Source organism: Miscanthus floridulus, chromosome 15 (genome assembly GCF_019320115.1).
Source record: "Miscanthus floridulus cultivar M001 chromosome 15, ASM1932011v1, whole genome shotgun sequence".
Classification (NCBI taxonomy): Eukaryota; Viridiplantae; Streptophyta; class Magnoliopsida; order Poales; family Poaceae; genus Miscanthus; species Miscanthus floridulus.
In genome coordinates, this window is record NC_089594.1 from 10,858,860 (window position 1) to 10,930,948 (window position 72,089).

The 72,089-nt window shown below is 48.5% G+C and overlaps 3 protein-coding genes across 4 annotated transcripts; 1 reads left to right on the top strand and 2 right to left on the bottom strand.

Moving 5' to 3' along the window:
- Positions 1 to 19,183: 19,183 nt before the first annotated feature.
- Positions 19,184 to 21,361, top strand: LOC136506625 (subtilisin-like protease). The gene has a single exon (XM_066501527.1). It carries the CDS (start codon positions 19,184 to 19,186, stop codon positions 21,359 to 21,361), a length of 2,178 nt encoding a protein of 725 aa, XP_066357624.1.
- Positions 21,362 to 22,323: 962 nt separating this feature from the next.
- Positions 22,324 to 23,391, bottom strand: LOC136509437 (uncharacterized). Its single transcript, XM_066504238.1, has one exon. It carries the CDS (start codon positions 23,158 to 23,160, stop codon positions 22,762 to 22,764), a length of 399 nt encoding a protein of 132 aa, XP_066360335.1. The 5' UTR covers positions 23,161 to 23,391; the 3' UTR covers positions 22,324 to 22,761.
- Positions 23,392 to 29,938: 6,547 nt separating this feature from the next.
- LOC136509226 (protein GRAVITROPIC IN THE LIGHT 1-like) lies at positions 29,939 to 32,388 on the bottom strand. 2 transcript variants are annotated; one of them, XM_066504052.1, is made up of 2 exons: positions 32,074 to 32,388; positions 29,939 to 31,446 (listed from the first exon to the last, which is right to left on the bottom strand). In XM_066504052.1, the coding sequence occupies exon 2, from the start codon at positions 31,416 to 31,418 to the stop codon at positions 30,039 to 30,041; it is 1,380 nt and encodes a 459-aa protein (XP_066360149.1). In that variant the 5' UTR covers positions 31,419 to 31,446; positions 32,074 to 32,388; the 3' UTR covers positions 29,939 to 30,038. The 2 variants fall into 2 exon arrangements, with proteins under 2 accessions (XP_066360149.1, XP_066360148.1); XM_066504051.1 differs by having other exon boundaries at positions 29,939 to 31,498.
- Positions 32,389 to 72,089: the final 39,701 nt, after the last annotated feature.

Sequence of the window (72,089 nt, forward strand, 5' to 3'; positions counted from 1 at the left end):
AAGTACTGAAAAACATTATTTAATATTTTTCTTAAATACTATACATCACAGAGAGGTCACACAAAAAATTTCATAATTTTTGGAACTCTAAATAATTCTACACAAAAATAACAAAAACAGACACTATTCATTCATTCCTGAAAATAGAAAATCCATTTATGAACTACACAGTCACTGACAACCCGACCCCACATGTCATCTTCAACCTCAGGCTTTGACCACGGCGGCGACGGCTCTGACCGGCGATATCTCGCCGACGGCGAGACCAACGGTGACGACCAAGGTACCAAAACACTACCCTCGACTAGGCGCATCGATTTGGGGCACAAGCTGGACTAGCTACAGACTGGACCGAGCACTACGCCGGCCATGGCGGCCTCGACGGCGCGGCTATGCTACGCTGGCGACATGAGACTTGTAAAGCTTAAACAGATAGCCCAGGAAGCATCAGCAGCTCACCCCAAACGCGACTGAGTAGAGCACAAGGCCGAAGGAGCACTGGAGACGCCGTTCGACAGTCACAGCGGTCACGGTAGAGCAAGCAACGACGATGGTGGCGCTCCGGTGGCTGCGGTGGACAATTTGATCAAGCATCAAGGTACAAAGCACCATGGCATCGTGGCAAAACTAAATCACGGCTCGGCAAGGACAGAGACTCACCGCAACGTGCTGGCCACGACGAAACGAGATCACGGGTGAGGTTGCCAGCCGCGAGGAAGAAGGGCGTGGACAGCGAGTTCTCGGTGAAGTCAAGTGACAAAAATAGATTGGTTGGGCGCGCAAGTAGTAGGCGGAGCTGTGACAAGCTTTTCAGTGGCAGGAGTGCGCTAAAGCAACGGTGAGAGCTCGTCGGAGTTATGGCCGTGGCGTCGGGAAAACAGAGCAAGAGAGCGGGAACGAACGGCGATGGCCAAGGCTAAATAGCGCGGCTCAGAAGCGCAAGGAAGCTGTGCTGTGGCCTTCACCATGCCAGCACGACACCAAAGACGGCCACGACCGCGCCTGGAAGCAAACCGAAGGTCACCGGCGATGTAGCTTAGGCGGTGAACACTGTTCATAGAATTTACAGAATTGCCCTTCGTTTTCAAATTCAAATTACTCCCAAATTTGTGTAACAACTCAAAAATCTCTAAAAATAAAAGTTGTTCAAAATTCCAAGTTCTACAACTTTTCTTTTATAACTAATCCCTAATTCGGTCTACATTTTGAAATGAACTTTTGAATTCAAATAGGGAACATTTAACGAATTACGCCTTTTTGAATTACTTCAAATTTTTCATAACAACTTTGAAAACTCCAAAAACAAACTTTGTATAACTTGTCAAGCTCTACACTTTTGCTTTTGGGCTCAACCCCAAAATATGCTTAGATTTTGAAATGAGTTTTCAGGGTAGGATTTAAATCAGGGTTTTCTCGAAAATTCAAAATCCAAACAAACTTTGAACTTGAGTCAAACAATACAATTCAACACATACCACATAAATATAAACTTGTTTTAGTGTATGCATCTCAAAGTTTTCACCAAATGCCAAATGCTTTGCAATGCATATGATGACATGTTAGGTTTTAGTATTTAAACACCCGAGGTGTTATAAGATCCACAAGCTCCGACTCGCACGATCCCTAAACTAACTGCCTCGATCCCACGGCATGCACCGATGCTAGGATCCACGACTCCAACTCGTCCGATCCCACGGCGCGCACCGATGCCAGGATCCACGACTCCAACTTGCCTGATCCCACGACACACACCGACGCCTTGGTTGACGACTCCGTCTTGACTAAAAACACGCACACACGCCGTCAAGACAAAAACCCATAGACGATTCTACCCAAATCGCCCAGGGGCTTGGGGGCAACACCGGCGGGTGCGCTCGCGTGCACCCACTGACGAAACAAAAACTTCCCCCACTGGCAAACACGAAAACCCCCTAGATGATTCTGCCCGAATCACCCGGGGGCTATACCCGCGGGTGCGCTTGCGCGCACCCGCTGTCAAGACAAAAATCGCTAGACGATTCTACCCGAATCGCTTAGGGGCTCGGGGGCTCCTGTCAGGTTCATAAACCCGGGGTCCCTCGAGGACTAGCTTCCCAATAAAGGCTCGGCCCAAGCAGACAATGGGCAACTCATGGGCTGGCCCAAGTACCTAAATGATAGGCCAGAGGAGCGATCCAATCTCTGACCGGAAGGCCTAGCCGAGGAGGAATGGCACCCGCTTCTAACTCCAGCCCGCCTCTCTAACTGGAGCACTCGCTTTGGTCTCCAGCCCGCCTCCGGACGGCCTCTCCGTCCGGAAGGCCTGGCCAAACACCGCTCCCAACTCTGACCCACCTCTCCGATCGAGGATGTGCCAAACCCCTGCTCACTACTCTTCTCTGACTAGCGCAATCAGAGCCAACTAGGACCAACCGACTGGGGACGCCCACTTGGTAAGGACCAGGGAACGGACAAAGAAAGTAAGGCAGGGCACATAAGTCAAACCGTAATACCGGGACTGTACCCTATACACCTATAGAAACAGTACTCTACAACCTCCTTGGCATGACAGAACACAAATAGTGTTGTAGGCGTTGACATTTTCCCCTACAGTATTATGGGTGCCATTAACTTTCATATGGTAAGGCTCCCCCCACATGCCTTTGGGCATCGATAGTGTTGTGGGTGCCGGCATTTACCATACCAGGTGAACATAGTAAAACCCCTTGCATGCCTCCAGGTATCAACAGTGTGGCAGGCGCCGACGTCTACCATACCCAAAGAAGACAACACAACCTCCCACGTGTATCTAACATTCAACAGTATTGTAGGCACCTACCATCATCCTGTACCCACCGGCATGGGCAACAAGGCTTAGTAGCATACGTACTCTCTCCCTCTCACTTGTAAGGACATCCCATTCATCTATGAAAGGGGATGCGCTCTCTCCCAACAGGTAGATTCATTTGACTCATCAGTTCACTAGTCCACAACAACAGAACATCTAGGTTCAAACCACGAGCACATGCTCAAACACTTAGTGCATAGCGGGGCTCCCATCACTCTCAGCTCCTCTAACCAAAGTTCGACCGGGCCTCTTGCACCCCCATCTTTCTCCTTCTCGTTTGTAACCCCACTGCAAACTTTGAGCACCTAAGCTCAAGAATAAAGTCACCGACCGACTCAAACTGGACGTAGGGCACATTGCCTAAACCAGTATAAACCCTATGTCATTGAGTGCTAGGCCACCTCTGATCATAATGTATGATAAAACTACAAATATTTACGTGTTGGTCACTTTTTACACCGACATAAAGACTAGACAAGAAATAAATGAGTTCACATACACACATACCTTGTTCTCAGAACTTAACCACATGTGTTCAAGTGCACACCACTATGTGTCATTCATGCAAGACACAGGAGAGGTCTTTCTAATTTCATCAGCGGGGATTACTAAATTACCGGCGTTAAGTGGCTGGAGGGCTGCATCCGGATTACTGAATTCTTGCTTGTATTCTTGACGCCGACGTACTTCCTCTTCATGCCGAGAGAAACGGCGCCCATTGATGTGACGTCGTGCATCCCAGAGGTTGTTGATGTGTTCTCGGACATCTTGATTGACTTCTTGGTCATGTTGGCGAGGGTTGTTGATATGGTTCCCCCTAGCTCCCCCTAGAGGGGTTGTCTATCATCACAATGTTGGTTGGCAAAATGGCTTCTGCTAGGGCGGCGATTGGATCTTGGCGTGGTGGATCAATGATTCAAGCTTGTCGAGTAGGAGGGTCCCTGATCCTGGTAGATCTCGTTGACCTAGTAGTGCACAACTTTAGGCATTGTGACAACCTTGGCGACCTCTGGCATTTGTTCGAGCCGAGCGAGCTCGTTAGCGGCCACAACCAAGTTGGCGCTTGGGGTCTTTTAGACATTGTGGCTATCAACATGGACGAATACGTCATCGAGGTTGCAGTAGAGTGGGTGTGGCCTCCCTTGCGAGTTGAGTTGTTCTCTATTGCGAGCAGCCTTGGCTAGCACAATGGTGGCCTCATTCGCTCGGTGCTACACACGGTTGGCATTTCTGTTGACGCGAGCTGCGCGGTCCTCATCGGTTTCTCCATCCCACGGAGGGCTGTCGATCCTGACATTAAAAATCCCACCTCCACGGAAGGGTGGAAAAGGAGGTTGGACGGTGGTGGTTTTGGCGACAATCTCCGTAGAGCCCTAGGACTCAGAGTCTGGATTTTCCTCCAGGATGGTGTGGAGGGATTCTTCAGAACATTGGCTGATTTGCAGCATATTGACAGTCAGCGAGAGCTGGTCGGCGATCGGGTTGGCGAGAGGGTAGATGTCTCCAATCTGGTCGGCGAATTTGTCCCTTAGGGCATCCTAATGGATGGTGGCCATATCCCCTGGGGTCTCCCATTCGACTTCTGATAGATCGGAACCGAAAGGTGGTCGGTGCTGAACCAGAGTGGTCAGAGCCAATTTCGTGAGGGAGAGGCAGTAGGCGAGGTTTCAACCGACCTGATTGATGGATGAGATCAGTTCATCATTGCCAACCTGCTTCCTCGAGTAGCGGGGCAGCAGGCGATGAGTTGTTGGTGAAGACGACCTCAGAGGCAGTTCTGAGATCGGATCTGTCGTTGCAGATGTTGGTGTGGTTGGCGCAGAATTGATCTGCACCGGCTTGATGATCTCTCCATCTTTGTCAGCATTGATGACCTAGGAGATCAATCTGACTATAAAGTTCTGGCTAGGCTTTGGAGAGGATGAAGAGCCTGAAAAGTGTACCATCTTGTTCATCATGGAAACAGCACGCACACCCCTACTTGGCGCACCAACTGTTGATAGAATATCATCGACAGTCCTCCGAGGGGTATCCTATGAAGGTAGATTGATCGATAGAGGTACACGTAATCAAGAACAAGAAGGCAACAGAGACACAGGAGTTAGACAGGTTTGGGCCATCTGCATGACGTAATACCCTACTCATGTGGTATGTTGGTTTGTATTGGCTATCGTATGATATTGTGTGTGTTTTGAGGGGGTCCCCTACATGCCTTATATAGCCGGGGGGGTAGGGTTACAAGTCGATTAGATCTAGGAGATAACCGGTAAGTAATAACAGATTACAGGAATCACGGGATTGAGCATATCTTAACAGATCTCGTAACATCTTTAGGATATCACCCTTGATGTCTTGTGGTACACGCCGAGCAGCACCGTGCATCGTAAGTCTTCGTCTTGTGGGCTGGACCGCCCCTGACAACGCAGCCCATGTAGTGTGCCATGGGTATCCAGGGTCGTACCCCCACACGAACCGTTTTCATCATAAATTCGTCATAAAACTGAAATTATGATGAATTTGGCTCCTTCAGTGATGAAATCTATTTGTCATAGAAGTGGATATTTCTAGTAGTGTCTCTTGCTACTTGTGGCCTTCTAGCATCTCGGTCGAACACCACCGCCATTGGCCCTACTCATGTCTACACTACCAGCCTTGCTCATGTCTACGCCTCTGCCTAGCTAGCGCCTGCTTCTAGCCGCCTAGCCAGTGCCCCTACCTCGAGCCCATTCATAGCTCCGCTCACCCCAGGTTGTGCGACTCTTCCTCCACTTGCCCAAGCCGCATGCTCACCGGCCCCTAATCCGTGATGCATCTTGCCCTAGGCCCCGCTCATGCCAAGCCATATATTCCCAAGAGTAAGATGACGTGAATGTTGTTCAACTAGGATGAGTGCATTCGGTCATTTTTTTGGAGCGAGCTCGTCCTAGAATCTCAAGGGATATTCCTCTTAGGGAACCACTCCATCCTCCCACTCTTCAACCAAACTACACTAAGGACTAAACTGCTCCATCCCATTCCCATCCATCCGACCAAGGAAACACACCCCAACGTCTCTCAACTCCAATTGACACTTAGAACTAGTCTACCCTTAGCCTTGTGCTAATCTTTTGAAAACGGAAACACAATCCATCATTGGAGGCATGAAAACCATGATTGCCCATCAATCAATCATCATTGTGACCTCACTAAGTAATATCGCTGTAAAAACACATTTTAGTCACAATGATCGTGTCATCATTAATATCCAAAACCAAAATAGGGGCCTAGATAAGATATAAAAAATATGGGCCTAGATGCTTCCATCATGTATGATTTGTTCTGCATCAATGAAGTAAATCCATGAGCTATAGAAATTTATGATCTAAAAAATCTTCCTCTAATTCAATGATGTTTATGTGCCCAATGTGCATGTCCATCAGTTCAAAGTAATGTCACAATGATCTAATGCAAACCAAAACAACAAACTCCATATTTGTGATAAATAAGAACATCAATTGTAACTTGAGAATAAGACGCCAAATGTTTTATGGACCAACCAATAAATTTAGCGTAGTGTTGCTCAAGGGAATTGATGTTGGCACTCAAGATAAAAGGAATTATACTGGTTCGGGATGAAGCCCTACATCCAGTGTGGAGATATGCGAGTTCGTGTTCCTTGGTTCAAGTGCTCCAAAAAGCTTACAATGGGGGGTATGCAAGCTAGGGTTCTATAGATAGAAGGTTCGAGGTAGGGGAATTCCATCATTCTGAAGGAAGGTCTGCTCCCCTTATATAGTCTCAGGGACCGAGAAACAAGTAAGGAGTGAAGGGTTCTCCTGACCTAAGTGGTCGAGACCCCGAGGGAAGGGAGAAGTTGGTGAGCTCGGTCAGTGGTCCCTTCCTGTCTTGTCCTGGCTTCTGTTGATACGTCCGAGTATGGTTGCTGGGTTCTTGCTCCTCACGCCAAGGCATGGCGCATTGTGGCATCACTATGCCAGTCTTGGTGGCACTATGCGGATGGTGGTTTTTCACCTGCCACCCCATGTAGCGTGAGCGGCGTCATGGTCTTCGTCCTGGTGCCTGTTATTCTAGGGAGGCGTCGTGGTGTCATCGTACGGGGTGAGTGGCTATCCCTTCCGGGCTGCCTTCTCCCTTGGTCGTGGCCGCGTTGCTCTGACCTCTCATGGTCGGGTCAGGGGGCATAGGATCTGGCTGGTTTGGTGAGAGATGTCTCCTAGTCATGAGTCTCATACCTATAGTGGGTATGATCGTACGCCTGTCTATCGAGTTAGGCAGTATTTGGATGGTGCTGAGCCACGCTGAAAGGTCCTAATATGGCTAGAGGGGGGGTGAATAGCCTATTTAAAAATCTACAAATCAACTAGAGCAATTTGATTAGTATGACAAATAGCGTAATGCAAACTTGCTCTAACGCTACAAGGGTTGCAAGCCACCTATCCAACAATTCTAGTTGCAATGATTACTTAGGCACACAAACTTGCTACTCTCAAGAGCTCAACTAGATGAATGTAAACAACTAAGCAAGCTCTCAATTCTAATTACTCTAAAGAGCTTGTATCAACTAGTTTGCAAGAATGTAATCAAGTAAGTAGGGTGAATATACCGCCGTGTAGGGGATGAACCAATCACAAGATGAAGATCAAACCAATCACCGAGAGAAAGCAAATGACAAGAGACAATCGATTTTCTCCCGAGGTTCACGTGCTTGCCAACACGCTACGTCCCTGTTGTGTCGACCAACACTGGTGGTTTGGCGGCTAAGAGGTGTTTCAAAAACCTCGTCCACACGATAGGACACCGCAACAGCCGACCCACAAGTGAGGTAACTCAATGACACGAGCAATTTACTAGAGTTACCTTTCGGCACTCCGCTGGGGAAGGTACAACTCCCCTTACAATCACCGAAGGGGGCCATGAACAATCACCAACTCGTGCCGATCCTTCACCGCTGCTCCAACCGTCTAGGTGGTGGCAACCACCAAGAGAAACAAGAGAAATAAACAGCGCAACACGAATACCAAGTGCCTCTAGATGCAATCACTCAAGCAATGCACTTGGATTCTGTCCCAATCTCACAATGATGATGGATCAATGATGGAGATGAGTGGGAGGTCTTTGGCTAAGCTCACAAGGTTGCTATGTCAATGAAAATGTGCAAGAGATAACCCTTGAGCCGGCCATGGGGCTATAAATAGAGCCCCAATCAAATAGAGCCGATATACCCCTTCACTGGGCAAAACGCGCTCTGACCGGACGCTCCGGTCATACTGACCAGACCCTGGACTCAGCGTCCGGTCTCCCAATGGACGCCACGCATCACTTGCTTCAAACGTTGTTCATCAGATTCCAACGGCTATGAAACTGACCGGACGCACCAGCAAAACTGACTGGACGCTGAAGCCCCAGCGTCCGGTCGTTTCCAGTAAGCTCCCCGAGGCGTATTTCTCTGACCGGACGCGTCCGGTCCACCTTGACCGGACCTAGACCAGCATCCAGTGCAATACCCTAGGTACTGTGCCGACCGACCAGTTCGACCGGATGCATGCTGCCAGCATCCGGTGCTTTCAGACCCAGCGTCCGGTCAGTTGACCGACGCCAGCGTCTTTGCGACCAACTTGTTTTCACTTCTAACTTCTTCACCCTTGCTCCAATGTGCCAACCACCAAGTGTATCACCTTGTGCACATGTGTTAGCATATTTTCACAAACATTTTCAAGGGTGTTAGCACTCCACTAGATCCTAAATGCATATGCAATGAGTTAGAGCATCTAGTGGCACTTTGATAACCGTATTTCGATACGAGTTTCACTCCTCTTAATAGTACGGCTATCTAGCCTAAATGTAATCACACTCACTAAGTGTCTTGATCACTAAAACAAAATAGCTCCTACATTATATACCTTTGCCTTGAGCCTTTTTGTTTTTCTCTTTCTTCTTTTCCAAGTTCAAGCATTTGATCATCACCATGCTATCACCATTGTCATGATCTTCGTCATTGCTTCATCACTTGGAGTAGTGCTACCTATCTCATAATCACTTTGATAAACTAGGTTAGCACTTAGGGTTTCATCAATTAACCAAAACCAAACTAGAGCTTTCAATCTCCCCCTTTTTGGTAATTGATGACAACCCTTTCACAAAGATATGAATTTAAGTTCATTTGAATCCATGTTGCTTGTCCAAGAAAATTTACCATGTGTAAAGGATATGGACAAGTTTCATGAACTCTAAATGGTAGTAATTGCTCCCCCTACATATGTGCTAAGAGTTTGGATTGTAGCTTGCACATATGCTTAGATAGGAAATATAGGAGTCAATTTCTACCAAGTGATGCTAAGGTATAAGAGATGGACCTTTGAAGCATGATACCAATCGGAGTACACCAATATACCATCCTTAGCATCATTAGTAACTAGACATACACAAAAACTAGAATACCCCATGAGATCAACATTAAAAGCAAGGGTCTAGTTTTCATAATGTGAGCATGAGTCTAGTTACTTTTAGCCTATGCATGCTAGTTTTTCATTTCATCATTCAAACCTATAACTAGCATACACCACACAAGCATGGATGTTGAAACTTAGAACTTGTACCATGCGAGCAAATATATGAAATGTTCATTCAAATGCATCATACAAGTTTATGAGCTTTCTCCCCCTACTTGTGTGCTCAAAATTTTAATTGATCCCTTTCCTTTAGCATATCTCTCCCCTTATGTCCAATACTCCCCTATCACTCATATCTTTGTTTCTCTCCCCCTTTGTCAACAATTAGCACAAAAGGTGAGCTTAAATTATGGATAGGTTGGGGTGAAACCATGTGAAATAAGGATCATTTTCCCAATTTGGTTCAATCTAGACTACTTGCAAAAGATATTTAACTCGGTTTGATCCAAGGACAAGCTTCTTCACACCTCCAAATAAGAGTTATCTTGTACCATGTTGAGTTAAACACTTATAGCTCATTTTCTAAATCAAACACTAGGTTTACAAGCCCACAAACATGTCATATGCTACCACTAGATCATTTCAAACATACAATCAATAGTGGTACCATATAAGCATCAAATTCATTTGATTTTCATGAATGAGCCTAGGACATGATAGGAATGACTAGATACACTAAACAAGTCCTTAGTAATGGATGGATGACATGTCAATCAACTTTACCTTGCTTTGCTCGAAGGAGAGGCATGTCCTATAATGGGGGTGCATCAACACATATTGGAGAAGTCAAGTATGTTCAATTCATTCCTTAGCTTGCAAAACCTCTTCTCATCAAGTGGCTTGGTGAATATGTCGGCAAGTTGATCTTTGGTGCCCACACTCTCGATGCAAATGTCCCCTTTTTGTTGGTGATCTCTTATGAAGTGATGACAGACATCTATATGCTTTCTTCTTGAGTGTTGAACCGGGTTGTTGGTGAGCTTCATGGCACTTTCATTGTCACATAGCAATGGTACTTGCTTGAACTTGATTCCAAAGTCACTCAAGGTAGCCTTCATCCAAAGTAATTGAGCACAACAACTACCGGCTGAAATGTACTCTGCTTAGGTGGTTGAAAGTGCTACACTATTTTGCTTCTTTGATGACCAAGACACAAGTGATCTTCCCAATAGTTGATATGTGTCCGATGTGCTCTTTCTCTCAACTTTGCATCCCGCATAATCGGAGTTCGAATATCCAATCAACTCAAATCTTGCTCCTTTGGGATACCATAATCCAACATATTGTGTATGCTTCAAGTACCTCAATATTCTCTTTGTTGCCTTCAAATGACTTTCTCTTGGTGAGGCTTGAAATCTAGCACACATACATACACTAAACATCACATCCGGCCTTGATGCGGTCACATAGAGTAGACTTCCAATCATAGACCGATACATCTTTTGATCCACCATGTTGCCACTAGCATCACTATCCAAGCTTCCACTTGTCCCCATTGGTGTACTAATACCTTTACTCTCATCCATTTCAAACTTCTTGAGCATGTCCTTGATATACTTGCCTTGACTCACAAATGTGCCATTTTTCATTTGCTTGATTTGAAGACCAAGGAAGTAACTAAGCTCTCCAATCATAGACATCTCAAACTCACTTGCCATCATCTTGCCAAACTCCTCACAAAATTCTTGATTTGTTGATCCAAAGATGATATCATCAACATAGATTTGCATTACAAACAAGTCATTTCCAAGCTTCTTGGTGAAGAGAGTGATGTCAACCTTTCCCATCTTGAATCCCTTAGAGAGTAGGAAATCCATCAATCTCTCATACCATGCTCTAGGTGCTTGTTTCAATCCATACAAAGCCTTTCTCAACTTGAACACATGGTTGGGTTTCTTTTCAACTTCAAAACCAGGAGGTTGCTCAACATACACAAGCTCATTGATGTACCCATTGAGAAATGCACTTTTCACATCCATTTGGTACAACTTGATGTTGTGGGCACAAGCATAAGCTAGCAAGATCTTAATTGCTTCCAATCTTGCAACCGGGGCATATGTTTCTCCAAAGTCAAGACCTTCAACTTGAGTGTAACCTTGAGCCACTAATCTTGCTTTGTTCCTTATTACTATCCCATCTTGATCTTGCTTGTTCCAAAAGACCCACTTAGTTCCAATCACATTATGACCCTTAGGCCTCTCAACTAAATCCCATACATGATTTCTTGTGAAGTTGTTTAGCTCTTCATGCATAGCATTGATCCAATCAACATCCCTCAATGCTTCATCTATCTTCTTAGGTTCAATGGATGACACAAATGAGAAATGCTCACAAAATGAAGCCAATCTTGATCTTGTTTGCACACCTCTTGAAATATCACCAATGATAGTGTCCAATGGATGATCTCTTGCAACATTGGTTGGTTGAAGCACTTGCACTTGATTGCTAGCATTTGATTGATCACTTGGTTGAGATGATGAACTAGCCATTTGTTGATCTTGCACATTGCCATCACTAGTGCTTGCTTGGATTTGATCAAGAGAACCACTAGCTTGCACATTTGAGTTAGAGAGTACTTGATTCTTGTCATCTTCAATGTCAATCACCTCTCTAGGCCTTAACTCACCAATGTCCATGTTCTTCATTGCATTGACCAATTGAGTGCCTCTTACATCATCTAGATTCTCATCTTCCTCTTGGGAACCATTTGTTTCATCAAACTCCACATCATGAACCTCCTCAAGAGTACCACTAGCCAAATTCCAAACTCTATAAGCCTTGCTAGTGGTGGAGTAACCAAGCAAGAAACCTTCATCACATTTCTTTTCGAACTTGCTCAATCTAGTGCCTTTCGTCAATATATAGCATTTACAACCAAAAACCCGAAAGTATGCTATGTTGGGCTTTCTTCCATTCAATAGCTCATAAGGTGTCTTCTCCATCATGGGGTGACAATAGAGTCAGTTGCTATAGTAGCAAGCCATGTTGATTGCTTCAGCCCAAAATGAATGACTCACATTGTACTCATTCAACATTGATCTTGCCATATCAATCAAGGTTCTATTCTTTCTTTCAACTAGCCCATTTGATTGAGGAGTATAGTTGGCCGAGAATTGATGTCTAATTCCAAATTCATCACACAACTCATCAACTCTAGTGTTCTTGAATTCACTACCATTGTCACTTCTAACTTTCTTGATTGTGGTTTCAACCTCATTGTGAATGCCTTTGACAAATGATTTGAATGTTACAAACACATCACTCTTATCAATAAGAAAGAACACCCATGTGTATCTAGTGAAATCATCCACAATCACAAATCCATATTTGTTTCCACCAATGCTAGTGTATGTGGTTGGTCCAAACAAGTCCATGTGCATCAACTCAAATGCCTTAGATGTGCTCATTATGCTCTTCTTAGGATGTGTATTACCAACTTGCTTTCCGGCTTGACATGCACTACATAGCTTATCCTTCTCAAATGTGACATCTTTCAAGCCTCTAACTAAGTCATGTTTAATCAATTTGTTCAATTGTTTCATTCCAACATGACCAAGCCTTCTATGCCATAACCAACCTATGCTAGACTTAGTGATCAAACATGTTGACAATTGAGCTTCTCTAGCATTGAAATCAACTAAGTATAGATTCTCATATCTAAATCCTTTGAATATCAAGTTAGAGCCATCTACACTTATGATCTCTACATCATCCACACCAAATATGCACTTGAAACCAAGATCACACAATTGAGCTACCGACAATAAGTTGAAGTTCAAGCTCTCTACTAGTAGCACATTAGAAATGCTCAAGTCATTGGATATTGCAATCTTACCAAGCCCTTTGACCTTGCCTTTGCCATTGTCACCAAATATGATACTATCAATCCCATTGCTCTTACTTTCATTGATTGAATTGAACATTCTTGAATCATCGGTCATGTGTTGTGTGCACCCACTATCAAGCACCCAATGCCTTCCTCCGGCTTTATAATTGACCTACAAAAGAAGATCAATTTCTTTTAGGTACCCAAACTTGCTTGGGTCCTTGTAGGTTAGTTACCAAGGTCTTTGGTACCCAAATAGCCTTCTTCTTTGGGCCCACAATTGGTGTACCAATGAACTTAGCCTTCACACAATTGGTACCCTTATAAAGCATGTAACAAGAATCAAATTTGATTGAGGATACATTAGGTAGCTTGTTCTTGTTAGTCTTGCAATTTTGCTCTATATGCCCAACTTGCTTGCATCTATTGCAAAACCAACCATTGCCCTTCACAAAGCTAGCTTTGGGAGTGGCAAAGGCCGCCTTGCCTTTCTTGGGGGTATAGCCTAATCCCTCTTTGTTGAGAGAAAACCTTTGGCTATCCAAGAAATTTAGCAAGCGGGCATCTCGGCATCCACTAGCCCCTCATGAGTGGCATTGAGCTCATCAAAGGATTGCTCAAGAAATTTTACTTTCTTGTGCAATTCTTTGCACTCCTTTCTCTTCATCTCATTGCAAGCATGCACTTGCTCACACATGTCCAAGAGCTCCTCCTTGGAGTACTCCTCATTATCATCATTATCACTCCTACAAGAGTCACTTTCATATTCATCATCATCACTCTCATCATATTTTACCTTGGTAGGCTTTGCCATGAAGCATGTTGATGGAGTGTCGAAGATGGAGGGCTTGTCATTGATGGTGATGCTTGCTAGTGCTCTCTTGATAGACTTCTTGCCATCATCACTAGAGTCATCACTATCCGATGAGCCATCACTATCCCAAGTGACTACATAGCCTCCACCCTTCTTCTTCTTTTGGAAGGTCATTCTCTTCTCCTTCTTTTCCTTCTTTTCTTTCTTATCCTCCTTGTGCTTCTTCTTCTCATCTTCATCATTGTCACTATTGTATGGACAATTTGCTACTACATGATCGGGGCTCTTGCAATTGTAGCATCTTCTCACATACTCTTTCTTCTTGGTGTGATCTCTTCTCTTTCTTGCACCATAGCCCTTCTTCTTCATGAACTTGCCCATTTTGCACACAAAGAGAGCCATGGCCTCATTATCAATATCACTTAGATCTTCATCATCACTTGATTCTTTCTTGGACTTGCCCTTGTTTTTGTATAATGATGAACTAGCCATGAATGCTATGCTTTTCTTCTTCTTGTCCTCTTCTTCCTTCTTGTCCTCCTTGTCATCCCCCTCCCTTTCCACATGGTATGTCTCTTGTGTCATGACATCACCTAGTACTTGGTTGGGGGTAATGTCTTTCAATCCTCCTCTTATGATGAGCAATCTTAACATCTCAAATCTTGGAGGTAAGCACATTAAGAATCGGTGGGAGACATCATCATCTTTGATCTTCTCTCCCAATACCTTCAAGTCGTTGACAATGACTTACAATCGATGGAACATCTCTAGGATGCTCTCTTCTTCCTTCATCTTGAAACTTGTCAACTAGTCCTTGAGAATGTATAACTTACCACTCTTCACCGCCAGTGTGCCCTCATATGTTTCCTCCAATCTCTTTCACACCTCATTTGCTCTATCACAATCCTTGATTTGCTCAAACACCTTGGAATCAATGGCATTGTATATGGTGTTGAGAGCCATTGTATTGCATTGCTTGTAGATCTTATCTTGATTTGTTGGATCATTGGGATCAATGATAGCATAGTCATTCTTGGTCACTTCCCATACTTGATCATTGATTGAACCAAGATACATCCTCATCTTTCTCTTCCAATAACCATAGCATGTGCCATCAAAGAATGGTGGTTTGCCCCCCACATGGTTGAACACAACTTGAGCCATAATTTGACACCGAGGTTGTTAAGCCTTTAATCAAACGGTGACCACGGCTCCGATACCACTTGAAAGGTCCTAATATGGCTAGAGGGGAGGTGAATAGCCTATTTAAAAATCTATAAATCAACTAGAGCAATTTGATTAGTATGACAAATAGCGTAATGCAAACTTGCTCTAGCTCTACAAGGGTTGCAAGCCACCTATCCAACAATTCTAGTTGCAATGATTACTTAGGCACACAAACTTGCTACTCTCAAGAGCTCAACTAGATGAATGTAAACAACTAAGCAAGCTCTCAATTCTAATTACTCTAAAGAGCTTGTATCAACTAGTTTGCAAGAATGTAATCAAGTAAGTAGGGTGATTATACCGCCGTATAGGGGATGAACCAATCACAAGATGAAGATCAAACCAATCACCGGGAGAAAGCAAATGACAAGAGACAATCGATTTTCTCCCGAGGTTCACGTGCTTGCCAACACGCTACGTCCCCGTTGTGTCGACCAACACTTGGTGGTTCGGCGGCTAAGAGGTGTTTCACAAACCTCGTCCACACGATAGGACACCACAAGAACCGACCCACAAGTGAGGTAACTCAATGACACGAGCAATTTACTAGAGTTACCTTTCAGCACTCCGCCGGGGAAGGTACAACTCCCCTTACAATCACCGAAGGGGGCCACGAACAATCACCAACTCGTGCCGATCCTTCACCACTGCTCCAATCGTCTAGGTGGTGGCAACCACCAAGAGAAACAAGAGAAATCCACAGCGCAACATGAATACCAAGTGCCTCTAGATGCAATCACTCAAGCAATGCACTTGGATTCTCTCCCAATCTCACAATGATGATGGATCAATGATGGAGATGAGTGGGAGGTCTTTGGCTAAGCTCACAAGGTTGCTATGTCAATGAAAATGTGCAAGAGATAACCCTTGAGCCGGCCATGGGGCTATAAATAGAGCCCCAATCAAATAGAGCCGTTATACCCCTTCACTGGGCAAAACGCGCTCTGACCGGACGCTCCGGTCATACTGACCAGACCCTGGACTCAGCGTCCGGTCTCCCGATGGATGCCACGCGTCACTTGCTTCAAACGCTGTTCGTCAGATTCCAACGGCTACGAAACTGACCAGACGCACCGACAAAACTGACCGGACGCTGAAGCCCCAGCGTCCGGTCATTTCCAGTAAGCTCCCCGAGGCGTATTTCTCTGACCGGATGCGTCCGGTCCACCTTGACCGGACCTAGACCAGCGTCCGGTGCAATACCCTAGGTACTGTGCCAACCGACCAGTTCGACCGGACGCATGCTGCCAGCGTCTGGTGCTTTCAGACCCAGCGTCCGGTCAGTTGACCGATGCCAGCATCTTTGCGACCAACTTGTTTTCACTTCTAACTTCTTCACCCTTGCTCCAATGTGCCAACCACCAAGTGTATCACCTTGTGCACATGTATTAGCATATTTTCACAAACATTTTCAAGGGTGTTAGCACTCCACTAGATCCTAAATGCATATGCAATGAGTTAGAGCATCTAGTGGCACTTTGATAACCGTATTTTGATACGAGTTTCACTCCTCTTAATAGTACGGCTATCTATCCTAAATGTGATCATACTCACTAAGTGTCTTGATCACTAAAACAAAATAGCTCCTACATTATATACCTTTGCCTTGAGCCTTTTGTTTTTCTCTTTCTTCTTTTCCAAGTTCAAGCATTTGATCATCACCATGCTATCACCATTGTCATGATCTTCGTCATTGCTTCATCACTTGGAGTAGTGCTACCTATCTCATAATCACTTTGATAAACTAGGTAAGCACTTAGGGTTTCATCAATTAACCAAAACCAAACTAGAGCTTTCACACGCGTGGTGATGTAGCTGAGGCCTGGTGTTGTTTTATCTATCATATGGGCATGGCCCGAGGGGTGACGCTTCGCCCCAGTACCTGGCGGTCTGAGGGGTGGTCGTCCTTCTTTGTACCTAGAGGAGTGTAAGTGCACGTGCGCTTCCCGTTCGGGCAGGTGCATTTAATGACTTACCCACCTCCCGTCCTTCCTGAGTCGGTCAGAGCTAGAGGTGGTTGAGGAGGCTGCACGGTGCATGGTCGGGAGACGAGAGCGGTCGAGGCAGGCCTCGTACATCGTAGGGGAAGACTGGTCGAGGCGGGCCGTGGTTTGCTGGACCGTGGCCAGCTGGGATGCCCCCAAGGGACTTTCTAAGCGCATCATGGGGTACCCCGGTTATGTACCCCTGACAGGTCATATATTAGTTTCCATAAAGTAACCAGTAACATAGCATCAAGAAAATGTTTCTTTTCCTAAATACATACAGCTTTCAAGGGATTTTAGTACCAGGACCCAAATTTTATGTAGTTATAAATACCAATAGTGATGTTGAATCTATTAAAAAGCAAAGTCGACCTACATTTGTAAGTACTAGTTAGTTATAAGAACAAATAAAAGAAAAAATAGTCATAGTACACTATTACTTAAGAACTTTACATTACAAAAAAAAGTCCAACAAGACACATGATGATAATACATATTTTGTTGTGTTTAATAACTATGTGTTCATTTTCATATAGTTATCATTTTAATTGCCATGTTAATTTCAAAGGCGTTCAATAAAAATAGCTTGAATGATAAAAGGATGCAAAAGAATCCACCTATGTATATCTTTTTTGATAAATATTCAAATTAATTGCATAGTAATCCAATGCACCAATGCATACTTTGTGTTAAGTGATAAATCTATTTTAGCATATGAATCCATGGTCATAACATTATTAATGAAACTATCTCCTGTGATAGATATTACAACTTTCAAGAAGGTTATGGAATAGGCAATGTTGAAATGCATATATAGTTATAAATGCTAACATTAATGTAGAATCTACTAAAAGTCTTCCTATAGTAATAAATGTGAGCATTACTACTTTTAAGCAGGAACAAAACAAAACAAAACAAAACAAATCTTTCTAGTAGTCATCGTATTAGTAAAAGGATATCCAAAAATATATTTCTCTAATACGAAACATTATAATACATCAAGAGTATCCATATATTAGAAAGATATATATCTCTAGTAACAAATGCCCAAATTTTGTTAGAAGCTATGGAATAAAAATAAGTTCCAACTATATCCATAACCATCATTATTAATAGAAAATATCTACAACCATTATTGTTAAGAAAAAACTCAAAGATACTAAAATAATTGAAATTATTAAGTGGAACACATATTGATGCTTTAAAAACTCTACATTACAAAAAAAAAGTCCAACAAGACTCATGATGATAATACATATTTTGTTGTGTTTAATAACTATGCGTTCATTTTCATATAGTTATGTTTTAATTGCCATGTTAATTTCAAAGGCGTTCAGTAAAAATAGCTTGAATGATATAAGGATGCAAAAGAATTCACCTATGTATATCTTTTCTGATAAATATTCAAATTAATTGCATAGCAATCCAATGCACCAATGCATACTTTGTGTTAAGTGATAAATCTATTTTAGCATCAATTAAAGTTCTAGAACCATTGCCATATGAATCCATGGTCATAACATTATTAATGAAACTATCTCCTGTGATAAATATTATTACAACTTCCAAGGATATGAAGTAGGTAATGCTGAAATGCATATATAGTTATAAATGCTATCAGTAATGTCAAATCTAATAAAAGTCTTCCTGTAGTAATAAATATGAGCATACTTTTAAGCAGAAACAAAAGAAAATAAATCTTTCTAGTAGCCATTGTATTAGTAAAAGGATATCCAAAAATATTGTCTCTAGTTCGAAACACTATAATACATCAAAAGTATCCATATATTAGAAAAATATATATCTCTTGCAATAAATGGCCAGATTATGTTAGAAGCTATGGAATAAAAATAAGTTCCAACTATATCCATAATCATCATTCTTAATAGAAAATATCTGCAACCATTATTGTTAAGAACAAACTCATAGATACTAAAATAATTGAAATCATTAAGTGGAACACATATTGATGCTTTAAATTTTCTATAAATAGGTCAGTAGAAAAGATCTATGGACACATTTCTCACATCTATAGTTTCTAGCTTTTGGCCAACCATGGATCTTAATCTAAGACTCCCATTGGCAATGCTTGTTCTTGTAGGCCTTCTAGTATACACCACGCCAACCCATGCGAATTCTGAAATTTCTATCCGACGGACATATATTGTGCGTGTGCGCCTTCCACCAAACTTTTCCCCTGATATGAGCTCTTCAAACCTTGAGACATGGTATAGATCATTCCTCCCACCATCATCGATGAGTGCATCTAGGCCTCATACACCATTCATCTATACCTATAGAGAAGCCATTCTCGGCTTTGCTGTGAACCTCACGAAAGTTGAGGTAGAGTACATTACAAAAAGAGATGGGGTCCTTAATGTATACGAGGATTACCTTATACCACTCTTGACAACCCATACACCTGACTTCCTTGGGCTAAGGTCCAATGGAGGAGCTTGGAATAGCATAGGAATGGGTGGGGGAAGCATCATAGGCTTACTAGATACAGGGATAGACATGTCACACCCCTCGTTTCATGATGATGGAATGAAGCCACCTCCAGCAAAGTGGCGCGGGTCTTGTGACTTTGGAGATGCCAAATGCAACAAAAAGTTGATTGGCGGCCGATCATTTTCTAGAGGTCATGTGCCTCCCGTGGATAATGCTGGCCATGGTACACACACTGCGAGCACAGCTGCCGGACAATTCGTAGAAGGTGCAAGTGTGCTTGGCAATGGAAATGGTACCGCGGCTGGCATGGCCCCACATGCACACCTTGCTATGTATCGAGTGTGCAGCGAATTCGGATGTTGGAACTCAGATATAGTGGCTGGACTAGATGCAGCAATTTCTGATGGTGTTGACATATTGTCTATATCACTTGGTGGTCGGTCACGACCATTCCATCGAGAACTAATGGCAACTGGCACATTTTCTGCCATGCGGAAAGGGATATTTGTCAGTTGTTCTGCTGGAAATTCAGGTCCATCATCTGGCACCCTAAGCAACGAGGAGCCTTGGGTCCTAACGGTTGGTGCGAGTACAATGGACCGACAGATGAAAGCTATTGTCAAGCTAGGTGATGGCCGCTCATTCGTTGGTGAGTCAGCCTACCAACCCTCTAACCTTGTTTCTTTGCCACTAGCGTATACGCTAGATTCTGGGAATGTTAAAGGGAAGGTTGTTGCTTGTGATCTTGATGGTTCTGGTAGCTCTGGCATCCGAATTGGAAAAACTGTCCAGGAAGCCGGCGGTGCTGGGATGATAGTATTTGGAAAACAAGTGAGTGGGCACAATACTTTTGCTGAACCACATGTCCTCCCAGCATCTTATGTGAATCCCATAGATGCTGCTGTCATTAGAGAGTATGCTAAGAACTCTAGCAGCAAGCCAACAGCCTCAATTGTCTACGAGGGAACATCATTGGGAACGACTCCAGCTCCTGTAGTTGCTTTCTTCTCTTCTCGTGGTCCAAGCACAGCAAGCCCTGGTGTTCTTAAGCCTGACATCATTGGACCAGGAGTGAATGTCATTGCAGCTTGGCCATTCAAAGTTGGACCACCAACAACAAGTGCAAACTCTATGAAGTTCAATTCCATTTCTGGAACATCAATGTCTGCACCTCACCTCAGTGGAATCGCAGCTATTATCAAGAGTGTTCATCCAGATTGGTCACCTGCAGCAATCAAATCAGCAATCATGACAACAGCCTACACAGTAGATGGTAACAAGAAGCCGATCCTAGATGAAAAATTCAGTCCAGCTGGTCATTTCAGCATAGGCGCTGGGCATGTTAACCCTTCTCGCGCTATCAATCCAGGTCTAATCTATGACACCGACGAGGAGCAATATGTTCTGTACCTATGCGGGCTTGGCTACACAGATTTTGAAGTTGAGACAGTCACCCATCAGAAGGATGCCTGCAGGAAAGGAAGAAAAATCACCGAAGCTGAGCTGAACTATCCTTCGATTGCGGTGAATGCGAAACTTGTGGTGAATAGGACGGTCACCAATGTCGGCGAGGCAAGTTCGACCTACACTGTGGACATTGCTATGCCGAAGGGAGTAACAGCATCGATTTCACCAAATAAGCTAGAATTTACCAAGGCGAAAGAGGTGAAAACATTTGTTGTGAGTTTAAGCTGGGATGCCAATGAAATTAAGCATGCAGAGGGAAGCTTCACATGGCTGTTTGGGAAGCAAGCTGTGAGGAGCCCCATTGTAATATTCTAATGTAACTTAGTGAGTTTAGGACTTGCTTGCAAGCTTGCTATTAATATTAAATTATAAGTAAGTTTATTAATACTGCCATCTTCAGGGCGGTCCCAACCTGCAAGGTTTCTATAGCTTCGTTCCATATATATCACCCTCTCTCTCTCCTTGTTTCTGGACGACACAAGAGGAAGAGGCTAGCTTGGTGCGGCGACGGTGGTGTGGGCATGGCCGACATGGGCGTTGGGCAAGGCGAGCCAGCATGGCTGGTGCGGCCTGCACAAAGTGCGGTGTTAAGAAAAGAAAGAAAAATAAATAAATGATGCATGCACACAGCACACGCCACTGTTTGTGAAAAGGGAAAGCGCGTAAAACTCGCGCCCACGCACCGGCAGTCCGGCACTGTCGACTCGCTGTCCCCGCCGGCGTGGGCCCCTTTCCTGCGGCACGGGCACGGCTGGTGGAGTGGAGAAGGCTTGCGTGTCTCGCAGGTCAGCCATGCATGCAGAGGTAAAAATAGTTGACCCAAATGCCCTCCCCTACTTGCCGGTCTCGCTCGCTTGATCCAAGGACAAGAACATGCATCTCGATCGGCCTCATCTTTCCCAATTCCCTTTTCTTTTTTAATGTAATAACTGGAGGACGGATATTGTCGCATATACTTCTCCGGTTACAAAAAGTATATGAATCTATCAAATTTTACAACTTTAGGGTCACAAGTCGCAACACTTATATGGTCTTAGAAAATGGTTACATATAAAACTTGTTTTTTTATACTGAATGTAATTAGCATGCCAGTCTTTTATCAAACTATATTTACAATACAGATCTCAGAGTTATACAAGTTAATGAAGTTATAGCACAAACTGCCCTGTTCGCTTGAGCTTATCAGCCAAAATCAGCACTACTTTTCAGTTATGGAATAATATTTTCCTCTCACAATAAATCAGCAGCAGCCGAAAATCAGCCAGCCGAAAGGTGAATTTACAATCATTTAGTACTGTATATTTAATTGAAGGAAGTATAAATTTACAATCATGGACTAGTTAGGTGAATAGAGAGTTCACGGACAAGGATAAATAAAAGTTACTCAAGGATGCAGTATATATAAGATTACATGCATGGTACAAAGACACGGTTGAACTCAGTATATACTTATACCAGGTATCTGTATCTATATTTACATCCTGTAGACTGTGTCGAGCCCAAAAAAAAAGGAATGAATGGAATAGGAAAACTACTAGACTATCAGTGTGTCATCTGCCGCGTCCTCATGTCAGGCACGCAGGACAGTTACAGAGCCTAAAATAATAAAGAAAAAAGAAAAGAAAAGAAAAGAAAAGAAAAAGGAAAAGAGAAAAACATTTTGCCTCGCTGGAAAGCATATATGCTCAAGAGAAGAGTCAAGATGAACTGAAACATCAGTTGGTGCGTTTGCTGGGGGCGGAGGGCGGCGCTTTCCCTCGGGGCTTCTTGTTGAGCAGCCACTGGTGGCGGCCGCCGGCGAGCCCATGCCGCCGCCGATACTCATCGTCCTCTCTGGGCCCGGACGACGGTGCCGCGACGACCATCGTCGTCGTCTCGGCGTCGGCGGGTAGTAGAGGTAGAAGTATCACGTCGGTGGCGGCGGCGGCCTTGACGACGCCGTTGTTGTGTCGGTGGTCGTCGGCAGGCAGAGGCCTGCAGCTGGAAGGCTGCGCGAAGACGGCGAGGAAGATGAGGAGGAGGAGGACGACGAGCGTGGGCGCGGCGAGGACGAAGCTGCTGCCGCGGGGCGGCCGGAGCCGGAGCCGCTGCTGCTTGGTTGTTGTGAAGGCCATTGTTGCGGATGCGAAGGACGGCAGCGGTGGAGTCGTCGTCAGGAGGAGGAGTAGCTAGCTGGTGCGCGCGTGGATCTGGATGATGGAGAGAGACGGGTGAGGGTGGTCGTCGTTCGGTGGAAAGTGGAATGTGTGATGGAGAAGGTAAGGTAGGAGAGGAGATTTTATATAGCTGGCGGTGACTGACCGGCGGTGCAGTGGCTTGGAGACCAAGGAGCCGAAATGAAGGGAAACCGCGTGTCAATGACTGAACGCCACCGTGTGTCTTTGTTTTAGTAAAGCGCGTTTTGCTAGCTTAGCTTGCATTGTGAATAGTATCTCCATGGATAGAAGGAAGAAGCAGGCATCGGATCAAAGACGTGTGAAGCAAATGCAGTGGAAGCTGGCGCAAAGCTGGTGGGAAGACAGAGAGAGAGAGCGTGGACTTTCTTCTCCCCGAGAGAGACAAAAGGAAGGAAGCAAGGAAGACGTGTGCACGACGAGCAATGCAGTCGTCGCTGACTCGCTGAAGCGTCGTCACCGCGCGAACGCTACGCCCCTAGTAGCTCCCTACCGACCTACCGTGTCCGTTTGTGCTCAGCTCAGCTCAGCTCAGCTCAGCTCAGTCAACGCAACAATGACCCAGCACCGTACCTGCCAGGTAACGAACGACGCGTTCTGCCCTGCCTACCTCGAGCTGAAAGCCTGAAACGTATTACCGGCCATTTCGTCGTAATAACAATAGCATGCATGGTGCATCAAAAATATAGAGATGGTTGGCTGGTTTCTTCTTCAAATGTTTTATTTACCATCATCAGGATTCTTCTCTTTATTTATTTATTTTACTTGTGCAAACTGTGGGACTTAAAATAGACTCTCTCCAAGAGGACAACCGTGTGGATCACAAGGCACGAAAGTCACAGGGTATCCGGGCCGTGTGGTGACGTCGGAACAGAGGAGTTGTTGAGAGGAAAAATGAAATTAATTTCCGTAGCGATATTCAATCGTCAAACACTATATAAAAACTTGTGGGTGTGGTGGGCCTCCTTGGAATAGGCTGAATTCAGTTCGGGGCGCACAGTGAGCTGGGCCGAAGAAACCCATGACAGTGCAAAACAGCCACTGCCAGTCTGCCGCCGGAGACACAATGACCATTTCTGCTGCCGGCCACCAGGCGCGCTCCGGCCGCATCGACCACCAAAACTACAGCACAAGCAGGAAGCAGCGGCGGCCGGCAGCACCCGGCGGGAGGCCGGCCACCGTGCTCGATCTCCTCCCGGCCCCATGGCACCACCATCCTCGTGCATGGCATCGCTGATGCTCAAGAATGGAAGCTAAGGCCACGCCCAACGCCACAACGTGGCTAGCAGCCTCAGATTCCAAATCTGCACCGTGAGTCCAAATCAACGTGGCCTTATATGGTGCCCTAAGGCTGACCTAACGCGGGCTAATAAGTGTGTTAGCTTGAACAAAAAAGAAAAAAGAAAAAGGAATACACATAGGCATGGAAGGAAGGTCGATGCAAACTACCACGGGCCTAATCCACCTGCTGCAATACTATACTAGGCCGGGCTTGGTGCACTGGCATCTCTCTTCTTCCTTCATAGTTTTCTGACGTTTTACAGAGCAAGCCACCGTCCCGCAACATCACAACGCACTCCTGCCCGCTTCCTCCTACCTTTGTCAGACGAAACCGTTGTATCTCCTGCAAGACAGTCTGGCGCGCTACAGAGCTACCATTCACTGTGACATAGAGGACCAAAAGCGGACGTGGCCTTTGGGGGCTTGGGGGCAGCACTCCATGTTGTAGCGTTGGAGAAGCTCTAATGCTCAACTGACACAAGGCATAAGCTAATGCTAAAAAAATGGTGGCCTGAGAAATGCATGCACTTTTTCTTTATAAGAGCAATGGATAGGTGGTACTCTTAAGGGTTGTTTGGATCGAGCTACTAAAATTTAGGAAGTGTGTCGGGAGGATGTTGTATGGGGTGTTTGAATACTAATAAAAAAATAAATTAAATAATTCGTCAGTACTCCACGAGACGGATTTTTTAAGCCTAATCAACCCGTCATTAGCACATATTTACTGTAGCAAAATATTGTCAAATCATGGGCTAATTAGGCTCAAAAGATTCGTCTCGCAAATTAGTCGCAAACTATGTAATTAGTTTCATAATTAGTCTATATTTAATACTCCATGCATATGTCTAAACATCCGATGGGACAGCGACTAAAATTTAGGAGCGGCAACCAAACACCCCATTAGAATTTTATTTGTAGGCCACTGTCACTAGGGCTTTCATGCGAATTTAGACATAAAATAAGCTGATGTGGCGTAGTACAGATGAAGAGAGATCATGTAAGTTCAATGGGGTGAAATGAGTTTCACGGGGATAAAACTTGTCTACATACTCCCTCCGTCCCAAAAAGAAGAACGTTATGGGATACGTGCGGGTCAAACTTTCTCAACTTTGACTAGGTTTTCTAGAAAATGTGTGCAACATTTATATCTCTAAATAAATTTATTATGGAAGTATATTCAACGATCTATCTAATGATACTAATTATGTACTATAAATATTAATATTTTTTATACATAATTGGTCAAAGTTCAAAGAAATTGACTTCTCCGGAAGCAAGAATTATTTCTATTTTGGGACAAAGTGGGTAGTTTTCAACTCATGGGAGCCTTAAAAACAGTAACATAAAACTGCCATAAACCCCCACCAAAACTGGCCTCACACACGTGAAGCTAGCTTTAGTACAGGTTTACGTCGTGTGTTCTAAGGAGTTGAGGTAGTACATCACCGTGGAACATTAGGAAAGCCTTAATGTTACATACCATGGTTCATTTTTTAGATTCCTAATAATTTGTTTTTGAAGTACTGCCTGTCACTCTTGTATACCTTTTGCTAGTTTTTTTAGATCCATTTATATACATTATGTTTAGATACGTACTAAAAGTAGTGAGGTATCTAAATAAGTCAAGATGTTTTATAATTTGAAAACAGTGGAGTACCAAATTTACAAATTAACGTTGCGGTCCTTGTTGATATATATATAAAAAAACTTTCAACACTCTTATATACTGGCATCGACGGAACGACCTTTCTAACATTTTCTTCTTTTTTTCGAAATGGATTTTTCTTCTTTTATTAGGGGCTCTTGCGTTTGTACCCTGTTTTGTATCAAAATTGTGATTTACCCCTATTTTTTTGACTTTGTGAATTTACCCCTATGATTTCAAAACGAAGCACCAGTTTGCCCCTGCTCCGTCATCCACCCCTAACGGTGTTAAACTTTGTACAAAAGGACATGAATGCCCATGCGATTTTGCCCCTGTTTGTTATGCCTAATTATGATTTTACCCTGATTTGGAATTATACTTTTTTTATTGTATACTGACAATTGATTAAATTTGGTCAAACATATTTGGCACAACTTTTAATTATTTGAACTCAGATTTAATATTGATAAATATTCAAAATTTTGGGACCAAATGGTTCATAATGATGACAGATGTAACGCCATAAAAAATATTTCGATATAATCTTTTGTGTGGGACAAAAAAATCTTCAATGTATAAGAATGCATGTAGAACATCGGTTAACAAACTGTATAAGTAAATGCATGCACTGATAAACGTGTCGCAATCTGTCTCTGCAGGAAGACCAGGAGGCTGTACCTATAGCCGTGCGGAACGCTCCAAGGGCAAGCTATTAGAGCAAGACAGGAAGTCGTCGGCCATTCCCAACGAGCCATGAAGCAGGGTGTCGGCGTGGCCATCCTTGCGGTGCTGCGGGGAAGAGCAAGCGTACGAGAGTGCCAGTCTGGCGCCTGCGCGCGGGCTCGGGTCCAGCAGCTTGTCCGCGGCCGCGTGCACGAGCCTGCAGGTCGGCCCCGTGGTGGCTCCTCGCCGTCAGCACGTGCGTGGGCGCGGGAGGGCGGCGGTTCCGGGTCGTAGGCAGCACCAGCACGATGCCAAGTCGGCGGCGCCGTCCGAACGCGACGCCTCCACCTTCCTCTGCTTCTGCGATCCAGACCAGAGAGGCCCTTCCAGGGGGATCTCAGCAACGGTGACCAGAGAGTAGAGCTCTTCCTTGGCGTCTTCCTCATCATTCCTCTTGCGTGCGATCCTGACGCGGACGCGCCTCGGTACACTCCGGATACCACTGCTCCAGACGTGCTTGTTGGGCTTCACATCGATCCTGACGTCCGTGGTGCCCATTGGGGGCTTTCTTCTTGAAGGTGCTGCAAGAAATCAGGATGAGCTGCCAGTTATTGATAATTGGTTTGAAACAAGTGGCATATCAGCATATATGTAATCTATATGCAGACTGGAGAAACATTGTGCAAGGACGGAGAACATGAAAAATCGTATCAGAGATAAAGCATAAAAAATTGAACAAGACAAAGGACTAATGAAACACAGAAAGTGAAAGGACATCCAATGGTCCTGTGCTGCCCCTTGTGCTCTACTAAAAGCATGTGCAAACAACCATCCAGCTTATGAAACACAAGTGAAAAGACAGTGTAATCAAGGAACGTAGGGCAAAAAAGACAGCAGCACACTTGTACAACACGGGATGCAGCTTCAAAGCATGATTCACAATTCAGAAGACCCCACAAAAACAAAACAATGTACCAGAAAAGGAACAAACGAAGTGAGCATCAAATTAGGTTGTGTTTAGTTCAAAAAAAAACTTTCCCAAAAAGTGCTACAGTAGCCATCACATTGAATCTTGCGATATGTGCATGAAGCATTAAATGTAGACGAAAAAACTAATTGCACAGTTTGGTTGAAAATCGCGAGACGAACGTTTTGAGCCTAATTAGTCCATGATTAACACTAATTGTCAAATAAAAACGAATAGCCAAATTCTCAAATTTCGTGAATTAAACACAGCCTTAGAGATATTTCCTGCCCAAATGGAACACATGGCAGCATGTCAAGAGCCAACACATGTAACGATGAGCAGATTCCACTCTGCCGGGCATGTAACTGTGCACAGCCACATGTTTAAAAAGACAGGCACCTGACTATACCCGGAAACTAGTAAACTACATCATTAAGTTTCCCTCACTATGTTTGGTTGACATAAGCAACCAATATTCCCATTGGAACAAGAACCAGCATCTCAAGAACCAAAGTTTTGTTTGGTCTGGACTCTGACTACGAAATCCATACTCGTGATAATCTACAACAAGAACACGTCAGCTGCAAAATCTAGTAAATCAGATCAGACAAGCATAAAGAAGTACAACAAATCTTGGAAACCGTAGAGATTAATCTAATTTACAAATCGAACAACCTTATCTTACAATTTCACTGATGCCTGAACTAAAGTCTGAATCGAAGAGGCTACTTTGATTTGGAGAGCAGGGCGTACCAACCAACCAGGCTGAAGGGGGCGATGAGATCGTCAGATCTTGGGCGGGTGGGGGGCGGGGCAGCGGGCGAGGCCCCAGCCGCGCCGCCGCGGGCGCGAGCTGGGGCGAGGGGTCGGGGCGGGCTCCGCTGCAGGCCGCGCGGCGCCCCAGCCGGTACCCTCGCCGCCGAGGATGAGCGGGGCGGAGGGAGAAGCCATGGGCACGAGTAGGGGGGAGCGGGGCGAACGGAAAAGGAGCCGCACGCACCGCCTGGTGGTCACGCCGCGTCGCCGCTGGAAACCTTGCCGCGCCCGCCCAGCTGCGCGCTTGCGCACCCACCGCGCTGCGCGCCCACCGGTCATGCCGCGACGCCCGCCCAGCGGCACCCACCATGACGCGAGCTCGCACGGCCGCAGCGCCCGCCCAGCCGCGCCCCCGACGCGGGTGGCCCCTCTACGCGCGTGCCCCTGCAGCCACACACCCGGGCGCCTAGAGGTAGAAGACGACCCGCGGCCAAGAGCCGCCAGGACCTGCTAGCGGACGCCTGGACCTGCAGGCGGACGCCGCCGCTGATCCGAGGCAGGGCGCCGCCGCCGCCGCCCAGCGCGCGCAGGCTGACCGGCAGGCGGGTGCCGCGGCCCCTCCCCGCGCCTGGAGGAAGGCCGTGCCCGCACCTAGAGCCGTGGCCCCCCGCCCACAACCAGGAGGCAGCCCGTTCCCGCGCCCGCGCTCTGGGGCCACGGCCTCCCCTTCGGTGCTTCTGCAGCCGTCGTCGGGAACCCGCACTCACGAACAGCCCGAGCCCGATGCAGACAGACGACGCCCGTGCTTCAGTCTAGGATGAGGAGATAAGGATAAGGGGCATTATGGTCATTTAGCCCTTGCTTTTTAGATTTGGAATTTTTTTTAATTCGTTTAATCCATGTTAATACGACGGACGTGAGAAGCAGGGGTAAACGGACCATTCAGTTTAAAATAACAAGGGTAAAAACACAAAGTTAAAAAAAGTAGGAGCAAAATCACAATTGGTTACTGGACAAGAATAAGAACACAATTATCCCTTTTTATTTAGTTCATTCATCCACCAAACTTCAGATTATGTCCAGATTAATGATCTTATCAACGTCACATATAACTCTTGTACATTTGGGGTACTAATATCAACATATAAGGGGGTGTTTGGTTCTTTAGTCGCTCCTAAAATTCATGTCACATCGAATGTTTAGATACTAACAAGGAGCATTAAATATAGATTAATTACAAAACAAATTACATAGATGGAGGCTATTTTCCGAGACGAATTTTTTAAGCCTAATTAATCTATCATTAGCATCACGTTGTCAAATCATAGACTAATTAGGCTTAAAAGATTCGTCTCGCAAATTAGTCGCAAGTTATGCAATTAGTTTCGTAATTAATCTATATTTAATACTCCATGCATGTGTCCAAACATTCCAAACACCCCCTAAGTCTTGCATATTTGGGCTGCCGATATCAAAGATATAGAGCGTAAAGAAAAGCAAAATGCACTAGAAAGAAGCTATCTTGCGGCGACGACAGAGAAGCACCCTGCACGGCCCCACCGTGTCGCCGACCTTGACACCGGGCGTCACGGTAAATGCGACGCTGAGCTTCTCCTCCTCACCCGCCACCACGCGGCGAGCTTCTTCCGCGCCAAGCGCAGGCACGCTCTCCATGAACTCCGCCGCGTACAGGCTCCCCCTGCCCGCGTAGAACATCCTGACACCACCACCCCCATCCCCACTCCCCAGCTCCGACTCCGAGCAGCGCGCCACCGCCGTCATCAGCACCGGAAGCGCCCACACGGACCTCGCGGCGGCCGCGAACGCGCGGTAGAGCGGCGTCCTCGGGTGGCCACCGCGGGACACGAAGGCCCTGTGGTCCAGGTTCCCGCACGCGGCCGCCTCCGCCTCCGGCGGCACGGCGGCAATGTAAGCCGCCCGGCAGAACGCCGAGAGCCCCGAGCGCGGGAACTGCATCAGCGCGTCGAGAGCGTCGCGGGGCTTCATGATCCGCTGGAAGCTGCTACCAGCGTCGCCGCCGCAGCACTCCTCGGCGCCGACGAGCAGCATCGCTCGCCACAGGTGCGCCTCGAGCGAGTACCTCCTCCACGACCGCGCCTGCTCTGCCGCCGCTGCAGAATCTGCGTCGTCGCTGACAACACAGGGCTCGGGCGACGAAGCCGCCGCCGCCGCCGTCGTCAGGCTGCAGGTACCATTTCCAAGCAGCAGCTCCGCGAAATCGCAGACCGACCTCGACGCCACCACGAACTGTCTCACGAGCGCCGCAGGATTCGCGAGCTCCTTCGGCACGGAGATCCCCGCCCCGCGACGACGGTCGTCGTTCCTACTCCTGACGACGAGCTGCCTGCTCAGCCTGGCGTTGTCCCGCTGCAGCAGCCGGAGCTCCCTGGCGAGCGCGGCGATGTCGGCGTCCCTCCGCCTCGCCTCGGCCTCCAGGCGCTGCACCTGGGCCCAGCGGTCATCGACGAGCGGGCCGATGCCGCGGCGGGAGGTGCAGAGGCACTGCAGCGCGGCGACTGAGTCGAGCTCGGACGCCACGGTCTCGTCGGCGAGGGCGACCTTGTCGGGGTCGTAGGGGAAGTGCGCTCGCTGCAGCTTGACGTAGCCGGACTTGAGCGCCGACACCTCGTCGAACAGCCTCGCGAGAACGAGCCTCGGGTCCGGGCCGGGGTCGGGGTCGGGGTCGTGTCCGGGTTTTGTCGTCGCTGCTGCCTCGGCGTTGCCGTCGTCGGCCGCCGGCGTTGGGGCTGCGCAGACCTTGGAGAGGCTGAAGAGCTTTGTGAGGCCGACGAGCAGCCCCGGGACGGTGCAGGTTGGAGTTGGTGGAGCCCTCGCGCTTCTTGCTGGCGCTGGTGACGACTCCATTGTTTGTCTTGGCGATGGCCGATGGCGACTGCTTGCAGCATCCAGAAAAGGGTATGATCAGATTCAGATCTTCTTCTTCTCTGAACGAATGTGATGGGAATCAAAATTCTTTTTTGAAGGAACTGAATCCACGGGGGAAAAGGAAATCAAAACTGTACTTGTGCAATGTGCATTCAGGAACAACAGGGTATGCAGAAGCATTTCTTTTGTTCTGCACGATTTATTTAACAGAAAACATCTTGGGACCATGCAAACCTTCTGGGACACGAATATCCACTGTTCCCAGCAGGAGAATGCAGATTCCTAGTAAGTAATAATTAATTAGTTCATGCAGGACTACACATCTAGAAAAAACATTGCAAGCAAGATACGTAGATCTGAAGGGTGCTGACATGAAAACTTTCAGAGGTAGGAGTAACTGAACAAGGATCTGAATGAACAACAAGCTGTATGGATGGAACTACATGCAGCATATATCAAAGAAACGCCAGGCACAGAGGAGACACTGAGACAGCAACCAAAACAAATCATTCAGGTTAGGCTTTATCTTTTCACATTAGGCACTAATAACAAGTTAAATAAAGCCAATCTGCGAAGAATTATCGGCTAATCATGGGAAGGGAAAAAAAGAAGAAGAGGAGAGGCGAGTACTAACCTGCCGCTGCTGCTTGCCGGTGAAAGTAACGGAACTCTAGTCTGGACTGACGACGACGATGAGATCAGAGTGACAGATGCCTTCTTCGCCTTGCCTGGCCTGGGACTTGTTTAGATTGCAACTTTTTTCAATCTGATGAATGATACCACTTTCGTCTTATTTGGTAAATATTGTTCAATCGTGGACCAACTAGGCTCAAAAGATTCATCGAATTATTTCCAACTAAACTGTGTAATTAGTTATTTTTTTTACCTACATTTAATACTCTATGCAAGTGGCTAAAAATTGATATGATGGAGAGAAAGTGAAAAAACTTGGAACTTTTGATGGGATCTAAACAAGGCCCTGAACTCGAAACGTTCTGGTCGGCGGCGGCGACGAGTCGATGCAGAGGTGAAAGCGTAAAGCAGGGCTGCAAGGGACAGTGGCCAGTGGTGGTACAATACTACTGTGGTGAAGACGAGTCGACATGGCATTGGGAACAACGAAAGCAAAAGGTTGGGTTTGTCTCTCTGTGCCCTTGTTTAGTTTTACCCCAAAATTCAAAAAGTTGCTACAGTATCTGTCACATCGAATGTTTGCGGCCCGTGCATGGAGCATTAAATATAGACGAAAAGAAAAACTAATTGCACAGTTTGGTAGGAAATTGCGAGACGAATATTTTAAGTCTAATTAGTCAATGTTTGGATACTATTGCCAAATAAAAAACGAAGATGCTACAGTAGCCCTAAAATCCAAATTTCGCGAACTATACAAGGGCTGTGTGTATGGAAATGGGACCAAACTCCGGTGCTGCAAAAGTAAAGGAGGAACGAAAGTGGCAGGAAATGAATCCGAATGATAGCCCTCGTTTATTCGCGAAATTTGATTTGGAGCTACGGTAGCATTTTTGTTTTTATTTGGTAAATAGTGTCCAAACATTGACTAATTAGGCTTAAAACGTTTGTCTCGCAATTTCCCACCAAACTGTGTAATTAGTTTTTCTTTTCGTCTACATTTAATGCTCCATGCACGGGCCGCAAACATTCGATGTGACAGGTACTGTAGCAACTTTTTGGATTTTGAGGTCCAACTAAACAAAGGCATAGCTATCCTATCCATAGGAGTGTTCATTTGGAAAGTCAGGCCGCCTGCTCCCAAAATCATGATTCATGAATACAAATTGCATCTCCGACTCCATTTTCCGAACAGTAATACGGATTTGCTACTTCTAAGCTAAGCTAGGAGTACGCACAGTACTTCCTCCGATCCATTTTATCTTACGCAAGTTAAAATGGTACGGTCTCCTAGATTACACTTTCAGCCTGTTCACTCGTTGGTTTCAGCTAGGGCTTATCAGCCAGCCAATAGTATTTTCCTTTCACAACAAACCAGCACCAGCCGGGTTTATCAGCCCATAAACCGACCAGCGAACATACCGTTTGGCCATTCATTTGCTTTATATTATATTATTTATGTTTATAAACTTATAACCATTGGATAGTATAATTCCTTACCAATCTAATCATATAAAGTTTGTATTATAATAGTTAAAAATTATTAGTCTAATTGTTGGTCAAAGTTTTTCTGAACCAGACCAGCCAGCCGGCTGGTTCCCCTCTCGCGTTATTGTTCATCAAACCAGCTGAACAGTGTTTTCCTCTCGCAACAAACCAGCCGGAACAGTGTTTTTCAGTCAAGTTTCAGACCAGCGAACGGGGCCTTTGAATCTTGATATGGATGTGCGCGAAATAAAATGGACCGGAGGAAGTATCACGGGATTCCTCTGTCATTGTTCGGTTGCGGGAAACAGTGCCATAGAACCCATGATAGTCTAATTTATATAACCATGAATGAGTGGAATGATTCGTGGTCTGGAATCCCCTAACCTAAAGAGCCCTCAGTCGTATTTTTTTTTTTGACTTTTTATTTTTTTTCTTATTTATTAAATCAAATTATCTTGAGTTCAGTCAAGTTTATAAACAAGAACAATATTTATATTATCGAATAAAAATGACTAGATCTATTAAAAACATATTTTCATAGCATATTTATTGGGTGTTATAAGTATTGTATAAATTTGGTCAAACTAAAGATATTGTGACTTATACAAATTAAAACTAGAACATTGCTCCTAACTTAGAAATCACAAGGTTTCTATGTTTCATTAGTTAAGATGTCAACTAAGCAAAAAGATAATGTGATACAACAATTAAAGAAGAGAGAGAGATGAGAAAATGGTTGTCTACAGGGAAACCAAGACATGAGGAGATGTGATCGATAGACGAGAGAGAGAGAATACATGTGTCGGTGTTTTATAAACCGGACTAGTAAACTTATACGATTGTCACGCTGCTCTAGGAAGACGATGGTAGCATCCACAAGACACGAGGATTTATACTGGTTCAGGCCGAAGCCCTACGTCCAGTCTCAGAGATGATCGAGTACGTATTCCTCGCTTGAATGCTCTGAAGTTCTTACAATGAAGGGTGCAAGAATGGTGGAAGAGGTAGGAAACCTAGAGCTAGGACACGGGTTGCCCAAAGGGAAGCTTCAGGAGCCCTTGTACGGTGTAAGAATAAATGAATGAGAGATGCATCGAATGATTTTTTATGGTGTCCCAGCTGCCCTTATATAGAGTTCGGGGCCACAGAGCTTGTATAAAGCAATAGGTTCTCCCGACCAAAGGGTCGTGAGCCTGAGGGAGGGCCTAGCTAACATGGCTTGCAAACTACGCCGTCTTGGGGTGCACGTCTAGGTGTGGTTGTCGTCATTGTCCTGTGGCCACATTGTGGCATGGTGTGGCGTGCTGCTACTGTGCCGGCCGTGGCGGCATTGTAGGCATGGTGGTGGTTCGCCAACCGTCCTGTGTGACGTGGTCTCGCCATGGTCTTCGTCATCGCCTCCTGGTTTCCTGGGCATCGTATAGGAGTTGGTAGCCACCCCCGGGATGTCGATTGCCTCATTGGCTTGAGGAGTTGAGGGCCACGATACTGGTCGTTGGGGTCATGACCCCCGCTGGTCTGCTTAGCCTCTAAGTCAAGGCCATCGTCTTGTCGGGCCGTATTTGGCCGGTGGCTATTGTACCGGTCATCACCGCCTTGGGCGGTGTTGTCTTGTCTGAGCTGCGTGGCACAGGGATGGCGTCTAACCGGATCGAGGTGACCGCTGTCCCCTTGGCCCTTGCGGGGTCAGTGCGGCGTGCCTAATCTTGTTAGAGCGGGCACGCTTGGTCAGGCTCGACCCCTCCCCATTCCTCCTAGGGGTAGGAGCAGTGGGGAGGTTGTGAGTCTCTTGCATGTTGTATAGCTAAGTCTGATGAAGGGGTCATGGCCGACCCCCGCCTTAGCGCATGGCCTGGTTTTCTTGTATCAGCTGGGCCTCGGTCGTTCGGGCTCTTGCTGGCTGATGTATCATGGGCCGCTCAGTCTGCTAACTAATTGATGCAATGAGGCACCAACAATAGCCCCTGAGCGTTTTTGCACTCACGAAGTGGTCATGAAAGCGCCGAGATGCGTGTGCGTTTGTACGCGGGTTCATAGTCGTGGCTCGTTCGAGCTTCATCGCTCGACCCCATGAGGGCTGGTGCGTTCAATGCGGTAGGTGGCCGTTGTGTTCCACTCCATCAGGATGCCCAGATGACGTGGTACGCAACTACTAAGCCTTGCCGTGTCAGTGTGCCGTGTTTTGGGGCCCGTGACCTAGGCGGGGCCAAGTGGTCTTATCGAAGCTGCATCGGCCTTGCCTTTGGGAGGGCCTTGATTTCCTAACCCCAGGTGAGCATATGACTTTGGCTATGACCTCCGTGGTTCGCCACGTGGCCCGAGGGGTTTAGGCTGCTCAGTCCATCCCTAGCCTATAAATGGAGACCTTCCTACCATTTGAACCACTCATGGCTGTAACTTCGAGTTCTCCTAGATTTCCCTAAATGGCTAGATGCTGAGAGGGCAAAGAGACGAGAGAGAAAAGTTTGTGGAGAACCGCGCGGTTCTCGTTATACGTCCCACTGGCAGTTGCAAGGCTTTTTGCGAATGCGCGTTGGCTCGTAGGCCTTGGACCTTTTGTTTCTTGCACGTGACTGAGCTGTGATCACGCTTTGGGCTCCGCATTGCGCGTCACCCCAGCCATTTGCTTCATCGATCTCTCCTGGATAGGTCGAGGACCTCTGACGGTTTATGAGTCTCTAGAGCTAGCCTTAGCTCTAAGACCTGGGACGTAGGGAGGAGTTAGTCGGGGCTTGGCCCTGACTCTTTTTGTGGTCTTGGGGTCCCAACTCTGTTTTTCCCTAACATCCTTGATGACCTCGAGAGGTCATGCTTCCTTGTTAATGGCAGGTTTGGTTTTGCCCCACACGGGGTGAGGCATGTCCACCGTAACCACGTGGTCGAAGTGGTACGCCTCATCGGAGTCAATGGGTAATTCGAGGAGGACTTGATATCCACCCCAATCGACGTGGAGTTTGGCTGTGCCTCATCGAGAGACGTCCCATAAATCATCGACCGTCAAGATCATCAGTCCCCAACGTCCTCCATAGCGTCCAGAGGGCAAGATGCCTCCCCCTAGAGGGGGTCAACCGGGTGACTTCAAAGCGGATGACTCAAATACAAGAGAGATGGTCGTGTGGCTCCGCACCACCGATTAGAGTCATAGGGGGCCATCTCCTCCCTGCCCCTATCCCTTTTGTGGCCTTGAGCCCTCCTAAGGGATGGCCCAAGAGAGGTTTTCCTAAGCACGACACGAGGTCGCGGTTGCGGTGGGTTGCTTCTATGCACGATCTTGGGGGGTTGTTGGCCTCCCCGGTCATGTCTTGGCACAATGGCTCCCACTCATGAGCGGTCGTGCACCGCGAAACACGGGTGTGTAAATCAAAAATCATATGGAAAAAGTGGGGAAACACAAAGTTTACTTGGTTCGCGCCGCCACATGGGCAACCGCCGCTTCGCCTTTCCTCCGATCGCTTCACCTACTCGGCATGATTTTCCAAGATGGTCAGTAAATGAGGGTGAATACCCATGCGCCCGAGGTATCCATCGTGGATGATTCCTGTGGTTATAAATCGGGAGATCTGGCACGGGGGGATTAGTCTTGTTCTTTAGTGCTTGCCCCGTCGCTTCTTCCCTCTTGCCTTCGTGCGCTTGTGGCTTCCTTTCCTGGCCGACATGATGGATCACAGCGAGTATCCACAGGAAGATGTGCCAGAGGCTAGTGGTCTACCGCCGCATCTCAAAGTTTTGCCGCGCGAACAGGGGTGAGTGTTTAAAAGATATTTTGAGCTTGATGCTGACCTAAGTTGACCGTGAGCACTCCTCAGGGCTATTTCCCATGCTGCTTCAGGAGGTGCCGCTGGTGTTGCCCCGGTCGGGTCCCATCGGTGGTGGTGTTGAGTTCATCTTCATCGCCTCTGGGCGGCCATCGAGAGTTTGGTCATCTCATCCGCGAGGTGGATGAAGCTCACCGGTGGTTTTCCGTGGCCGCCCATGAGGTGAGGCAGTTGGAGCTCGACCTTGATGCTGCTAAGGTTGCTCTCACCGCCTCAGAGGGTGAGACCGCCGCTGCACAGGCGGCAACCGCTGACGCCCAGGCCTATATCACAAGTAAGGGCTTCCCTTGTCTAGACGTTAGGATGGATGCCTATAGCCTCTGACCTTCATGTCGTCTCGTTGCCAGCACTAGAGGAGCAGCTGGAGGCTTCTCACTATGAAGAGGAGGCGGCTCGCCTCTGGGGGTTCATCGTAGCAGAGGACCATGAGCGAGCGGTGGTGGTGGGAATCCGGCAAGGGGCCAGTGTTGCCCTTGCCACCATGCAGCTATGGACCGGGGTGAACCTCCATCGGGTGACGCCTAGGTTCCCGGAGCATGCCGGGAAGGAAGAGCGGACGGTGCGGGTCAAAGACTTCACCGCTGCTGTAGACGCCATTGTTGCCACCGTGGATGTGGAGGAGATCCTTCGTGATGGCGGCTAGGAGCTTAGAGATGTTCTCGAGGTCTTTAATAATAATATTAAGTAAAGATAGTTCCTTTTGGTTCGTGTTCCTCGATTTTGTTTCTTTTGTGCATCGTTGTCTTGCCTTGATCACCGTTGGTCTGATCGCTCGAATGTTGTAGCCACATAGCCCCGCCTAGGGATCAACCCATGGAGTTTGGCCTAGCACGACCCCATTTTTGCAACGTAAGCGTCTATAGGATAGGCTTGGCGACATCACGCCTTTCTTTGTTTTTCTTCGTGTTGCGTGGGCGTGAGGTAGAGTGATGCCGATGCTCGTGGAATATGGATTCTTATATGCAAATTGCCCGCCGCCCGCATTCAACGCCGGTTCTGAGCTTCCAATGTGTGATGATCCATATGTAAGGGTCCTGTGTTGCACGGGTATCCTAGTTGCGGTGAACGTGTTGTGGGTTTTGTGTATGTATGGTATGTGGTCAGCGTATTTGCATGCCATTTTGCTACCTTTTTTCCTTTCATTTCGTTCAAATTGGAATGTGCTTCATCCCCCCTCGTCCTGTGCTCGCGGGTGCACATTTTAGCCTAGGGTTGGCCCATAGGGCTAAAGGGTATGCGGTCCATTGGAGCGTCATGGCGTCAGGGGTAGGTCACAGATCTGGCTCGATGCAAGAAGAAGGTAAGTGAGTGGTCTGAGACTTCTTTCTTTTTGTTCCCATTGCCTTGGTCAAGCGAGTTCCCTGTTTCTTTTCAAACTCGTGCGCGGGTGCCTGGACTTGCCTGAGTGCTGGTCCATAAGGCTTGGCCGGGGCAACCTTCAGTGCGAGCGAGGAATCAAGACTTGGGTCACCTGCTCATCGTGGCGAGAGGCACGATTGGAAGAAGTTCAAAGTGGGTCGATCACTGGGACAATGACAAATAGTGCTGTGCCATGGGTCATTTGCGTGCATCTATGCATGGAGGGCCCATGAGTGAGTTGTGTCTGGCTGCAAGCGCAAGTCAGATCAAGTCACTCGGAAGTTAAACGATACTTGGGTGAAATGTGTGGGCATCATGCTATCTGGTTTGCCCTATGGGTCGGTCTTGAGTATCTGCAACTATGCGCGGGCTTCTATGTGTATGTGGACGTGCTTAGGTAGAGAGGCTAGGGTCAAGATAGATGTGACTGACCGATGTACATGAAGTTGTCGTGAGACTAGTTGCTGTCGCTTGGGATGCGGTGAGCCCCTAAACATCTGTTCGTGGCGAAGCCGTCGTGGTCTCCAGGCCATGAGCTAGTGAGAGTGATTCTTCTGTGCTTGGAATGGTCACAGCAGGCATGGATCGACCTCCCGAACGGCCTTGGGTCGACCTTTGCCGGCCCATCATCTCGGCGGGCTTGCGAGCCCCCGAGGGTGACTTCTTTGGGGTTTGGCCCGCTGTAGCTTCTGGGCAGGGAGGCTCGTGCATTCTGGTGCCTGAGCCTTCCTAGTGCAACGATGTCGTGGTCGTCGCGTTCCTGCCTCTAGGTGCAGTTGCCACTCTTGATGAAGAGTTGGCGCATCTTGTCACTGCGGAAGTGGGTTCTGAGTAAAATGTGGTTTGGTCCGCTCGGCGCGGCGCGCGGTGCACTCAGGGAGCCCGCTTCCTTGGATGCATGTGCCTCCGAGTGACAACTAATAGTTCGTTGAGTCATGATGGGTGGTTTGTCTGCCATATAGGATTAGATCCTGATTCTGGGCTTGACTATGCAAGGCATGACGCCGGGTAGCCACCTGATCACTTGTGATGATGCTGCGGGACGGTAGGTGATTTCATCGCTCATGGGTGCCCTAACACGCGGCGCTCCACTGGTTGTGGAGACACTGCTCAAGGTGTGATTCCACCGCTGGATCTAGGCTTTCAACGTGGTTGACTTGGACGGGGTAGAAGCTAGTGATGGGCATTGACCCATTAGTGTGGATGACCTTGTGGTTCCCTACAAGGATGTGGCTAGTTGAGGCCATTCCCTGGGTGAGTTCGTCACGAGCCATGGACTTCTGATCTCCTGTGTAACACCCCTGGTGTTACGAGCTTGCTTAGCACCGAGATTGAGGCCTGAGAGAAATTAGCAAAACAAGTTCTCAAGTTTTAAAAAATTAAAACAGACAGGAAATGATAAACAAACCCTGTGCGACTCCCTTTTATGGTTGAGAGAAATCAAATAAATAACCAAGTTAATTTACTTAGTGCGTAAAAGTGCTAATGAAAATCCTAACGAGAAAATAGAATAAGTAGTTTTAATTGTTGGCACCAAAAGCAATTTCTATAAACAAAAATAAAATATAACTTATGTATAGTGCTTATGTAAAGATGGTGAGCAAGTGGTGTAGTTGAAAATGCAACTTTAATTTTTGAAAACAAATATTGTTAATTATTGTTCTTGAGAGCTCAAAGATCAAATATGAAATTAAGATAAGCTTTTTCGTTAAGTTGGCAAACACTTGAATTTATGTTTAAAGTACCATTTGTGGCGAATTATATTGAGCAAAATAATTAAAGAGTGCTTAAATATTTTGCTCCTATGGGTTGGTATGAAGTATGGACTATTGTGTGAAATACTTGTTGGTTGAAGTTAATAAGGTTTAGACTTTTTAAAAAATTAAGGCAAAAGTGTTAATGGATGTTTAGTTTAAGCTGAACTTTTGACTTTCTAAGACTGAATGGAAGTAGACAATGTTGTTTTGGCATTCAAATCCTAACTAAATTGTTTAAACACTAGCTTTATGTTTTCGTATTGTTGATTGCCTCTAAGTAAGCCCTTGAGCATGTTATAGGTCGTAGTGGTGTTGGGTGTTACGTTGCCCTCTTAATAATTGCTGAAACTGTGTTGGAACGTGCTGTGAACCATGTCGTTAGTGACCTGCTCGTGAACCCAATGACGAGTCTATGTTGGCACTCTTTTAGCGACTTATCTAGTTGCTCTCTGGTCATGGCGATTGCTCTGCTAGATAGTTGGTATGGTTGGCTTTAGGTTAGTGGAACTGGTCGAACCTTAGTCGAGTTAATCAGCAGCATTAGCTTCGCTTTAAAATCCATGCACATCACCGCTCGTCATTGCGCGGCCCGTGTCTGCAGTCACCACGCGTGCGCACTACCGCTACATGGTCATTGTTGGCCATGGTCGTGTCCGTGGCTGGCCTTGCGGGATACTGGCCACGCGTCGGGCTGAGTTTGGCCTCGGCCACCTCCACAGGCCCGGACTGTGCTGCAGGGCTGCTGCGACATGGCCATCGCGTGCGCGCTGCCGGCCAGGCCATGCGCTGTGGTAGAACCTCCTAATATAATGCCTCCCAGGAGTACTTATCTTTCACGAGACACTAAGTACTCAAGGGAGGACACTAAAATATGCAGTTCCATCGAGCACACCCCAAGGAAGAATCCAAAAATCCATATTTTTCCATCAGGATCACAAATGAGAAAAAAAGTTTACATCATTATTAACCATTTCTTACATCACTTTTAATACATCATAGTTATGAACAATTTAATTTAATAGCGGAATATAAACATGTGATCAGAGTTACATCGGAAATAATTATCTATTCATGACATGATGAAACATTGATATATAAACTATGACAACAGATTATAAAACTTCTATTTATAAAAACATTTAGTGAGAGTTATAAATAAAACTATGATCGCAGCGTAAAGGAACACTCTCTAAGCCCACCAGGAGGAATCCACACACAAGAGCTAGCTCTTGCATCCGCCTGTTACTAGCAACAGGGGAAAATAAAACCCTGAGTATTCAATTATACTCAGTAAGACTTACCCGACAGGAGAAAAGAAACGACTCCAAGGATATGTAAGGCTATCTGGCTTGTGGGTTTATTGCATCTGCAGGAGCATTACTAAACGTGCGTCCTTATATTCAATTTTATTAGCAGTCATCATTAGTTCATTAACAAACCATTCTATGTAAGCACCTATGCTACTTTCAAGCAGGTGGTAAGCAATCAGAATCATTTTACCATCTTTCATCTTCCAGTTCTTACTACGGTGCTAGATAGTAGACAAGTAGTACCGGATCACACAACGATTCGCGAATCAATGTGCCCAGCTGGGTACCCTGAAACACACACCTCACTTGTACCCTAGGCACAAGCAAGACCAATCCACTACCCTCCTATCACGGGGTCCAGGTCCCCGTCCGAACTTGGACTTTAAGCCCCCGCTCCTGAGTCCTGAACTCAGTGCAGTGCTTAGACCTCCTCCATCCCTGTCTCCAATCAGTCGGTCCAAAAAGAACTAAAACCCATGACAAAAGAGCATTGAGTCTTCCCACGCCCATACACAAGTATGTGTTTAGGATAATAAGTCTGTGACCTGCCTAGAACCCAATGCAACGGCCGGTCCTTAACTGACACAGGCGGAACAAATGCAATCTGAGCCTCGCTCGAATGCCAAACTAAGTCTAGATCCAAAGTATCATTCCGCCCGGTCTCCAATTATCATTCATATATATTTTTCAGGTGATAATAATATAATAGCAATAATAATATCTTTCGTATCTCTCATGAGTGACAGGCAATCACTCCACTTCTACCAGAGTCCTGTAGCATAGCAATCTACATGATCTTGTCATACTAGTAGGACTCATAGGATAAAGATATATATATGCAAGTGGGTTTCATTCAACTCCTTAAACTTAATGCACAAGCATAAATTAAAGTGCAGAATAATAGGGGTTATGCATCGGGGCTTGCCTAGGTAACATATAACTAAAAGTTAGTATTTCATCTTGGTGACATGATCTCCAAAAGTACCATCTCACCAGCAACTCCTGATGACTCTGCGATCCATCGTCATCCCTATTATGGTATGCAATGCGATGCAGAGACGATGCAACAGTTAATTAACAAGGCAACAACAACTCTTAAAATAGAGTACATACTACAAACTAACAAGCTAGCTCTAATGACTAACATACTAATCTACGTATCAACATCATCGAGAAAGGTGTCATTTCTTAACAAGTGTTTTAGTTATACAAACCCAAGTTGTTTCTTTATTTTATTCTATCGATTTAATCTTTATTCAAAATAGGGCATCATTACCTATCTAGCAACTAATTATTCTGGAGCTACTAAAATTATAGTGAGCAGCTAATAATATTAGGAATTTACTGTAAAATTTTCAGAGTCAACACTATCACCATTTTCTCACAAAAATTCCCACAAGTTCACATTTTAGCAATATTAACATTTTAAAATAATTACTGCAACCCTAGAAACATTTTAAAACTAGATGAACCAAATACGCTAATAGATAGATCATGATTTTAGGAGACTAACAAAATCTGTTTGGTATTTTTGTGATTTTTCTACACTTTTTGGTGGATTTATGAAGTTTCTACAAATAAGAAAAGGAAATGAAATTTCCTCCAGGCATTGGGCTACGCAGCCAGCCCACAGCCGCGCGCGGCCCACGTAGACGCGCGGCCCAAGCGCGAGCGGCACAAGGCTGGCCCAGACAAGGCGCGCGGTCGGCGGCCTAGCAAGGTGGCAGTGACACTTTTCACTGAGCCCCCCTCGCACTTTACATGTACAACCCTGACTTTCCCTGAAATTAACCAAGCCCCTATTTGTAAATCTATGCGTCTAGCATTTTTGCAAAGTGAACACAGTAAAGAGTTTCTATTCATGGTTGAGTCCTTCTTCTACCTCCTCACGAGTAGAGTAGGGGCAGGGGAACCGGTCGACGGCCGATTCAGCATGGGGGGTGGCCGACGACGACGGAGGCGGTGCATAGGGGTAGCGAGGGTGCCTGCTACTCCCGTGGGCATTGGTGGCATAGCCAGGGGCAGTCTAAGGCACCCTGGACACGCACACACGCGGGGCGACCGCTGGGCGGCGGTGGCACGGCCACGGCGCACCGATGGGTGGCTGTGGCCTCGCTGGAGGCGTATCGAGGCGGTCCAGCCACGAGCACTGATGGCCGGCAGGGGCGCAACGGCGGCAGCGGGCCATGCTGACAGTGCTCCTGGGCTCGGGTGGCTGGAGGAGCAGGGATGGAGGCAGAGTTGGTGGGGTGGTGACCTAGCCCGGGGCTCGCAACCATGGCGGTCGGTGCGCATGCGCCAGAGGAAGGAGAGAGCAGGGTCAATAGGGACCGAGCAGGGTAGGTGCCAACCAGGCTAGGGTGAGGCATGCGGCAGTTGCAGCGATAGACAGACAACATGGCAAGGACACCGGTAGAAGCAGTTCAGTGAGTAGGTGGGATGAACGGTTGAAGAAATGCCACATCGACTAGGTGGTGGCCGCGAACGCAGGCCGAAAGACGGAAAATGGTGCCATGCACGCTGTTTAAAGCATACCAAAAACCGCTTAAAAGCTCGACTAAGGTTCAACCAACTACACGAACCTAAAGTCCACACCACTGGCTATCCAGCGAAGCAATCGTCCAGACTAAAGAGTGACTAGAGAGGGAGAGAGGAGGATGCCAAGGTGATCATGCCACTTGAGCACTGGCTCATGAGCAGAGCACCGGTGACAAGGTTCTAGTGCGCTCTGATCGAAGTTTGGGCAATTTTTTTAAGAGTTCAAGTTGACATCCAACTCAACTATGACCTACACCTTGCCCAAGTGCCAAGTTAGAAGCAACCAATGGTGCAAGAACATGGATGTAGTGCTTAACCATTTTTGTTGGAATTCAAATGCCAAAATGGCATTGTCTAAGATCCGTGATGACTTAGAACGTTAAGATTTTCAGTTAGGACTAAGTAACCATTAACTCTTTTGTCGCAATTTTTAATAGATCTAAACCTTGCTAACCTCAACCAACAAATACTTCATGCCGTAGTCCATGCCTTATACTAACCCATAGGAGCCAAATATATAAGCATCATTTAACTAATTCGCTCAATATAATTCGCCAAAAATGGTATTTTAAACATAAATTCAAGTGTTTGCCGTCTTAACGAAAAGGCTTATCTTAATTTCCTATTTGATCTTTGAGCTCCCAAAACACTAGTTAACAACATCTCTCTCCATGTCGGGATTTTACATTAGCACCTATATGCGAGTTTTAACTCTTACACCCGAGAAACTTACCTTGATAATTTCTCCTATGCCTTAATCTAGGTGCTAAGTGAGCTTGTAACACCAAAGGTGTTACATGCGTGGGCCCAGCCGATGCCACGACAGTCGCCGCATGACTGATGTGGCACCCGTCTCACCGCTCGATCCACCTACCACCGAGTCGCGGTCTACATCTGCTTTTCCATCGCGTTGCTGCCCTTTGTAGTGATGTCAATGCCTTTCCCGCGCGACCACTGTTCCACTGCCACCGTCCGTGCCCTACCAAGACCGAGTGGTCCCATCTCAGTACCCCATGGCATGCTCCCTCTGAGCCTCGCCATGCGGATGCTCCCGCTCATTTAATGCAGCCTTGGTCGAGGTTGTCCGAGCCTGAAAGCCGCTGCCCCGTCTACCTTTCCACCAACGGAGCCGTGCCACTTCGCAAGCTTATACGCACGGTTCATGATGCACCACCTCGATTCAGTGCTCCAGCAGCTAGGATTGGAGGCTCGCTAGCAGCCGACCCGCACCAAGGCGCAGACGAGCCTTGTTGTCGACCAATTTGGTGTTTTGACGTGACCGGTCATCTCGCCGCCGTAGTATGGCATGTTTTGGGGGTAGGTCTATACGCTTGGTCTTAGTTCAATTCAAGTCAGCTGTAGACTCATCTTAACCCCCTGGTGCCGGTGCTCGCCCTAACTTCGCTTAAGGTCCCACCGAAGGTTAGCTAACGCGACCATGCCCATCTCGGTATGTTGCCGCCTCTGCCGCTCACACGTGGCCAGTGCCACATAGGGCCTCTCCATCCTCATCAACGCATCAGCTGCTCTAGTGGTATGACACTGGTGCTCGCGCACCACTTATTTTCTCTCTTCGCCCTCCTCGTTCACCGGAACGGCTGCGCCATCACCGCGAACCGCTGCCTGTCACTGCAGCGTATCCTAGGGCACCTCCCAGTATCCCACCACTGCCCATCGTCGCAGTCTGAACCATAGGTGGTGGTCTGTCCTGTAGTTTGGCCTAAATGGTTTACCGCGGTTTACCATTGGCCACCGTGCCATCGCGCGGACACGTTGGGGATTGGCTTAGTGAGAAGGTGACTTCTTTTGGGGTGGTTTTTGCAAAGCTTAAGGCTAAGGAAATAGTGCGACGTCGCAGTGCGTGTTTAATCTAAACGGCAGAGTCCTTTCTATAATTTGGGCCGTCGCAACGCGCGCACCGCCGCACCTCGCGCCTAGGTCGCTGGGCTGCTAGGCCGAATTAGCTGCCGCTGGCTTTTCCCTTTTTCTTAAGCAATTCCTAATTTAGTTTCTAACCAAACTTGTAAATTAAATATAAATTTGTGTATTTAGCCAAAAATTATAAAACTAATTTTGTTAGGTTCATAAAATCATGATATATCTGCTAGTATATTTTGTTCACATAGTTTTATAATATTTTTAAGAGTTATCTAATTAATTTGAGATGCTTAATATTGTAAGATATAAACTTGTAGTAATTGTTGTGATAAATTGGTGATAGTGTTGACTCTGAAACTTTCACATTAAATTTCTAACATTATTAGGTGCTCACTGTAATTTTGTAGCTCCATAATAATTAGTTTGCTAAGGTAGCTAAATGAGCCCTAGTTTAAAAATATATATTTAATCAATAAAATACCAAAACACTTTGGAATTTTAGAACTAAAACATTTTTTCGGAGATGAAGCCTTACCTAACGACGTGGATATGTAGCCTAGTACGCTAGTCGTTAGAGCTAGCTCGTTAGCTTGCGGAGCGTAAACGTATTTTAGAGTTGTCGTTGCCGTTGATTATTTACGTCTCTGCGTTGCATCCATGTATATCATAATAGGAACAACGATGGATCATGGAGTCGACCGAAATAGCGGAAAAGAAGGTGCCTTAATGATTGTGTCACCATGATGGAATACTAACTTTTGGTTATATCTTACCCAGGCAAGCCCCAGTGCATAACCCCTATTATTCTGCACTTTATTTTATACTTGTGCATTAAGTTTAAGGAGTTGAATGAAAACCACTTGCATATATATCCTTATCCTATAAGTCCTACTAGTATGTTAGGATCATGTAGATTGCTATGCTATAGGATCTAGTAGAAGTCGAGTGATTACCTGTCACTCACGAGAGATAGGAAAGATATTATTGTTATTGTTATATTACTATCACATAGAATATATATGGAGGATAATTGGAAACTGGGCAAAATGGTACTTAGATCTGGACTTAGGCATTCAAGCGAGTCTTGGATTGCATTTGTTCTGTCCGTGTCAATTGAGGACCGCCCGTTGCTGTGGATGGTAGTCAGGTCACAGACTTATTATTCTAAGCACATACTTGCTTATAGGAGCAGGAAGGCTCGTTATGCTCTTGTCGTGGGTTTTGGCTCTTTCTGGACCGACTAATTGGAGGCGAGGAAAGGTGGAGGTCTAAGCACCATACTGAGACCGGGTCTCAAGTGTGGGGGCTTGGAGTCCAAGTTTGGACGGGGATCTGGACCCTGTGAGAGGAGTGGAATGGGTTGGTCTTGTTTGTGTCTGGGGTACAAATGGGACGTGTATTTTGGGGTACCCAGCAGGGATACATTGATTTGCTAATCGCCATTTTTGTGAGAAGGTACCGACTTGGCTATCATCTAGCACCGTAGTAAGAACTGAAATATGAAAGATGGTAAAATGGTTCTAATTGCTCACTACCTACTTGAAAGTAGCATAGGAGCTTACATAGAATGGATAGTTAATGAACTAATGATGACTGCTAATAAAATTTAATATAAAGACGCACGTTTAGTAATGCTTCCGCAGATGCAATAACCCACAGGACAAATAAGCCTTGCATATCCTTGGAGTCTTTTACTTTTCTCATGTCGGGTAAGTCTTGCTGAGTACAATCGAGTACTCAGGGTTTTATTCCCCCTGTTGCAAGTGATCGGAGGGTACATAGAGCTAACTCTTGTGTGTGGAAACCTCCTGGTGGGCTCAAAGAGGATTCCTTTCACGCTACGACCGTAGTGTTTATTTATAACCCTCACTAAAGGTTTTTATAAGAAAAGATATAAAATCTACTAGCATCTCTCGTATATAAATGCCCACTATGTTAATACTCCACCATGTCATTAAATTAATCTCTGATTTCTCTGTAACTCTGATAACACTGTTATATTCTGCTGTTATAATCAATTAAGGTAATATTCTGTTACTGTAATAAAATGATGTATGAAATGGCTTAAGAATGTTGTAACATTTATTCTCTCATTTATGATCCTAATGGAAAAATATGGATTTTCGATATCTCTCTTGGGGTGTGCTCGATGGAACAGTTTGATTTAGTACACTCTCTTTGGTACTTAGTGTCTAATGGAATATAAGTACTCCTGAAAGGCATTAGATTAGGTGGTTCTGCCATATCCTGGGTGGAGGACTTGGCCATGATTGGTGATGAGAGAGGGTACTAGCCCCCCTGTGTAGGTGAACTCTAGGATGCTGCCGCCGGGGGCAGTTCCGAGAGTGTGTCCACCGTGGGCCATGGGACCCAGATCTCCATGGCGAAGGTTTGGGCCGCGGCTACAGGCAGACGCGGGTGCTGGCCCTCTGATGCTGGTGAACTCGTGGTTTTGGTGGCGGATGTGGCCACCATGGGCCATTCTGCCAGTAGGTCCACCAACAGTGTGAGGAGCCATCGCTTCCTTCTCAACAATCGAGAATGCGCGACCATCCCCTACCTGGCACACCAACTGTCGGTGTTTTGTAAACCAGACTAGTAAACTTATACGATTGCCGTGCTGCTCTAGAAAGATGATGGTAGCATCCAAAAGACATGATGATTTATACAAGTTTAGGCCGGAGCCCTACGTCCAGTCTCAGAGATGATCGAGTGCGTATTTCTCGCTTGAATGCTCTAAAGTTCTTACAATAGGGGTGCAAGAATGGTGGAAGAGGTAGGAGACCTAGAGTTAGGAGATGGGCTACCTAAAGGAAAGCTTTTGGAGCCCTTCTACGGTGTAAGAATGAATGAATGAGAGATGGATCGAATGGTTTTGGATGGTGCCCTGGCTGCCCTTATATAGAGTTCGGAGCCAGGGCTTGTACAAAGCAGTAGGTTCTCCTGACCGAAGGGTCGTGAGCCTGAGGGAGGGCCTAGCTAACTTAGCTTGCAAGCTACGCCATCTTGGGGTGCACGTCTGGGCGTGGTTGTCGTCATTGTCCTGTGGCCACATCGTGGCATGGTGTGGCATGGTGCTACTGTGCTAGTCGTGGTGGCACTGTAGGCACGGTGGTGGTTCGCCAGCCGTCCTATGCGACGTGATCTCCACCATGGTCTTCGTCATCGCCTCCTGGTTTCCTGGGCATCGTACAGGAGTTGGTAGCCGCCCCTAGATCATTGATTGCCTCATTGGCTTGAGGAGTTGAGGGCCACGATCTCGGTGGTTGGGGTCATGCCTCTCGCTGGTCTGCTTAGCCTCTAAGTCAAGGCCTTCGTCGTGGATACCATCTCGTAGTGGGTGGAATTGTACATGCATCTTGTCGGGCCGTATTTGACCGGTGGTTATCGTACATGTTGTCACCGCCTTGGGCGGTGTTGTCTTGTCTGAGCTGCATGACGCAGGGATGGCATCTGATCGGACCGAGGTGACCGTTGTCCCCTCGGTCCTTGCGGAGTCAGTGCAGCGTGCCTCCTCTTATCAGAGCGGGCACGCTTGGTCAGGCTCGACCCCTCCCCGTTCCTCCTAGGGGTAGGAGCGGTGGGGAGGTCGTGAGTCTCTTGCACGTTGTATAGCTAAGTCTAATTGAGGGGTCGTGGCCGACCCCACCTTAGCGCTTGGCCTGGTTTTCTTGGATCAGCTGGGTCTCGGTCGTTTGGGCTCTTGCTGGCTGATGCATCATGGGCCGCTCGGCCTGCTAACTAATCGATGCCTTGAGACACCCCGGGATTATAAACCCCGCAACATGTGATTGTACAAAAGATTATTTCATAGAAACTGTCCATTAGGAATGTAGTTTCTAAGTGTAGTGTTTATATAAATAAATTAATACACATAGAAATTATGATTAGTTTTTATCATTGTGACGGCCCTAAGTTTTTCTAAATAGAGGTACTCGCTCTATCTCTAAGGCTTCGTTCGATTAGGGCATATCAGGTCAGGAATCATTCCGACCAATGAAATTCTTATATAAGTTAAGTAACGACTCCAGCCAGGGGTCATTCCCCGGGAAACGAACGGGGCAAGATGAAAAGGTTTCTAGCAAGTTTAGGATAGATTAACAAAACAAGAGAAAATACCTTACTACCCCCATATTAAGCTTATTAACTGTAAGGGCAGTCCCAACGAAAGAAACTAGTAGTTTCTATAATATATGATACCGCACCAAAAAAGTACTGCTTTTCAACCTATGGTTTCTATGAGTAATAATTATTTTCTATTTCTCTCTCCCAACTCTATCTTCTTCCTCCAATGGGAGTGCGACACGAGCTCCCTAGAAACTGGTGGTTTCTCCCCAATGGCGATTTCATGGTTTCTTGGTGCATTGGGTCAAGAGTAGACCTGATTTCTTCATGAAGAAATCATTTCTATGATTTTTGCTCTCTTTCTTCATTAATTACGTTGCCATGTCAACGTTTTGCCTACGTGACAAGTCATTTAATGAGAATAGAAACCATCATCAATGCACTATTGGGACTGCCCTAACAACACTAACCACTTACTGAGAAGTTGGAGCAATGAGTTTTAGTGTTTACAAAAATATATTAAATGTCATTGCACTCCTCTACATCAACCATTGACCATGATGCTGTGGAGGAGGAATAATGGGATAAATAGGATTTATTTATGAAACGGAGGAGGCAGCACGTGTTATCCGTACAAAAACTCGTTAGCCTCGTAGTGGCGATAATCAAAAGGCACAAGATATCATGGACCCAAGAAGTGCTTCGGTGCACCTTTTCTAGAAATCTTTGTAAATCTTAAAATAAAAATAGTTACAGTACTTGGTTAGAGTAAAGCGACAACATCGTTAAGAGCAAGTACATTGCTACACATCAACGGTCTTAGAGCAAGTATAATAATGCTTACTCAGCCGGCTAAATAGAGCCACATCAGAAAAATAGAGTGATTTGGTAGAGAGAGAAAAGAAGAAAGCAAACAGCCGACGCTTGACTCTCAGCCCGGCTGAATCCACCGTGCAGCTTGCTCCCAGCCAGCTGCAGGCTGTAGAATCGGCGCTTGACTCCCCACCATCCTCGTTCCAGCTGTTGTGATACGTCCACGCATACATAAGCATTAAATACTTACATTCACTGTTGCAGCCAATCTATAATATGAGTTGGCTAATAGGATGGCTATAGCTGACATGGCAGTAGCATACAGCCCGCTGCTGGCTGGGTTATTAACCATGCTCTTATACTTCGTTTCATGCAGTGCCACGTAGAATTTTTGCTGATGTGGAGCAAAGAGAGAAGAGAGAAATAAGCTAAAATTGCGGACTATTAGACAACTTACACACCGTTGTATAAGTGGTTGCTGTCATGCAACTCACAAGCATTTCATTATTGTATCCATAATTTTTTTTGCGAATTACACCAAGACCAAAGTACACTATGACGGCACATCTTAAGATTGACAAAGTCACCAACAGACGCCTCATTGTCGACGGGAACGTGGCACAACGCCATTAAATCCTGAAATAAATCTAGAAAAATGCAAACACTGGTGCCAAGTCTGGGACTTAAACCTGGATAGATATGTTCCACCACAAAGAACCTAACCAACTGAGCTAGGCTCAGTTCACTGTTGTATCCACAAATTAAGGACTTTAGAATTACTACCAGACAAGTTAAAAGACAATTCATTGTACTTTACCTCTTAAATTATCTCATAATTATGTGATACTGCATGAGACTAGACAATACTGATCTGCCCTAACAATTGACAAACGAAACTCTCCGTAGACCTTTTTACATGCATGCACTGCATGCTAACCCCATTGGTTTCTTTTTTTTCCTTCGCATTGTTCGCAAGATTTTGTTTGTTTGCATTATTGTCGCAACAATATCGCACATGTTTTGATGTCCAGAATGCTAACCGTAAACCTGATGGATCGGAAGAAACACGAGGAAGGTAAATAAAAACGATTTTTTTTTTGGAACGAATGGGAAGATAACATATGCAATCATATATAATGGGTGCGCAATTGAGCAATCATAACAGGCCCAGATCTGTTCATCTTGTTTCTGATCTAGGCCTTCGTGTAGCAATTGAGCATTTCCATCCGGTACTTGTCAAAAGAAATTATTTGTATATTTACCAATTCAGCCGGAACAATGTTTTCAGCCAGTTTTAGCCAAGTTTCAGACTAGCGAACGGGGCATATGAATTCATTTCTTAGAAATGTGTATTGTATTGAAATTTTTATTTCTTGATCGAAAAAAACATTGTTATTTCTTTGTTATTAGGGGGGAGTTTTGTCGACTAGTTTCACAAAGAACAAGATCTAAAAAAACAACTATGGAGATCATGGAATTTCATAACTAGACGGATAATGTTTATCTATTGTGTGCCGACTCTCGGCAACGCATCAGCTCTGTTAGCGCTCTCCCGGCGTTCATGATGGCCGGCGAGCTCGCGATCGCAAGAACAAACACAGCACAAACGTAACGCGAACACTTGGAACACACAGGGTTTGGTGCAGCACTGAAACCGCACTGCTTTTCTTATCTTTCTTTCCCTTTTATCCTCTAAAAATCACAAAGAGCAGAAGCTCTCGGGTGGATAGCCTTGCATCACGTTCGAACTGTGTGCATCCCCACGTTCATGACGCTGCGTCCACAGCCAATCACTCCATGGTCATGCGCGAGCTATTCTCGCCGTGCCCTCCTACGCGCACGGCGACCACATCCACGGTGCTCGTTCGTGCGCATGCAAACTGGAAAGGAAATCATGCAACTAATTAACTAACTAACTAACACATCACTACCGGAAACAAAATCTTTGTCATATGTCCAAGCCACACGATGAAGCCTAAAAAACACTCGACAAAGACTTTGCCATATGTCCAAGGCACACGGCGAAGCCCAAAAAACACTCGGCAAAGGCTTTGTCGAGTGTTACACTCGGCAAACAGCACACGGCGTACACAGTGGCGGCAAAAGTTTATTTGCCGAGTGTTTTTTATCGGGCACTCGGCAAAGACGTTGCTGAGTGTTGAAACCAACGCTCGGCAAAAAAAGTAACATGACGGCACGGAGACGGTCACAGCGTGTTTGCCGAGTGTCTAACGGACCCGGCACTCGGCAAACATGACCTTGTTTGCCAAGTGCCCTAGCCCTGACACTTGCAAACATGGATTATTTGCTGAGTGTCCCGGCCCCCGAGTGTCATATCCCGGACACTCGGCATGGACTGGCCATTCTAGACCCAGCTTTTGGTCTCTTTGCCGAGTGTCCAGGCGCTGACACTCGATAAACATGCCTTCTTTGCCGAGTGTCACAGCGCAGACACTCGGCAAATAAGCCATTTTAGCCTCAGAATGCACAAATTTTTGCCACATGTCCGCTTTGCCGAGTGTATTTTTCATGGCACTTGGCAAATAGCTCTTTTGTCGAGTGTAACACTCGACAATGCTGTCACATATAACCAGTTTATTTGGTTCGGTCACAGCCACATACCGCATTCAAATAAACATCACATCTATCACAGATAGTTCATAATAGGCATCACAGGCAGTTTATATAGATATATCGACCACATCACAAATGCAAATGAACTTCACAATCACAAATGCAAATAAACTTCAGAATCACAAGTACATAGTTCCCAGTCGCTCTCCAGGCTCATCAGGAATACAAATAAACTATGATCACGGTGACCACTGTGACCTCTGTCGGTCATAAGGCTCATTCGATGCCGCAGTTTGATTCTGCACAAAGGAGAAGAGATAAATCATTAACAGTGATTGAGAACGAAACATACAAGTATTAGAAATAAACTAGCAACTAGAAAAAGTGATTAATTCTGCGGAAACTAAAAGTAGCTAAGTTATAGTGACTGAGAACAAAACAGTGATTACAAGGTTAATCACAAACTAGAAATAAACTAGAAATTAGAAACTTTAAACATACGCACATCACAAAGGAGAAAAGATTGATTCTGCATAAACTACAAACGGTGATTATAAGATTGTGAAGTGACTCACAGTGCCTGAAACAGCATTTGAAGCAGGTTGAGGAGGAGGGACTGGCATCGGTGACGGAGGTTGACCGATTGCAGCGTAAACACCCCTCATATATTCAAACATCTGCAGCCGCTCTGCCTCCATCCTCTGCCGGTCTGCCTCCATCCTCGCCTCTAGCTCCTCACGGCGCCACGTTTCTTGTTTCAGCCGGGCCTACAATATTTCATCCCAATGTTATAATGCAATGCAAAAGTATGTAAAAATCAATAAACGATGAATAAAACAGAAATAACCTGGAGTGCGTTCATCTGAAACCATGTAGAGTCCGGCCGTGGGCGTATCGCGGGGCTAGAACTCATGCTCCGTGCTCGAATCTGGGAGAGAGTGGGAGTACTAGCCGTGTCGATTCTGTCATCGCCAATCCAGAACTGGCCATGCTTCTTGCCTCCGCCCGCCCTCATGACCACTTCTCCATCAAGGTCATGGGTGCTCGGATCGTATTCTAGGCCATGGACCGCCCTTGCCATCGATGTGTATCTATCGAGGCGGCCGTGGACGAACTCGTTGCTGTACGCTGAGGGCGGGTCCTTCGGGTTGTAGACGACGTCGGCCGTCGCCTTGCCCTTGTGGGCCAAAGCATATGCCATGAACTGGGAGCAAGGCTCGCCACCGTGTGCCGCCGACTGAAAAAAAAAACAATATGATTAGAAATTATGTACAATTGAGCGTTAGAATAAAGAAATAAATTCGCCTACCCATCTAGCAACGTATTATGAGAGGTTGAGATTGCCTTGATGGTGTGATGCACCCGACATCAGCAAACGCCGCTCCCGACAAGCGTTGTGATTCTCCTCCCACGCGGGGTCGCACTACCTGTCCACCATCCGGGCCCAGCACTCCAGATCGTAGGCGCATCACCACAGAGGCACCTACGTCATCAATTATATGACATATAAGAAGATGAAATTAAGCGTAATTAATCTCAGAAAAAATAGGTATTAATGTTATATATTTACCTTCAGGTATTATTCCGGGGTCAGCCTCATGATTCTTGCCGCACTTTTAGGGACCCTCACTCTAAGAATTTCCGCGTGGTATTGAATCACGGCCTGGATGCGCGCCTCGTAGTGCATGTCTTTGACGAGTTTCTTGGCGGCTTTGTCAGCCACAACATCCGCTTGGCCTCATATCTCTCCTCACGTCTAAAGAAATCCTGCATATAGACGCGATGTATCCGGTCATTATTTCAAGAATGTTTAATCAATGCGATGTATCGAGCATTATAGTGCGAGAAAGACTTATCCAAAGTTCGGCCTTGACACGCTGCGCCTTGTCGGGATGAATGCCGTGTACCACATGCATCCTGTGATGAATTGTGCCGTCATTCTGGACAAGATTCGTTGTGCTAGTGTATTTGTGTGAAGGAAACATAATTGAATCATAAGCGGCCGAAATAAGGCTGCATAAAGAATGCAGTAGATGAGATAGATTTCACTGTCCGTCATTGTGGAAGATGATGTACGACTCTTTTTTTTTTACAAATTTATTAGATGCATATTTCTCCCTACTGCCTCTGTCTCAAAAGAGTACAACTCTAGCATAGTTCTAAGTCAAACTATCTCAAATTTTACTAAATTTAAAAAAAAAACAGACAATTCCCAAATAAGTATGACTATGTTCATCATCGTGTTATATGTTTCATAACATTTGGAGTAAAAATATTGATACTCAATCTTTTTTATAATTTTAATCAAACTTAAAATAGTTTGACTAAGAAATTTTTTAAAGTTGTATGATTTTTGGGACAGAGGTAGTAATATGGAGAGACATTTTTTAGCTGCTTCTACTTTGGTCTATTCTTTTCTTTAATTATGTGACACTCTTCTGTGGTTAATAAAATCTGCTTGCTCATCTAAAAGAAAAATGAAGTTGGTTTCAGCTAAATTGTAGTTCAACTTAAAACCATGCACTTCAATAGGGGAAAATCAAGTTCCTCTTTTATTCTCTTACAAGTGTTCATTTTGTTTTCTATAGATAGGTACTTGTATAAATGAATGGCTGTCATCAAAGACCTGTTGTAATCGAAGGACAGCACGCATGTTTCTCACTCTGTGCCGCCATACCACTGTCGTCATATATATATTCATAAGATGGTGTCAACCTTTTTTTCTCTTTTTTTTTCTTTTTGTTCACGCGAACCTGATTTTATAGGGTAGTCGGTGGTTCGCAATGAGATAGGTAGTGGTGATAATTGCTGCTAGCTGCATGTGGCGACACGACGCTGCTAGCATCTGCCGTCTAACGTTAACGTGTACATGTATCTCCTCCAACGTCTCCATTATTGAGTTTGAAATATTATGATTATCTTCTTTCTTTTCTTTCATTATGTCTTTACTATTAGAAGAGAGCGTGTTACACACAGCATGATTTTTTTTGTATATACGAGAACTGTGAAACACAGATACACCTTAATTGAGAATAAAAAGTTCTAGATGATTGATGTAATTTCTGAAATATTAGGGAGATCAAGGTGTTTGAGATCATGAACTGATGAGCAAATAATAGAAATAACTAAGGTAGTTTTTTATTTGGAACTAGTTCATCCGGTTCAGATCTCCAACTCTAGCGCGAGTGCTCGTATTATAACAAGTTATTCATTTAGTGTTAGGTGACATACTCATTGTGAATGAGGAGCCTAGGGGGTATACCGGGCTAGGGTGACCTTAGCTTTTCGCCATGCCTATGTCAAGGCGGTGTGCTGTGCCTGACCTAGGAGGTCTTCGGCCGGGGAACCCCATGTCGGTGAGATTGGCGGCGGCGAAATGGGATCAAACCAAGAGAATAAGTCAAGGGTGGCGGGATTGACGGTGTCGGGTACCATAAAAAGGAGTCCCCCTAAGCAACAGCCGAAAAAATCGCTTAGACCTTGTAAAAATCGAAGCTAAGAGACAACCACCGGCAAACCCCCACCTTATCCGAGGCTCGGCTGTACCGCCCGGCCCACCTCGAACAATATCCGGGCTCACCCGAAGCGGGCTCGGCCCAGAACAAAACCATGAGGCCTCGGACGAGGTACCGATTCTCCGCCTCGCCCGAGGCCCCGCCCATAAGGCCTCGGACGAGGTACTGATTCTCCGCCTCGCCCGAGGCCCAGCCCGTAAGGCCTCGGACGAGGTACCGATTCTCCGCCTCGCCCGAGGCCCCGCCCGTAAGGCCTCGGACGAGGTACCGATTCTCCGACTCGCCCGAGGCCCCACCCGTAAGGCCTCGGACGAGGTACCGATTCTTCGCCTCGCCCGAGGCCCCGCCCGTAAGGCCTCGGACGAGGTACCAATTCTTTGCCTCGCCCGAGGACCCGTGCGTAAGGCCTCGGACGAGGACGTCACATCCAACAAACGCGTCCAACCACTCCCGCGACGTCAGCCGAACGACGGCTCGATACAGCGGAGTGGCCAACGAGATGGGAGTCACATCGACGCCATGCCGTCCGGGATAGGACGGGGCAGGAGTTACCGGCCGCTGTGCTCGGCACTGTGCCCACGACAGACACCCGTACCGCACTGTGCTGCCTAACCCCTGCTCCGTGGACAGCGCGGCGTGGAAAGTCAAGTCCGGGTCCCTGTAGCCTCAGAATCAGCGTACAAGACCAACTGCTCTCTCCGAGCCTCGGCTATCCGCTTTCGGGCTCCCGTAGCCTCGGGACTCGCGCCCGCTGAGCCCCCCACAATGGTTCAGCCTCTGCACCGACTAGGCCTTGGCTCTCCATGTTGTCAGCACTCTGGGACCGGCACGTCGTCCACAGTACACGCCATACCCTGCGTCAAGCTGCAGGAGCTCCCACGTCATGCACAGGGCCAAGATCCTGTATCCTCGGAGTCAGCACACCCACGACGTCGCCTCTGCCCAGCCTCGACTCCCCGCACCGGTCAAACATACAGTGACCAGCACGCCTCCAACAGAAGAAGGCACGCATGCCACCACAGGAAGCTCCCACGTCGCACAGGATCAGGCGTGACCGGCGCGTCGCTCCAGTGCACCGAGGACAAGGCCGCTCCATCGACCATGCCGCCACAGTGACGAGCTACAGGGCTCGGACATGCCGCCTCTGCTCACAAAACGTCACGTAGCAAATCCATGTACCACCCCCGTGCCTCCCTTCGACTATAAAAGGGAGTGACCGGGGCCGCTTCTAGGCAGGAGACTCACACGTGCAAGCAACGCACAACGCTCTGTAATACACACGCTCCCTCACTGCAAGAGATCAACATCTAAAGCAACCCACGCCACTCCACGCAGAGACCTAGGACTAACTTCCTCTCTCGCTCAGCTTGTAAGCCCCTACTACAAGCACCTCGGTGCAAGGAATACAAGATCGCTCTCTCAGACTGGACGTAGGGCACCTATTGCCTGAACCAGTATAAACCTTGTGTCTCTTTGCATTACCATCCAGGATTAGGGCACGCAGTACACTTTCACTAGTTGGTTAAGGATCTGCTAGACCCAAAACACCGACAGTTGGCGCGTCAGGTAGGGGCCATACTGCGTGTCAGCTTAGTCATCCCAACAAGTTTCGGATGGCAGACCCTGTGCGACCACTGCGTCTCGACACGGTGATCTGGTTTGGGAGCCTAGAGTTCATGTCTCTAGGATGTGAGTACGATATGGCACTCCTCACACCCAGAGCCCCACCGACCGACGACGACATCACGCACCAGCAGCCTAGGCGTAGGCGACGCCTGGGCCGCCGCTCTCGTCACGCTCGCCAGGCACGACGTGGATGGGACCACCCCGACACCACGCGAGCTCAGGGCAACGCACCGCGCTCCGCCAGTATCCCATACCCGGCTGTTGGTATAGAGTCCCTGGCTGGGGACCTGTCTAGCTTAAACCTGGGCAAGGGAAAGACGCCAGTGGCACGCAGCAACGCCCCGTCATCAAGGTCTGCTCCACCACCTCCTGAGGAGTCGATTCCGGTGGAGCGAAGCCCGGCGACGACACCATCCTCGTACCCCTTCGGATTGGGCAATGCCGCCGCCGCCTACGCTTCCGCTCACGCAGAGCCCCTAGGACGCCACCAACATTTTGCCCTCGACCTCATTGCCACAACCTCAACCCACACCCACGCTAACTACTCGGAGGAGGATGAGGCATGGGCCAGAGCGGACTTCTCTGGGCTTCGTGACCCTAAAACCATGCGCTGCTTCATGGCCACGAGCGACTACTGCTTCGGCTACTCTAACTCTGATGACGAAGGCACTTATGATCCCACTCATGAGTGCTTCAACATTGAGTTCGGGATGCCAAGCGTGGGCTATGAGGACGAAGGGGTAGGTGACCCCACACCTCCACACATCGAGCCCCCGGTAGCGCAGAACGAGAACCCTGCCCCCGAGGAACTTCGATGCCTAGACCTAGAGCAGCTCCGTGAGCTTCAGGCCAAGGTCAAACAAGACTGACTCCTTCTGCAGCAGCTCCGAGACACTCTCGAGCGAGAGCAGCGGGGTCGCGGTGATGGCGGGGTAGCCCGGCGGAGGGCTCACGACGTCAACCACCGCATCAACAACGACGAAGGGGGTGAGCAACCCCCTATCTTCAATCGCGCTAGCCAGAACATTGTGGCAGCAGCGATGCTACTCCAGACAATGCTCGAGCCCTCTACCTCGGAGGGGCGACGGGTCCACGGCGAGCTCTGAGACCTCCTTGAGACCACCGTGGTACAACAGGCTGAAAGTTCCGCCTCTCGATGGCACAGAGGCGCCTCGGAACTACCCACGGCACCGCCTTGGTAGGGTAGAGAGGCCTCGGTTTGTCCTGAGCCTACTCGGGCACCAACAGCCAACAAGGCCCCCTCGGTGCACGACCACCTCAGTGATCGACGCGAAGCGCAAGGCGACCATGATGTGGTTAGCACGTTATGGCGCCACGACAACGATGGGCCCACCCGAGGCTACCACCCACACCGAGGTGGTCGCTATGACAGTGTCGAGGACCGCAGTCCTTCTCCTAGGCCACCTGGCCCTCGAGTCTTAAGCAAGGCCATCCGCGGCGCCCACTTCCTGGCCTAGTTTCGGCAACCGGTCAACCTCTCAAAGTATAGTGGCGAGACCAACCTCGAGCTATGGCTGGCCGATTACTGCCTAGCTTATCAGCTAGGTGGCGCGGACGATGACCTGCTCATCATCCGCAACCTCCCCTTGTTTCTGTCAGACCTGGCGCAGGCCTGGCTCGAACACCTCCCTCCCTTGCAGATCAACAACTGGCATGACTTGGTAAAGGTCTTCGTTGGGAATTTCCAGGGCACATACGTGCGCCCCAGGAATTCCTGGGACCTCAAGAGTTGTCGCTAGAGACCGAACGAGTCTCTCCGAGACTTTATCCGATGCTTCTCCAAGCAATGCACCGAGTTGCCCACCGTCGGCGACTCAGAAATTGTCCAGGCGTTCCTCTCCGGCACCTCCTGCCGGGACCTAGTCCGAGAGTTAGGCCGGAACATACCGACCTCGACGGTCGCGCTCCTCGACATCGCCACCAACTTTGCCTTGGGCGAAGAGGCTGTCGAGGCCATCTTCCCCGGCAACGACGCCAAGGGGAAGCGGAGGGATGAGGCCCCCGGGGCCTCAGCCCCCCACCTCCCCAAGAAAAAGAAAAAGGGTAGCTAGGGGAAGCAGGAGGTCCTCGAGGCTGGTCTAGTCACAGCCACAAATCGCAAGAATCCTCGAGGCCCCGCCAGAGGCCCCGGGCTCTTCGACGACATGCTTAAGAAGCCCTACCCTTACCACCAGGGCCCAGTGAAGCACACCCTCGAAGAGTGCACCATGCTCCGGCATTACTATGCCAAGCTCGGGCTCCCCAATGACGATGCCAAGAAGAGGGACGCCGGCGATAGGGACAATGACAAAGACGACGGGTTCCCCGAGGTGCACAACGCCTTCATGATCTTTGGCGGGCCTTCAGCATGCCTCACGATGTGTCAGCGAAAGAAGGAGCGCCGGGAGGTCTTCTCGGTTAATGTGGCCACTCCCTAGTACCTCGACTGGTCTCGGGAGGTAATCACCTTTGATCGGGACAACCACCCCGATTATGTCCCAAACCCCGGGCAGTACCCACTCGTCGTCGACCCGATCATCGACAACACCCGGCTCACCAAGTTGTTGATGGACGGAGGCAGCGGTCTCAACATCCTCTACATCAACACCCTAGAGCTCCTAGAGCTCAACCAGTCACAACTTCGAGGCAATGCTGCACCCTTCCATGGCATCGTGCCGGGGAAACGCACGCGACCCCTCGGGTGCATCGACTTGCCTGTCTGCTTCGGCACTCCCTCCAACTACCGCAAGGACGTCCTCACCTTCGAGGTGGTTGGGTTCAAGGGGACCTGTCATGCCATCCTGGGGCGCCCGTGCTACGCCAAGTTCATGGCGATCCCCAACTACACCCACCTCAAGCTCAAGATGCCAAGCCCCAATGGCATCATCACTGTCGAGTCCACGTACGAGCATGCATACGACCACGACGTCGAATGCATCGAGTACGCCGAGGCTCTCGTGGAGGCCGAGACCCTCATCATCAACCTCGACCGACTGGGTAGCGAGGTGCCCGACTCCAAACTTCATGCCGGGACTTTCGAGCCCACAGAGGCCAACAAGCTTGTCCCGATCGACCCCACCTGCTCTAACGACTGAGCGCTGAGGATCAGCGCCACCCTCGATAGCAAATAGGAAGCCATGCTCATCGACTTTCTCCACGCGAATGCTGATGTATTCGCATGGAGTCCCTCAAACATGCTAGGCATACCGAGGGAGGTCGCCAAGCACGCCTTGGACATCCGGGCCAGCTCTAGACTGGTGAAGCAGCGCCTACGCCGATTCGATGAGGAAAAGCACAGGGCCATCGGCGAGGAGGTGCAGAAGCTTTTAGCGGCCGGATTCATCAAGGAAGTGTCCCATCCAGAGTGGTTAGCTAATCCTGTATTAGTTAAGAAGAAAAATGGGAAGTGGAGGATGTGTGTAGACTACACTAGTTTGAATAAAGCATGTCCAAAAGTCCCATTCCTGTTACCTCGAATCGACCAAATCATTAACTCCACTGCGGGATGCAAAACCCTATCTTTCCTTGATGCGTATTTTGGTTACCATCAAATCAAGATGAAAGAATACGACCAGCTCGTGACTTCTTTCATCACCCCATTCGGCATGTACTGCTATGTGACTATGCCATTCGGCCTCAAAAATGTAGGGGCCACATGCCAGCGGTGCATGACCCAGGTCTTTGGTGAGCACATCAGGCGAACCGTCGAGGCCTACGTGGACGACATCATGGTCAAGTCTAGAAAGGCCAATGATCTCATCGATGACTTGGAGATAGCCTTCAAATGCCTCAGAGAGAAGGGCATCAAACTCAACCCCGAGAAGTGTGTCTTCGGGGTCCCCCGAGGCATGCTCTTGGGATTCATAGTCTCGGAGCACGGCATCGAGGCCAACCCAGAGAAGGTCTCGGCCGTGACCAACATGGGACCAATCCGAGACCTTAAGGGAGTGCAAAGGGTTATGGGATGCCTTACGGCCCTAAGCCATTTCATCTCGCGCCTTGGTGAAAAAGGCTAACCTCTGTACCGCCTCTTGGGAAAATCCGAACGCTTTTCTTAGACCCCCGAGGCCGAAGAAGCCCTCACCAAGCTCAAGGCACTGCTCACCAATCCTCCTGTCTTGGTGCCGCTGACCAAGGGTGAGGCCCTCTTACTCTATGTCGCCGCAACGACCCAAGTGGTCAGCGCGGCCGTAGTGGCCGAGAGACAGGAAGAGGGGCATGCTCTACCCATCCAACGACCTGTTTACTTCATCAGCGAGGTGCTCTCTGAGACTAAGACACGCTACCCCCATATCCAGAAGCTGATCTATGCCATAGTCTTGGCTCGACGCAAGCTGCGTCACTACTTCGAGTCTCACCCGGTGACCGTGGTGTCATCTTTCCCTCTAGGAGAGATAATCTAGAACCGGGAGGCATCGGGTAGGATAGCCAAGTGGGCCATAGAACTCATGGGGGAAGCCCTGTCTTTTGCGCCTCGGAAGGCAATTAAATCCTAGGTCTTGGCTGATTTTGTGGCTAAGTGGACCGACACTCAACTGCCGCCTGCTCAAGTCCAGGCAGAATGCTGGATCATGTATTTTGACAGGTCCCTGATGAAGACCGGGGTAGGCATGGGTTTGCTCTTCATCTCACCCCTCGAAGTGCACATGCGCTACATGATTCGGCTCCACTTCGCTGCCTCCAACAACGTAGCCGAGTACGAAGCCCTCGTCAACGGCTTGTAGATCACCATCAAACTTCGAGTACGGCGTCTCGACATATGGGGCGATTCACAGCTCGTCGTCAATTAAGTGATGAAGGAGTCGAACTGCCATGACCCCAAAATGGAGGCGTACTACAAGTTGGTACGTCGCCTAGAAGACAAGTTCGACGGCCTCGAACTCAACCACATTGCGCGAAAATTCAACGAGGCCGCAGATGAACTGGCAAAGATGGCATCGGCATGGGCCCCAGTCCCCATGAACATCTTCGCCAGAGATCTCCACAAGCCTTCCATCGACTACGCCTCGGCGGCGGAAGAGGGCCCACCGGTCGAGCCCACCGTAGGGCCCGAGGCCCCCTCTATCACTGAGGCCCCCGTGGCCAAGCTCGAGGCCATGGAAATCAACGCGGAGCCTCCCAAGGTCAATGAGGGCATGAACTGGCGAGTCCCGTTCCTTGGTTGCCTCATTCGAGGAGAGCTTCCTACAGACAGGACCGAAGCTCGATGGCTTGCGCGATGAGCCAAAACTTACATCCTTAGCAACGGCGAGTTGTATAGGAGAAGCCCATCTGGCATCCTCCAACGGTGCATCACCACTGAGGCAGGCCAAGCCCTACTTTGGGACTTGCACGTAGGAGCCTACAGGCACCATGCAGCGCCTCAGAGGCTCGTCGGAAACGCCTTCCGCCAAGGGTTCTACTGGCCAACGGCGGTTGCTGACGCCACCAAGCTGGTATGCTCCTGTGAGGGATGCCAGTACTATGCACGGCAGACGCACCTCCCGGCCCAAGCCCTCCAAACCATCCCCATTACATGGCCATTCGCCATGTGGGGGCTGGACATGGTTGGGCCTCTGTAGAAGCCCCCGGGGGCTATACCCATTTGCTGGTAGCAATCAACAAGTTCTCCAAGTGGATCGAGGCTTGTCCGATCACTCAAATCAAATCCGAGCAAGCGGTGCTGTTCTTCACTGATATCATCCATAGGTTCAGGGTTCCAAACACCATCATCACTAACAATGGGACACAATTCATCGGCCATAAGTTCCTGACGTTCTGCAATGACCACCACATCCGTGTGGCCTGGTCGGCCATAGGACACCCTAGGACAAACGGCCAAGTAGAACGTGCCAATGGCATGATCCTATAGGGTCTCAAGCTAAGAATATACAACCGGTTGAAGAAATTTGGCAAGAAATGGCTTGCCAAACTCCCATCGGTCATCTGGAGCCTGAGGAACACTCCGAGCCGAGCCATGGGGTTCACACCATTCTTCCTGGTCTATGGAGCCGAGGCCATCCTCCCCACTAACTTGGAGTATGGTTCCCCGAGGCTATAGGCCTACAATGAGCAGAGCAACTGCACTGCCCGCAAGGACACCCTCGACCAACTAGAGGAATCCCGAGACGTCGCGCTGCTACACTCAGCCAAGTACCAGCAAGCCCTATGACGCCATCAAGCCCGACGCATTCGAAGCTGAGACCTGAAAGTGGCGACCTAGTGCTGAGACTGAGGCAGAGCAATAAGGGCCGCCACAAGCTGACCCCGCCATGGGAAGGGTCGTACATCGTCGCCCAAGTGCTAAAGCCCGGGACCTACAAGCTAGCCAACGAGAAGGGCGAAATCCTCACCAATGCTTGGAACATAGAACAGCTATGTCGCTTCTACCCTTAAATTTCCAAGCATTGTATACATTGTTTCTCGAAATACAATAAAGAAGTGTTCTTTAGTTATTCTAATTTTTTGAGAAACCCCCCGAGCCCATCAATGGGGTATCTGCGTTACAATAACGCTACAAGGGAGACTTGGCTCTGCCTCTGCAGAGGTGCCCACTGCAAGGCTCGAACATGACTCGGCTCTGCCTCTGCAGAACCGAGCCTCCCTCGGGGGCTAGAAGGGGGGACCCCCCTAAGTCCCAGACACCATTTTTTAGTTGTTTTTTGAAAAAAATTTCTACGCCAAACTCTCTAGCGTACTCTGACAAATCGATTATAAAAAACCTAAGGACCGAAAGTCTGTCTCAGGGCCAAAAGGCCAGCCGAGCTGCGAGATAGCCTATGCCTCTAGGCTATGGTCACTCCCTCACCACCTTTTGCCCGAAGGGCAGCTTAGGCTCTGAAGAAGTTTTTTGCAAGAGATATGTTCAAAGAAGAGACAGAGGGCAGAGGCTCGAAAATATAATAAAAATGATTAAAAAGCGTATACGCATAAGTACTTTAAAAAGGCCTCAACAGCCAAAAGCGTTATGGTACAATAATGTAAGTCCTAATCTATTTACGTGGCCCCTTTGGCCCAGGTCAAAACTCAGGGTCACCAGCATCGGCGATCGGCGTAGGAGGAACCACCTCCTCTTCTTTACCTCTTCCTTGGCCTTCTCATCATCCTCAGCCATGATGTAACCGTCGCTGACGGCCTCAAGGTCGCTGCCGGCATAGTGCGAGGAGACGACGGCCAGGGCACGCTTGACACCCATATGCAGCGCCCCCCCCCCCCCCGGAGCCGCTCATGGACTCGGCCGCTCAACACGATCAGGCGACTACCGAGGGAGCTGCCCGACTTGACCCCCGACCTCTAAGGCCTCGCACGCGGTACGGGCAGCACCCTGCAGCGCGTTGTGCTCCTGAATCTCCGCCTCAAGCACCGCCTGCACTGCGATGGAGGCCTCGGCTGCCCGGGTGACTTCCTTCTCCAACCCTACGCCAAGATAGGCGGGATAGGGTCAAGCACGAAAGAAAAACAAGCCGAACAGGGGCACAAGCCTATGAGACTCACCCTGGGCTTTCTCCCTCTAGTTTTGGACCTCAACCCGAGAGGCCTCGGCCGCCCTGGAAGCCTCCCTCTCTAGCTCTGTGTCGCATCAGGGAGTCAGGGGTAGAACGCAAGAAAAACAAATAAAACAAGGGGTGTGCCTCAACGGGACTCACCCTCAGCCTTTTCCTTCCAGGCTAAGGCCTCGACCCGGGAGGCCTCGGCCACCTTGAGAGCCTCCGCCAGGGCACCTTTCATCAGTAGGTGCGTACCCTGCTCTGCCCCCAGCTACCCGATGATGGCCTTGGTAGAGGCCTCCACTTGTTTGGCCCGGGACCTGAAGGTGTCCCGCTCGTCGGCCACCCGGGTCAACTCCTCCTCTAGCTCCTTGATCGATGCCGCCAAAGAGGCGGCCTGCTCTCGAGCCATGGCCGCCTTGGCCTTCATATCAGCACAGCGAAGGCAGAGGTCCTCCACCTCCATGCTCCACGCCGACAGAAGCTCGTTAGCATTGGCGAGTAGGTCCTTCTGCTACCGAAGCTAGTCCTAGACATCCCTCTCCCGCTGGAGGAACATCGACTTCCCAAGGGACTGAGCCTCGAGCTCCTAGATAGGCAGAATAGATGTCAAGCACTGTGAGAAAACTCGGGAAAAGACAACATAGTACAAGAAAAGAGGCGCGTACCTGGGCAACACCGGGTAGGTCGTCAACCATGACGGACAGCGTTGTCCGCAGCGACCGCTCTACCAGCTGGCGGAATTGCTCGAAGGAGCCCCAGTGCCTCCCCTCGGCCATGTCCTCGAGGGCGAATAGAGGCTTCCCCTCAGAGTTGTCCTGGCTCTGCCATAAGACACGCGGGCTATCCTACCCGTAGGGCTCGGGTTGTACCTAGACAAGGGCCGAGCTCCCCTCGCCAGAAGTCAGAGCTAGCTGCTCCGCGGTGCTGGCTGCCTCGGCATCTGCCTCCTCCTTCCCCCGGGAAGTATCGTCGGAGGAGATTGAATGAACCTCCACCTCCTGGGCGCTCTGCTGTGATGGCGGCGGGTCTTGGACCGGGGGCGGTACTGAAGCTTGCCCTACCTCCGTCTCCACATCCTAGGCCGTCGGCTCCGCCGTGCCCAAGCTGGCCTCTGCACCTTGGCCTCGGTGGTCCCAGGAGCCTTGGCGTCCGCCACCTCGGCCTCGGTGGCCCTAGGAGCTCCAACCTTTGCCACCTCAGCCTCAGAGGTCCTAGGGGCCTCGACCTTGCCCTCGGTGGCCTCAGTGACTGAAGGCGCCTTGGCTTCATCTGACTCGTGGGCCTCGGCCTCACGGGGCATAGGCGTCTCCTCCCCCGCTTGCTTCGTGACCACCTCAGTAGCCTCTCCTTGGGCGACTGGCTCCTTCGGGTCGGCCCTGGCCAATGCCATGCCACGCTGTATGGTGGCCTGCGCCTCCACCACCCATCGGGTGGTGGAGCTGGTGCTCACCTTGAGCGCCTTACGTGGCGCTAGGGCAGGCGCTTCTGCCTGACGCTTCCGGCTGAAGACAAAACACTCACGAGATCAGCCTACGACCAAAGAACAAGTGGGAGATGCTGCAAACTCCATTGACAAAACACTTACCTCGAATGGGGACACAATAGCTTCCGCACTACGTCCCTCGTCCTCTACAATGGCGGTGGCGGCGGTGGTGGCATGGCCCCTATGTCCGCCGGTGCCGGTCGGCCCTCGCCGGACTCCGACGCCCCCTCGACCCTCTACGGAGGCCGTTGGGTCACCCCCGCCGTCGCCCGTTCCACCTCCGCCATTGAGCCCATCAGGCTGACGGCGCGCTTCCCCAACGCCCGTGTCTTGGGCGTGTCGGCCTCGGCCTCGGGGCAGGCGATTGCCAGCCCCAAGGCGTCCTCTCCTCCTCCTCTTGGAGACGCTGGGCCGCTCGTCGACACCTCAGGCACCGTCCCCCTGACATCAGGGAAATGGTCCAGAGGACCCCGCCCCGCCTCGCTCTCATCGTCATGCCTTTGCTACCAGCGACGTTTCTCCAGCTCGTCGCGCTCGAGGCTCTTCCTCTTACGCCTTGTCTCCTCGACATCCTTCCACTCCTTGTACGCCTCGGCATGCGCCCTGTTCACCGCCCACCGCTCTGTGTCCTCGGGAATGGGCGGTGGGGAGGCTCACACATCCCTCATCCCCTGCAGGAATGGCAAATGCAAATAAGGGAACAGATTAAAAATGTAAGGAGCAAGGGGGCCTCAGGGGCCGCAGCAGCGCGTGACTTACTAGAGAGATGTACCCCCGCGATGGGCGCATCAGGAATGGGGTCAGATCACTGCTCCTCTGCCGCCCCTCCACCGTCTCTCTCACCTGATGTAGAACCTCCTCGTCGAAAAGGGCAATGGCAGACAACCAGATGCCGTCGATCGGCTCACCCGGTGTCATCTCGAATAGGCGTTGCCGCCGAGCCATCAGCGGTAGCACCCTCTGGTGGTGGAACGCCGCCACAACCATGGCCGCCGTAAGGCTGTAGCTGCGCAGCCTCTCCAGCGCCTTTAGGAGCGGCTGTAGCTTGGGCTGATCAACCAATGAGATGTCGTACCTCCACCTCTCCGGCTGGCTCTCCATAACCCGCCTGGTATAGGGGGGAAGCCCGCCGTCACCATTGCAGAGGTAGAACTAGCTGTTGTACCAGCGGCGCTTAGACGACGTGAGCTGGGCTGGGATGTAGAAGGGCTGCCTGTCTTGGCGCACTTGGAGAGTGCAGCCACCGGCCCTCAACGCCTTCTGCGTGCCCATCGTGCCCGTCGGCTTGGTGTTGAGCCCCACCCAAAAGAAGTGGAGCCACAGCTCCCAGTGGGGGGCGATGCCCAGGTACCCCTCGTAGACAGCGACGAAGATGGCTATCTGCACGATGGAGTTGGGGTTAAAGTTGTGGAGCTCCACGCCATAGTAATGCAGGAGCGCCTGCATGAACCGGTCCACCGGCAAGCCAAGACCACGCTCGTGGAAGGCCACGAAGCTCACGATGTAGCCATCACGTGGCCTCGGCTCCGGCTCGCCCCCCAGAGCAATCCACTCCAATCTATTGGGGTCAATAACTAGGCAGAGGAGACCATCATTGACGAGCGACTGCAGCGTCGCTACAGACACATCGGATGGACCCCAAAGATCTACCTGGACGACAACAGCGCCGCCGGCCATGGGTGCGGCGGAGAATGCGGCTATGGCGGTAAGGCATGCTCTCGCTATCCCTCTCTCTCTCTCACCTTTCCTCCCCCTTCTCCCTTCTTCACCCCGGCGCTCTCTTCCTCTGTTCTTAGCAACCGCTCGAGGGCAAAAAGGGCGAACATAGGCAGGCAAGGTAAGGAGGGGCGGGGCTAGGCTCGTCACATATTTATGAGGGAGGGAAGGGGGCAAAATGGACGAGCGATGAAACCGGGGAAGTTTCCCTCAGATCTAGCGCAGTTAATCCGGATCCGACTAAACCACTCACGCGTCCACCTTTTCCTTATTAATCGCGCACACACAGTAACATCTCATCCATAGACATCGCATCGCATTCGACCATAGCGATGACAGGCGCCGTTCTGTCTCCCTGAGGAACCACCTCAAAAGGCGCACCCGCCATTGTCAGCTGATAGGAGGGGAATATCCCCCACCTGATTCCTTTCAGGCCAAAGAACTAGGCACCGAGCCCGTTACGGTCCAGGGGTTCGAAGGCTGGGCCCCCGAGGGTCTCGACAGCTGCCTCAGGACAAACAGAGTCAGAGATGACTATGGGCGAGCCTGTACATGACCGAGGCTCAAGCAAGCAATTGCTTGGGATGCCCTAAGTCGTGTCCGAGATCGGCAGGGAGGTCTCTGAATGGGATCCCACCATAGGGAGGCACCGAGCCCCTGGGGCCAATCGAACAGCCCTAGGACCCACTAGAGAAGCCCTCTAGTACTTTTGGAGTGCGTCTCTAGACCGCTAGCCGACCCCTATCGAATGGGGCATGGGCCTCCACTTGGACTTACCCGATAACAGCTCACCGGAGGTGTCACAGCTCGCGCCCACCGAGGGTAGCCTGGCATACTCCACCCCTCCTTCTAAATGAAAAGGATACACGAGGGCCACACAAAAAAGATAGGGAAACTCCTAATCGCCCTCTTGCTCCGCGCAGAGGCTCGGGGGCTTTGCCTGCAAACAAGCCAAGGCCCAGCAACCCGAACTCGCACTCGGGGGCTCAGCAAACATGATAAAGGGCACCGAGCCCGTTATGGTCCAGGGGTTCGAAGGCTGGGCCCCCGAGGGTCTCAACAGCCGCCTCAGGACAAACAGAGTTAGGGATGACTATGGGTGAGCCCGTACATGGCTAAGGCCCAAGCAAGCAATTGCTTGGGATGCCCTAAGTCGTGTCCGAGACCGGCAGGGAGGTCTCTGAATGCGATCCCACCACAGGGAGGCACCGAGCCCCTAGGGCCAATCGAACGGCCCTGGGATCCACTAGAGAAGCCCTCTAGTACTTTTGGAGTGCGTCTCTGGACCGCTAGCCGACCCCTATCGAATGGGGCATGGGCCTCCACTTGGACTTACCCGATAATAGTTCACCGGAGGTGTCACTGCTCGCACCCATCGAGGGTAGCCTGGCATACTCCACCCCTCATTCCGAACAAAAAGGATGCGCGAGGGCCGCACAAAAAAGACAGGGAAACTCCTGATCGCCCTCTTGCTCCGAGCAGAGGCTCGGGGGCTCTTCCTGCAACCAAGCCAAGGCCCAGCGACCGGGCTCGGCAAACGTGATAAAACCCCTCGCTCAACATGAGAAAATCCCCTAGAGGAATAAATCCACTCCTCCAGGGCCTCGGGGGCTACACCCGGCGGGTGCGCTCGTGCGCACCCACCGAGGCCTCGAGTACGAAATACCATCCCGCCAGGAGCTGTCGCGAGCCAAGTCTCATCAAAACCTCAAGAAGAGCGCTCACACTCTCCCCGAGGCTCGGGGGCTACTGTCGGGTACCATAAAAGGGGTCCCCTAAGCAAGAGCCGAAAAAATCACTTAGACCTTGTAAAAATCAAAGCTAAGAGACAACCACCGGCAAACCCCCACCTTATCCGAGGCTCGGCTGGACCGCCCGGCCCACCTCGAACAATATCCGGGCACACCCGAAGCAGGCTCGGTCCAGAACAAAACCATGAGGCCTTGAACGACCTTGCTCGAGCCCTACGCGTAAGGCCTTGGACAAGGACGTCACATCCAACCAACGCGTCCAACCACTCCTACGACGTCAGCCGAACGATGGCTCGATACAGCGGAGTGGCCGACGAGATGGGAGTCACATCGACGCCATGTCGTCCGGGATAGGACGGGGCAGGGGTTACTGGCCGCTGTGCTCGGCACTATGCCCACAACTGACACCTGTACCGCACTGTGCTGCCTAACCCCTGCTCCGTGGACAGCACGGCGTGGAAAGTCAAGTCCGGGTCCCTATAGCCTCGGAATTAGCGTACAAGACCAACTACTCCCTCCGAGCCTCGGCTATCCGCTTTCGGGCTCCCGTAGCCTCAGGACTCGCGCCCGCCGAGCCCCCCACAATGGTTCAGCCTCTGCACCGACTGGGCCTCGGCTCTCCACGTTGTCAGCACTCTGGGACTGGCACGTCGTCCATAGTACGCGCCATACCCTGCGTCAAGCTGCAGGAGCTCCCACGTCGTGCATAGGGCCAAGCTCCTGTATCCTCGGAGTCAGCACACCCACGTCGTCGCCTCTACCCAGCCTCGGCTCCCCGCGTCGGTCAAACATACAGTGACCAGCACGCCTCCAACAGAAGAAGGCACGCATGCCACCATAGGAAGCTCCCACGTCGCATAGGA

Coding starts and splice junctions, on each gene's coding strand:
- LOC136509437 (XM_066504238.1), bottom strand. CDS start 23,160: ATGGCCTTCACAACAACCAAGCAGCAGCGGCTCCGGCTCCGGCCGCCC.
- LOC136506625 (XM_066501527.1), top strand. CDS start 19,184: ATGGATCTTAATCTAAGACTCCCATTGGCAATGCTTGTTCTTGTAGGC.
- LOC136509226 (XM_066504052.1), bottom strand. CDS start 31,418: ATGGAGTCGTCACCAGCGCCAGCAAGAAGCGCGAGGGCTCCACCAACT.